Genomic DNA, 72,089 nt, shown 5'->3' with positions numbered 1-72,089 from the left:
AACTAATGCTATTGGGATGGTAGAAAGAGTTGACTCTGATGGAACAAGGGAGAGAATTATATATTTTGGAATAATTGATAGGGAGCTTGTGTAGTGGGATGCTCTTTTGGGTTTTTAAAATTTGCATGAGACTTAACATACATAAATATTACACAACTGTTTCTCAGCTACATTGGTGCACACACAATCTGGGTGTGATGTAAAGTCATGTATGAGTGTGTGTAGCATCAAGCTCTAAAATCTTGATCCCAAAGATGCTAACCATCCTATCTCCCTCTTGTTTGAGCCCAAGGAGTGAGTGGCAGAGCAATGGTATGAACTCCCATTCCTGCTTTTCAATGTTCTGCTCATTCCTTTAGAGCAGGAGTGGCCAATCAGAGCCTGAGAAGGAGCCAGTTTTTACCATGTACATTGCCAAAGAACCACAGTAATACATCAGCAGCTGCCCCCTACCATTCCCAGCACCTCCCACCCACCAGCTGCCCCACCATTCTGCACCTCCTGATCAGCTGTTTAGGGGCATGCAAGAGGCTCGGAGGGGGAGGATCGAGGGCACTGCAAGCTTGGGGCAGGGGGCAGAAAGGGGTGGAGTGGGGGCAGGGCCTGTGGCAGAGCCAGGGGTTGAGCAGTGAGCACCCCCCCCAGCATACTGGAAAATTGGCACCTGTAGCTCCAGCCCCGGAGTCGGTTCCTGTTCAAGGAGCTGCATATTAACTTCTGACGAGCCACATATGGCTCCAGAGCCACAGGTTGGTCACCCCTGCTTTAGACTATGTGGGTGTGCACTTCTGTGATTTCATCCTCAAAGATCAATAGACAGAAATATAAATGTTTTATTGCTCAGACAGGAAAGATCTCCGCTTCCTCCTGTAGCAAGAGAGAATAAATAAACTCTTGAAAAAAGAGCCATTTAATTTCAGATGCCTGCTTTTCCAATGAGTGGGATTTATTTCAAATAATGGAGCACAGAAACAGATATATTTTAAACTAACTTTCCCTGTCCGTCCAAGGGTAGTTTAATCAGGCTGAAAGTCAAGAACTGATGAAGAGAGTGACTGTTTTCCAAAGATATGTTGTAAAAGAGCCACACTTGTGGCTCTGTGGCCCCACCACAACAGCTGCTGGGGATTTCCAAAGTTAGGACAACCCCTCTCTCTGTCTGTCTCTCCACTGGCCCCCAGACAGTGGTACATTCCCCTTTTGCTCAAGGAGTGCATTAGCACCCAATACCCTTAACAATCCTTTCTTTTTGGGATGAAAGGAAGAGAGGACAAACAAATGCAAACATATATCCTCAATTTTGCAAGGATGGGGATGGCTGAGTATGGGTTTACCACAGTCTATACTTTCAGATAAGTATTGAAAGTGCATAATCTCCTTTTTTTCCAGGGGTACAAGCTGTAGTAGAATTCTATTCTCAAAGCCCAGGGTAAGATTTTCAAAATCATGGGTCAGGAGCATAGTGGGACTTGTGCTTCTAACTCATTAGGGTCTTTGGGGGAAAAAGTCATTCTATAACATCTCTATGAAAATATATAACGATTCTGATCCTGTTTTCACTTACATTGGTATGAGGCAGGAAGGACTTGGCCAAGAAGTCTCACCAGTCTAAGTGAGATCTGAATCAGGCCCTAAGACACAGTCAGAAGCCAAAGTGTGGAGAAACTGCTCAGTGCAAGTTTGAAACAGCAAACTGATAAACAAGCACCAATGTCCACCAAATTAACCTACCACAACCGCAGACAACTGCTCACGTTCAGACCTGGATATGTGTGGGTAGTGAACACACTGGGCATCTTTAGGCTAGAATATATGCTGTAACCTTAAGAAGACAAGTTTAGGCTCATTTTTGAGTGTGTCTAGTTCAAACAGGAATGAATGTAGGGAATTCCAATGGTCCATATTATGCAGGAGGTCAGACCAGATGTTTGCAATGGTCTCTTCTGATGACATAATCTATGAATGAGTCCAGACATAGATGCATTGCCCAAGCATTCAGTACAAACCAGAAAGGGTATAACCTAGCATGTATAACTTGAAGTAGCCCTAGATGACAACTGTAGCAGTCAGACTATAAAGCAATTTTGGGCAGGGACTATGCTTCAAAATTGCTCTGCTTTGAACTGATGCTAGTGTAGCCTTACTGGATCATGTGCCGCACCATTAATAGTGGGTTTAACACTGATTTGTCCCTGTGTTCGGTGCCAATCAATCTGCGAACTTAGACCACAACTCTCATTGATGTCTGGGGCAAAGCTGCATTAGGACTTGGCATGTGCTCACAGAACTCTCCTGGCTCCTGACAGCCCATCTGCATCAGATTCCATGTGAAAGGGAAACTTTGCATGTAAATGCAGAACTACAGCTTTGGTGATTCCCAACCGACTTGCACTGGAAACACAGACCTCAGAGTGGGGGATCTGTTACTGTCACATTGTACCTGTTACACACAACAGCTTTGGAGATCACTTATCTATACTCTTGTTTCGTCTTTTCTGCACCTCTCACCCAACAGGCCAGTGGGTAGCAAAACTCTTCTGGATCAGCCATGTTTTGAGTGAACAGGTTAACGGGATGCAGAAGGTAGACCACTGACATTCTTAATGATGACTGGAAACACTAATGTTTGTTGGTAATCAACATGCTGTACACAAATTCACACCTCTCTTTATATTCATAACAGAAAAGTCTCCTTCAGCGGCTAGTTTGTTTTCAGAGCTTTCAGAATGCTAGGCAGATTTTAAAATTAGTTATATTGTGTAAACAGCATGATTGCAAAAGCTTCTGGTGCTTAGACGGACATTTTATTGATCACAGGAACAACTACAGCTGGAGCTCTAGTTACCTTGTTTGCAAAATCTAGACATCTGTGGAAGGCATTTATGGTAAATACTGGTATCCCTGACAACTGTGGCTACCCATAAAATGTGAGTAACCACTTTCATATTAATATATTTCTTAAATTGCTTGATGATGTACTTATGGTAATGGCATTATGCTGGGCCCACTTTAAGAAAATGCTTAAGAAGGTGTTTTATTAGGATAGTGTTTAATGCCTGGTGTTGTTGCCAGAGAAATAATACTGCAGCATATATTAAAGTTCGTACCTTCTGGCAGACACAGTGTGTCAGGGGCAAAGATGGATTAGATGCTGCTTTCAATCTTTCCACTTTATTTAGTTTTTGTAGTATAATGAGGATGGCATCATGGTAATCATAATATTTACTGGCAAGATGGAGACTATGAAATGTATCAAAATTACACCCAGCTCTATAAAGGTTTAACCTTCTAAGTAAGGATATTTCATTGCTGGGGAAGAAGAATCGAGCTACCTGTTCACACTTGCAATGAGCACAAGCCAGATCTTTCTGAGGTTTGAAAGCATTTGGTCATACACTTCTTTTCTTCCTTATTTGCACTTATGAGCTTCATCTGGGGCCTGGAAATATGAGAGGTTGATCTAGACTTTCCATCCCAATTCCTAAAGCAAAAGGAAATTAACAAGAATACAAAGTTCAGGGTATTTTTTTCCAAATCTTTGAACTTCAGCCTTCGCTAACTTTGCTCCCGAGTGTCTACTTATTTGGAAGGCAAAACAGAAGGCCCAGCCTGGTATTTCTTTAGTTTCAAACTATTGTGGGTTACTCCTATTGATCTAACATGCCCAAGGGTATGGAAATTTATCTGGAGGTCTGAGCAAAAGTCTGGTCATCACTCAGCAATCCTGGGTTGTATGTGTACAAACAACACATCTTAGAGCAGTGTATCTCAAACTGGGATCACTACTTGTGTAGGGAAAACCCCTGGCAGGCCAGGCTGGTTTGTTTACCTGTGCCATCCGCAGGTCCGGTCGATCGCAGCTCCCATTGGCCTGCAGCAGCGAACCGCAGCCCGTGGGAGCTGTGATCAGCCGGACCTGCATACAGGGGAAGTAAACAAACCGGCCCAGCTCACCAGAGGCTTTCCCTATACAAGCGGTGACCCCAGTTTGAGAAACACTGTTTTACATCTCTTGTTTTCAATAGCCCAAATTTAATACACAGATTAACTTAATGTGTTTACAACATGATGGAGACCAAGTCTTTTATAACACAAGCTATACTTTTTGCAACTGTTGTATAAACATTCATTTTTATTTGAGGTGCATGACTAATATTTTATACTAAATGTATTGGTTAACTGCTAAAATAGATGCTCATAATTTTCTGTAAGAAGGTATATTGCTTTCCCCCGCTGAGCACTTTGTGTTAGCAAAAGATCTGTCAATAGAATTTTTACCAGACTTTTTAGAGTTAATTTGCTTGTGATACCAATTCCACGTTTGTTAACTGTTGAGAAGCACAAACTTTAACAACCTCTGCTTCCCTTTAACATATAATTTAAAAAAGTATAAAATTAAACCAATTTTTGAATGCAAATGTATGCAAACACTTTAAGGGTATTAAATGTTCATGATGCGTTGTTGTGCTCGGTAGCCAAAAGGTGGAAACCTGTTGAAATTATTTAGTTAGCTTTATGCATAACTTATTATTATTTAATAATGTTTTTGCTATGGCATTCTTATAACTATATTTAAAAGTGCAAACAAGTTTATAAAAACCTAAACAAGAAATTGACATTTTGTTAATATTACCTTAACCTTAATGTTACATTTTTTCCTTTGAATAAAGAAAAAATGATACAATAACAACAAAAATCTTATTTTATTTGTTGAGGCAGAAACGTACATACATTTATAACTGAGACATTTTTGAACTTTGAAAAAATGATAAATGTTATGATGGTTATACCCCAACCATAATATTAAAATAGTGTGGCACCACTTATATTTTTTTAAAAGGGTATAAAATTGACTTTTGTTGCAACAACAAAAAAAAAGTAGAAAGTCACATGACACACAGGACAATATACATGACACACAGGTCTAACTTACAATTTTATAAATGGCACAAGAATTCTATTTATAACTAGACCAAATAAGGCAAACAAAAATAAATAAAAAGGTTTAAACATTTAAATAAGTTAATACTTTGTTATTTAAAACTTTAAAAAAATTGATAAATTTTAACATTTGCCAAATTTGTTGTATTAATTTAGTAACGTAAGGCATTTTCCATTACTTTATATTAAACTTTATTTTAAAACTTTGCTATTTGGTAATAAGGAAAGCCTCAGTTTTAAATATTAGTTAGTGCTTAGGATTAGAAGCAGAGTTTGGATTTTTGTTGATTGGCAACTCTATTTTTAAGAAAGTTAAGAGTAATTCCAGCTGCTTCATTCCTGAAAGGTTAAAATAATTAATTTACTGAATTTATTTAAAGTGAAGTTTTTTTAGCTTGTTTTCTCTTTCTTTGTTTTTTCATTCTGTTTCCAATTGCTTTATCTTTTTTGGCTATTTCTGTAAAAACTTAGCCAAGAGAGAATAACTGTATCAAGGTATCTTAAAGTACAGGTGGCAGCAGCAAGTTTAGTAAACTAAGAAAGGATATAAAGGAAAATTTAATAGGTATGTATAAATTATTTGAGAAAGATGGTTTTATTTTTAGTGTGATTCTGTGGTTCAAAGCAGTTGGGAACCCACACCCTGGGTTTTTATCATGGTCCTGAGAGGTGAGTGGGGCTAATTACTTGCTTCTGAAAAACCTGAATTTGTTCCCCCGGTATCTATTGCTTATGTGTTCATGACAAATGGATTGCAGGAGCACCCTTTTTTGTGTCAGTTAACCGTTTTTGGGCAACTCCATTTGTTAATGCATCGATTTTAGGTGTTGACCTGCTTAATCTCATTTTTTCACTTTGAAATTCTTTTTTTATTCACTCCCCTGCGATTGAGTTGCAGCTTCTGTCTCTTAATGTGCTCTGTGAACTGTTCCATTTTTCCCATCATCTGATTTACCAATTCAATGAAAGTACTGTTTGCTACATTTTCCTTCTGTGCACTTGCTCATCCCATTCTGACAGGCACCAGGCTAGGTCCCAGTTTAGGTTTTACCAGAACCTGGCTTTTATCATAAATTGGTGGTTGCACTGCAGTGGTCCCCGTTTCATTTTCTAACTTTGCTTTTTTTTGTCATGTGAACGACTACCCCAAAGTGCAGGGCAGTGGAGAATCAGGTGGCTGATAGCAGCAGATAGAACTAGGATAGTAGGGGAGAAACTGAGACAAATCTTCCTTTTTGAACTTAAGAGACTAGGAACATGCAGGAATCCATTACAGAAAGTCTCTGCTGAATATTCTGCATATTGGGCTGATGCATATTTCAAATTCGGAGTCTGTTCATTCCCTCAGACTGGTTCTTTAGCACTAGAAAGTAAGCATGTTTCCCTTTCTTATAAATAGGAGCAAATCCAGCTCTCTGTTCTGCCTCCATGGGTTTGAGAAAGCAGAGACACTGGGGAACCAGTGGAGGATCCCTTTTCCTTAGATCCTTACATATTTCACCATGCTCAATTTGGTTGGTTGGCTTGTACACTGTACACATTTGCTCTATTGCACAATGTGTTGCTTCTGTTCCCACACTACATGTTTTTTCTAACACTCATTATCTCAGGAACAAATGATGAGAAGGCTTATTAATGAGAAACATGATGTTGGCCGTAATATCCCCTGGATCAATGGGAATAGAGTTAATTGTTCCTCAACTGATGGGACGTGAAAATGTTAAACTTGGGTTAAACACTGTCGTTAGGCAATGACATTGACATAACCATGCTTTACAATCCTCTGTGCGATCTTAAGTCCAGGAGAGTCTATAGCAGTGCCATAAATAACATTTACATGATGTCTTTGAATAGGTCACAATGCAGTCAGAGAATGACAAATGAAGATGACATCTATTACACTCAACATTTAGAACTATTATTATCTTGAACACAAGTAATTAATTTTATCATGTGCATAAGGAGTATGTACTTTGGTCTCAAAGTGCAGGTAATTTTGCCTAAAACAGAAAGGTTGTTGCCACTGGCTTAGTTTAAGGAGATTTTGGAAAGAACTCTTCTCATTGTGAACAGATGGGGCTTGATTGAATATGCTCCCATTGTTTTCAATGGGCTATGGATCAGGAGCAGGATGTACTTACTGATCAAAGCTTTTGTGGGTTCCTTCCCACTTCCTCATTGCTTCTGTTTGCAATATTAGACACTGCCCTGATGTTATCAATAAATCTAAATGGATGAAATAGACCACGGGTGGAATTGTGTGTAATTGCAATACACGTGTGCCCAGGCACATATATACAATGGTAAAACTGAATAGCATTAATGCAGATCCAGAATGTAACAAGTGGCAATGTATGTCTTCATTGTTTTTTACATTCAAATTAGCAAAAGAAGAGTTAGTTAAAATATTTGTTTCACTAAGTCTCCCATGCATATGATAGGTATGGCATTCCAGTCTTGGAGATGGCTTTCTCAAGCAGAAAATAGACATGGATAAATAGGTTGATAATCATATTGGGAAGCAAATATTTCCTGATTACTAGTACTCCTTAAATACTAATATCACTCAATGGCAATACCAGCCTATTTGCCCATTCCTAGCTTGCAAGTGAAAATTAGATTTCCCCCCCCACACCATTGGATATGAAACTGGTGGTGGTCAAATATTGATGCTATTCTGAATCAAAATAATGATTCAGTTAAAAAGAGGTGGAGTAAGGAAATTGATTAAGTGCTTAACAAATTTATATGTAATGCTTGACATAAAATCATTGGCTTTAGTTTATGAAACATTCGACAGTATAGTTGCCATATATTAGCCTGGCGCATACGTAATACCTTTGGGTTATTTACACAATCTGAAAGAATCTTTCTTGACTAAATCATCTGGGGCAACATTATTAAACCACTTAACCTATTTTAGATCAATTAAAAGAAGAAAGTGATTGACAAAGGACTGTATGTAGCAGTGAGTGATGTATTAATGTGCAATTATAGTGTTATGTTCTGAACTTGTTCATGTTAGTCACTGTAATTTATAATGTTTATAATCCACCATCCAGGGTTTGTTGCTTTCTATTCTTCCGTTAGACAAATTATGAAAGTTGAAACAGTAACAGATTTACATCTAATATTGTGCTCAAGTTGCTTTTGTGTTTCAGGAAGCAGAATAGGAATGACATAAACCTGTAATTCATTGGACCCTGATCCTGCAAAGTTTTACACATGTGTTTAACTTTATGCACTGTGAGTAATCCCATTGAAGTCAGTGGGACTACACATCACGTATAAAGTTAAGCATGTGAGTAAGTCTTTGTAGGATTAGGGCATTGGTTTGAACTCTTGAAGTACACTTAATATAGACAAAGGAAAAATACTTGGGCTGTCAAGTGATTTAAAAAAATCACAATTAATTGCCTGATTAAAAAGATTAATCACACTGTTAAACAATGATAGAATACCATTTTATTTAAATATTTGTGGATGTTTTCTACATTTAATATATTGATTTCAGATATAACACAGAATACAAAGTATACAATGTTCACTTTATTTATTTTTATCACAAATATTTGCACTGTAAAAAAGAAAAGAAATAGTATATTTCAATTCACCTCACAAAAATGCCATCCAAATGCCTGTTCTTACTTTCAGATGACATTGTAAATAAGAAACAGGCAGCAGTATCTCCTGTAAATGGGAAAATTTGTTTGTCTTAGCAATTGGTGAACAAGAAGTAGGACTGAGTAGACTCATTGGCTCTAAAGTTTTCCACTGTTTTGTTTTTGAGTGCTGTCATGTAACAAAAAAATTTACATTTGTAAAAGTTACATTTTCACAATGGAGATTGTACTATGGTACTTGTATGAGGTGAACTGAAACACACTATTTATTTCATTATTTTTAAAGTGCAAATATTTGTAATAAAAATAATATAAAGTGAGCACTGTAAATTTTTTTGAATTGTGTTGTAATAGAAATCAATATATTTCAAGATGTAGAAAAACATCCAAAATACGTAATGCATTTCAATTGGTATTCTATTGTGTAACAGTGTGATTAATTGCGATTAATTTTTTAATCACAGTTAATTTTTTGAGTTAATCATGTGAGTTAACTGCGATTAATCGCAAGCCCTAAAAAATACCCAACATTTTTTTCTCCCTGTAGAACTGCAAGGTCAAATTCTCATCTGGTGAAAACTGGTACAGCTCCTGTATTGACTTGAGTACATCTCTGCCAATTTCTATGAGGCGAGAATTTGGCCCACTATTTGGGGTCAGTCACAGATTGCTGTAAGGTCCAACAGGGGTTGTTTGCATCCCTGCTGGTGAGGACCCTCCCTCTTCCCCTCCAGCTCTCACTATGGCACTGATCACCTTCGCCACATTAAACACTGAGGGCTGTAGGATGGCTCTACGCAGGTGCCAGGTACTCTCCTTCCTGTGGGAGGGGGATACTCTGTTGCATTCCTGCAGGAGACCCATACAGATCCAACCGCCACAGCAAGTTGGTGGCTAGAGGGAAGGGATAGGGTATATTTTAGTCATCTCACAGCTCGTACGGCCGAAGTGGCTATCCTGTCCTCCCCCGACCTGCAGCCTGAGGTTGTGCCAGGCTGCCTGCTGCACCTCCCTGGTCCATATGGAGAGGCTGGTGTTGAACCTTGTCAACGTCTATGCCCCAACGTTGGGCCCGGAGCTGGTGTGCTTTTCCCAGCAGGTGTCTGCCTTCCTCGGCTCTATGGATCCTCACAAGTGCCTGGTCCTGGGCAGGGATTTTAACACTACCCTCAAAGAGTGGGACCGCTCAGGGACCAAGTAGTTCCCAGCCACCACACATGTCCTCCAGGAGATTGTTGACCATCATTCCCAGGTGGACATCTGGCATGACCACCACATGGATGACATGTCAACGTTCACCTATGTCCGGGTGGAGGCACATTGGTCGTGCTACTCTCAGTTGGACCTCATCTATTTTTCTTGCCATCAACTTTCACAGGCCCTCTCCTTCAGCATTCTGTCACTTTAATAACAGCTTGCTGAAAGATGTGGGCTTCATGGCATCCTTCTGGGAGTTTGGGCTGGTCTGGAAAGGGCAGAGGTGCGCCTTTCCCTTCCCAGAACCCAGTTTGAGGACCCTCTTGCAGCCGTCCAGCCTGACTTTGTCACAGTGGATACATGGCCACTTAGGGAACTATTTAATGCAAAGCTTAGATGCCAAGTGAATGGTGGTGGCGGGGGATGTGCATCACAATGGTGCCAAAGCCAGAACATAGGTGCCTAAAATAGGAATGTAAGTATCTCACTTTTTGTACATTCAGGTCCTGTTTATCTGATCTATGCTAAAATTTTCAAAGCAAGTGCATCCTATTTTAAAATGAGACTTTGGCATTTAGGGACAGGATTTTCATAGATATTTTGGTGCCTAAAGATGCACACAGGTGTCTAGTGGGATTTTTGGAAGTGCCTAACTCCTACTGATTTAATGAAATTTAGATGCCCAAATACATTTGCAAATCTGCCCCTAATCCCACTGAAAGTCAACAGGACTTAGACTCCTTAGTGCTCAAATCATTTTTGAAAATGAGACACAGGCACTTTTGAAAACCTTCGTTCCTAGTCCTTTATATTCCCAATCTTCTCCTGGTCCTTCTAGCCCACTAATTCCCCCCTCTGCATCCATTTCTTTCACAAACAGCTGTTGATACTTTCTCAGATGCCCTTTTTATATGGAATTCCCTCCTCTGGTTTGCCAAGCCTGAAATTATCATCTAAAAAAAATTCTTCCTGAAAAACCACCTGCAATGCCCACAGTAAGAAAACATTCATGTATATTCAGCATTTTCCCTCAAACAGAAACTATATTACAATAGAATTAAGACTAAGAGTACGTATGAGTCATTGAGGCTAAAAATGTTCCAGGGATCTTGTAAATAACTGTCCCCAAACCAATGTTTGGAAACCCAGGACATTCAGAGTTACAGTTATAGTTTTTAAAAAAATCCAAATACGAGAAGAGAGAGTTCACACAATCAGGACATCCAAAACAGCCTTGACTCTGCCCTAGAATGGTACCATGCAGAGAATGCATAATTCTCATTAAGATATTTTCAGGGTCCCAGAATAGATTGAACTGATTACAAAGTCAATATTCCCCCTCAACCCCCATCCTTTTCTTGCTCTCAGGGACTTTGTACTTCGATGTTTTCTGTGAAGGAGCTGGCAATGTTCTGAGCACTATAAATGAAAAATAATAAAAGCACATATAAAGATAGATGGCCTGTGCCTAGCTTCCTGTATAAATTCAGAGCATTATATACACACTCTTGTAATACTATAATCTCAAAACCACTTCTATATGACAACACTCACCAAGCAAGTAAATCTTCAGTTCTTTGACAACATACATCTCACCCACCACCAATAATTATTAAAGCCCAAAGGGCTTTGATTGCACATTCAAAACAATTATAAGTCAAGTTATGTCACTGTATCAGAAAACATGTTGTTTTCTCTCAGGAGGCTGCATGTGCCTTTTATGAGTTATTCATAAAAATAACCTGGAGTTCTCCCCTGCCAAGTACTGGGACTTAGTTAGCACTGAAGCAAAGAGCAGAGCAGGCTTGGGAAAGTATGGGGGGCCTGAGCCAGAGTTTCCTTTTCTTTAGAGAAGGATCCCCTAGACCCTGAACCCAGCCCCTGTTGCTGGCATTGGCAGAAGGGCTCCGAGAATGATGCTTTCAGTAAATGGAACTAAAGCCCCAACTAGCATCCTGCAGTGTTAGTGATGGACTTTGGACTCTGGAAACCTGTGTCCTATGCCTATGTCTCAGACTTCTGAATGACCTGTTATTTCAAATGGACAAAATAGCCTGTAGTATCATGGACCTTTCTGCACCTCCTTTTCCCTATATTTAAAAGGGGAAAGATATTTACCTACTATATGAAGGTTCTGTGAGGCTTAACTTATGATCTGTATAGCTGCGTTTTTGTCATGGTATTTTTAGTAAAAATCATGGACAGATCATGGGCAGTAAACAACAATTCATGGCCAGTGACCTGTCCATGACTTGTACTATATACCCCTTTAGTGAAACTTGGTTGCTCTGGGGTGGGGGGATCAGGGGAGTGGCCCAGGGCCAGTGACCCCCGTGGGCGATGGGGTGGAGGGAGGAGGGTTGGCAGGAGGGCTAGCAGGCTCACTACCCAGCTCTGCACAGCTCCTAGAAGCAGCCAGCATATCCTTGTAGCCCCTAGGCAGAGGTGCAACCAGGGGGGCTCCACGCACTGCCCCTGCCCTGAGCTCCCGCTCCGCATCGCCTATTGGCCTGGAACCACAGCCAATGGGAGCTGCAGGGTCAGCACATACAGGCAGAGGCAGCACATGGAGCTGCCTGGCTGTGCATTCGCCTAGTAGCCAGACATGCTGGTCGCTTCCTGGGAGCCCCCTAGAGGCAAGTGCCCCAACCCCTGCCTCAGCCCTGAGCCCCCTCCCACACCCAAACTCCTGCTGCTGCTGTGTGTGGGGAGGGGAGGGAGAGCACGGTACCCTGCGACTGCCCCAGCACTAGCTGAGAGCTGCTCAGGTGGCCCCCCAGGCCAGCCACACCTGCTGCTGCAGAAGTCACAGAGGTCCTGGAAAGTCACAGAATCTGTGAGTTCATGACCTCTGTGACAGACTCTCAGCCTTAATAATGTGCAAAGCTCTTTGTGATTCTCAGACGCAGGAGGCTAGAGAAGTGCAAGTTATTATATTAAAGCTTTTTTTTTACAAATTTTGTGCTCTATGCCTAACATTATAAGAAAGAGCACTGTGTTTCTAAACAAATGGAAGACTTTAAGCCTCCCTTCATAATCAAATGCCCAAAGAGTGATCAATACAGTTGTAAAGGAGGTATTTGAGGGTAGAATGTACACATGAAATATCAAGATATTAAATAAGCCAGAGCTCCCTGGGTCCATCATACTCTGTAATGTTAAGAGCTAAATAAAAACATACTTAGGAATTCAGTGCATTGGTGGTATGTTAGTACTACAGAACAAAAAGTCCCTGAATATATATTTACTTAGTGTTTTGTTTCTTACATAGTTCTTCTAGTATTAGACAGACAGCTGACCTTTTCTTTAAAAAGAGAACAATACACATTCTCAGCAAATGCAGGAGAATATGATGCTTTAGAAATCTGGAGGGTACCATTTTTTGGAAACCTGACTTGAATTAGGTTTGGACTTATGAATTGTTGAAGAGCTTCACTGCCCAGGAAAAAAAAAACGACAGGCTAAACTCTTGGGTAGATGTGATAGGCCAGTCCAAAAAAGCTTGTGATTCAGTTCCTCAGCTGGCATAAGTCAGCGTAACTCTGCTCACTGCATTAGTTGCTTTACGTTAGTTAACATCTGGCCCTGCATGTCTGGTGGAATGTTAAACCTTGTGTGCTGTACACTACTATAAAGCAGAGACATGAACATAAAGAGCATCCTTTTCTTTTAAGAAACAAACATGAATGGATGAGGGTTTCCATCAGCTAAATTAAGGATATGAAAGGCAGCTAGCTTCAATCAATTCCAAAACAAAGAGTTATAGTATAGCTCACTACAGAGAGGAAAACTCCTTGTTGCTTCTCTCATCTCCAGCTCTGCTCCCAAATTCTCACCATCGGCCTCTGCCCATGGTACATCCCTCTTATAATGAACTGGAGAATGAATCCGTTCTCAAGAACTGGACCTACCTTGAAAATCCCTATACTATTGTCCCCCCTCTAGAGAAAGTCCTTCCCATATGGTGTATATACTCCATTCACAATCGAGTACTTATCTGTAGTATCTGCACATCTATTTATCATCTGTATTTATTTGAACAAGTGAACTGTCTGTGAAGTCTCCTCATCCACGTGAAGCCAGCTGTTACATTGTCATCTAATAGAAGCCCCTAGCAATGCTCTGTATTTCTGTGAGGCTTCCTGGAAGGACTTAAGGAGTCTCATTCATAGGACAGTAGAAAAAGTCATTTGGTATCTCAATGATGGGTCAAATAGAACATCAAAGGCTCTGTACCTGCTGTTGATAGAAAAGATGTTTAAGATTGGATTGTGGGTTGTTGCGTGGGGGGTGGGGGTTTGGTTATGCTATAGTTTAAAAGGAATCATTTCTGGGATGTCCTATGGTCTGTGTTATGCAGGTCACACTAGATGATCACAATGGTCCCTTCTGAACTTGGAATCAGTGATTCCAGGGACTCACATATCAGAAGGTGGTTCCCATCCTCAAGTGTCCTGCTGCATTATGTGCATGGTGCTACCAGGCAAGCCAATTTGTGAGCTCTTGCAACTGTAGGCCAGAGCTGGTTGGGGATCTTTTTTTTGTTTAAATGTTCTGTTTGTTTGTTCTTTGTTTTGGTTGGAAAATGCTGAGTTTTACTAATCCTTGTTCACCGGAAAGTCAGTTTTGACAAATTTCTTCACCTGAATTTTTTTCTGAAAATTTCAGAATTGTTAACTTCACCTTGATGTTCTCTAAATGTAAAGAAAATTCTGGTTTTCTGGTTTGAAACAACTTTTTTGCTTAGAAATGTAACCTAATTATAGTTTAAAACCCACAAAAATAATCAAAATGTTTTGATTGACCCAAACTGAATTTTTTTGTCTTACAAAAATTTGAGATTTGGATTTTTTTGTGCCAATTCAGGTTGAGGGGGGAATTAATTTCTTAAACTTGTACAAGATGGAAAACATCTTTTCCTGCCCACCTGTATTGTAGATGAATAAATTCCTTCACCAAAACCTTGTTAGGTTACACTGGCTATGTGGAAATGCAAAGGTATCTGTGACAATGAGATTTTCCATTTTTAGGTACTGACCTATGAGCTTGTACTCTGAGGTGCTAGTGTACCTCAGCTCTCATATTAAAATCAGTGCAAATTAGAGGGCCAACCCTCCACGATTGTCCTGGAATCTCCAGGAATTAAAGCTTAATCTTTAATTAAAGATTATGTCATCTGACGAAATCTCCAGGAATATGTCCAACCAAAGTCGGCAATCCTAGTGAGAATCACTGGGCTACATACCTTGTACTAGTATGTAGCATGAGAAAATAGGAAGCCTGCATCTACCAGGAGACCATCTCTGTTCACAACAGAGCTCTGCCTCTCCATCTTTCATCAGGAACACAACAAAGGATACAGGAGGTGACTGTATGACAGATTTGTCTAAGTGCCATTTTAACAAGGGTCATAAGCAAGGGCTATGTATGTTGTTAATGTTCCTGCAAGGGAAAGTCCTTGCTGAGGATGAAGAACTGTGCTGCTTATGGGTAGTGTACATTAGTTTAATGACATGGTAGGCTTTCCGTCTGTGGGCTTGACCTACATAACAAGAGTAGTGCTTTCATCATTCCTGGTAGTGTTTGTACTCACAAGGACAATATTGTAAGTCTTGCTGGTGTCAGCAGGCTGGAATTTGATCTAGCTCTAAATGAGACTTTACATAAAAATTACTTGCAGTTCATAGTTTTGTTTTGTGTGTGATTTTTAAATTAACATTTTCTCCAGTGTTCCAACTGAAAGCAAATTAATGAGAGCCAACTATCACGTTTGGCTGGAGTTACTTGGCCTATATCCAAGGAATAACTGCAATGGCTAAAATGAATGGGCCTCATTCTCCATTGCTCAGCAATCTGTGTAGTCATTTACCCCAGAGTTGAGTGGAAAATGTTACCAGATCAGCACAGTTGGACCTCCTTCTCCTTTACCCTAAGGACTCTTCACACCAATTTGGCAGTGTAATGGGCCCTTAAAATGGGTATAAATGTAACTTACTGCCAGAATGGAGTCAAGTAGCCTTCTTCTAAATAGGAATGTGACTCATTGCATCTTGCACCTCCTACTTTGCACTGATATAAAAGACTACACAGGGTACAGTGCACTGGAGGACTAGGTCCCAGAAATGGAGATCTGAAGTCAGCTGCATTGGCAGGGTATATTAAATGGTCATGCCTTTCCAAAGGGGTGGAAAAAAGTATAGTTGAAAAAACTATTTTCCGCCTTTCATATTTCACAGTGTAACACACAGAATGAGCCTTCTGAATGGCAGTTCATAACGCCAATGCAGATTAAATCTCACAAACTGATGTAAGGGTAGTGTGACTGGGATGATCAATACCAATATAGCTGCTTTTGACAACACAAACAGCTCTTTCAGGATGCTACTTACAAAAATTTATCTCTCCTCTCCTCTTCAATAGCCATGGCTCCTCCAGGGTGCTTTGTGAATGGATGGGCCACATACAAGGCTGTTTCGCAGAACAGAATTCCCCCTTTCAATCAGTTTGAAGTGCACAGCCCTCCTCTATATTAATAAATTACACCTGGGCCATTCTGTAAATAAGGGATTTGTAGGCAACTCTGTCAATAAATGACAAAGCACATTTGAAAACAGCAAAAACATTAAGATTTATAATATTTCATTTGGCTGTTTTAAATATCCTATTTTATTGAACCTGGAAAAAATAGTGTTTAGGAGAATTTTTATGACTCTTTACATCAATGTGCAAAAGAGAGGTTGGTTCTAGTTCAGGCAAAAGCAACATTTTTATCTATAGTCATGTATAAATGTTGTATTTAGAATGCATGCATGGAAAGGTCCTGCAATAACAGGATGGTCCATACACAAGGTGGTTTAGCTACAGTGGTAGCTCTCTGTGTTGCAATGCTAAAGGTACAGTGTTCGGACTCCTCTTGATGATGCACATGGGGGCAGAGGTTATTACAGTTGCTCATAATGGAATTGGTTTTGATATGTGATCATGATCTGATAGAATTCAAGATCCTATGGAAAGGAGAACATGAGAACAGCAAAATAAGGACACTGGACTTCAGAAAGGCAGATGTCAAATGACTCTGAGAAATAGTAGGCAAGGTCCCATGAAAAGACCACTGAGAAAGAAAAAGGAAATGAAAGGGCTCGCAGTTCTTGAAAGATGTAATACTAAGGCCTCAACATCAAGCTATTCCAATGCAGAAGAAAGAGAAGAAGAGCCATTGGAGACCAGTGTGGCTGCACGAGGAGCTTTTTAGCTATCTAAACCTCCAAAAAGGATACATACAGGACATGAAAGGACGAGCTTGTCTCCGTCCCCTCCTGGGTATCAGCGGGCACCTGGACATTGGCTGGTGTCTCAGTGCTTTAAGCTTCCATGGGGTGGGTTGATAGCTGCTCTCCAGCAGGAGCCTTTATGCTACATCCTTCCCCTCCAGTGGTCAGCCCCAACTGAACTGGGCTCCCTGCCTTTATACAGCTACTGCACCTGGGGTATGCCCAGTAGGGCTGTGGGAGTATGGCTTCCTCAGCCACCAAGGAAGAGTTAGCCCCTTCTGCCCAGTGTGGGGTGAGTACACCCCACCACAGGATGCAGATCAGAATAAGTAAAGAACATGTCAGATATTCTGACCAATAATGAATTCAAACCAGCAGGGCCTGATGCTATTCACCCAGCAGTACTGAAGGAATTATCTGAAGTAATCTCAGAGCCACTGGCAATAATATTTGCAAACTCATGGATGGTAGGAGAGATCCTGGAACACCTGAGAGAGGCTAACAAAGTGCCCATTTTTAAAAAGGGGGGAAAAAGAGGAATCGAGTAACTATAGACCAGTCAGCCTGAGTTCGATGCCTGGGATAAAACATTCAATTTGCATATATTTGGCAAAAGAAGGAGTGGTCACTAGCAGCCAGCATGGATTTATTAAGAACAAATCATGCCAAATCAGCTTGATTTCCTTCTTTGACAGGGTAACCGGTTTGGTGGATGGGGGAAATGCGGTGGACTTCAGCAAGGCTTTTGACACAGTCCCATAAGACAATCTGATACATAAGCTTGATAAATTTGGGCTTAGTAGAACTACCTTTAAGTTGACACCACTTTGGTTAAACAACTGCAAACAAAGAGTAACAATGATGTCAGATTGGAAGGAGATCTCAAGTGGGATTCCACAGGGATCTGTTCTGTGTCCAGTGTTGTTTAACAGCTTTATTAATGACCTGGGTGTAGGTATAGAGAGCCTACTCATCAGATTTGCAGATGACACAAAGCTGGAGGAGGTTACTAACACTTTGGAAGACAGAACTAAAATTCAGAGGGATCTTGATAAATTGGACAGCTCGGCTATGGAAAGCAAAATGAAATTCAACAAAGACAAATAGGGAAGAAAAACCAAAATGCACAAATACCGAATGGGGGATAATTGGCTTGGCAGCAGCACTACTGAGCAGGATCTGGGAGTTGTGGTGAATCATAGCCTCAACATGAGTCTGCAATGGGATGCTGTTGCAAAAAAAAAACAAATGCAGCTGTAGTTTTCATTAACAGAGGCATAGCATGGAAGTCATGGAAGGTGACAGTAGCACTCCACTTAGTATTCCAGCTGAGGCCTGACTAGCACCATGTCCAATTTTGGTCATCAATGTATAGAAAGAACGTATAGAAACTGGAAAGGACCCAGAGGCAAGGAACAAAGATGATCAAAGGGATGGAATGCAGCCAGATGAGCAAAGGCTGAAGGCACTGGGTATGTTTAGTTTGGAAAAGAGGAGATTAAGGGGGGACATGATAGCAATCTTCAAACACTTGAGAGGCTGCCCTAAAAAAAGATGGAAAAAGTTGTTTTATCTTGCCACAGAGGGCAGGACAAGAGGCATTAGGTTCAAACTACAGCATAGCAGATTTAGATTAAAGTTTAGGAAAAACTTCTAAACTGCAAGAACAGAGGACAATGGAACAGAGGCCTGGGGAGGTTGTAGAAGCTCCTTTAATGGAGGTTTTCAAAAGGAGGCTGGAAAGCATCTGTCTTGGATGGTTTAGACACCACAAATCCTACATCTTGTCAGGGACATAGACTAGATAACTCTTGTGGTCCCTTCTACCACTGTGATTCTATAAATTTATAAATAGGATCATATGATGAGGCTGCCTGTGATAGTATGGACCTGGACTCTATGACCCAGAAGGCCTCTTCCAGTCCTATGTTGTGTCCTTACAGCTGAATGCTCTGCTTTGTCGTCATCTCTCAAGGGATTAAGAGAGGTTGGGAATGTTTGAAACTTACCCTCTTATATGGTAGCCAGGGCTGCTCCTGCTATGCTCTGATAACATTCAAATCAACAACTTCCCTGCAATCTAAAAGGGCCACATTTTAAATAAAGCTTGTTTTATAAAACAAACAGAGGGGTTTGGGTTTTCTGAAGAGAACACGTAGAAGTTCACACACAAAGGTAAAGTATATACCCATCTTTGAATCCAAGATTCTAACTGGTTTCTTTGACTTTCTGATGGGGTTTTCCTACATTTGCAAATAGCTATATCCTCTGAGCTCAGCACCCACCTTTGGGGCAAGATTTTCAAAATCCCTCGCTCTCATGTAAGCAGTCAAATAAGGACCAGATTCTCAAGAACTCAGCATCCATTATGCACTCAATATGTTGAGCTGCTTTGAAAATCGAGACCAGAATGTGGGCTGACTCTTCAGAAAATCTGAATCTGTAATTGGATGCATGGAAGTCTACTGCTCATTGAGTATGGAGTGTAAAATGGATCAAATCAAATACTTTTTTGGTTTGCCAGCAATTCTGAAAAATAGGATAAAAATAAATTCCTTTTGTGTCAAACCAAAAATGAAACACTTGGCAAATCAAAAAGTTGAAGAAAAATTGTTTTAAGGGTGAACAAAATGTTTTGTTTAGACAAAACTGAAACACTTGTTAGATTTTGACCATTTTTAAATATTATTGAGCGTGTGTTTAATAACTTTTTAATCAAATTTTGAAATGAAAAGTTGTTTCAAAACAAAAAATAAAATAAAAGCTTCTAGATTCCTCCCCCAATCAAAGCAATTCAGTGAAGCAAACATGAATTCACATTTTTTTTCACCATAAAAGAATGTAAGCTGAAAAATTTAACCTACCTGTATGTGGAATAGAGCCTATTTAGAACCCACAGAGACATTTAGGGTAAAAAAAATTTAAAAGCAGTTAAGTGACTTAGCAGCCTAACTCCCATGGACTTGCAATGACATTTGGACTCCTAAGTAACTTAGGCACTTTTTAAAGAAGTACCTACTGCATATTATTTTTATAGAGTGCTGTTTACTTCACTGTGATAACTCACATGATATGATGGTGATGGGATGTTCACCCCCCCATAGCCCAGAAGAAGGCCTGATGAAGCTGGGGTGTGGCATTTAACCTGATAGGCCTCACCTGAAGGAGAGTTAAGCTTGATAAGAAATTTCTAATTGAGGATGAAGCCCAGCTGAGCAGAAGCAGGCAGGCCTGGTATAAAGCAAGGAGAAGGGTTACAATGTGGAAGCATGTAATCAGTTTCTGGGTTTGCAAAAGGAAAGAGGAAAGCCCCCGGAAAGAGTAGAAGCTCTGGGATCCTGGCCCTGAGAGAAGAATATAGCCAGAGATATGGTGGGGGAGAAAGTTTAATAGAGGCAGAGGAAGGAAATGGCAGTAAGGTTTGAGATGGTGCAGACCTTGGCTGCTAATTCAAGGTCCCTAAGTTAGAACCTGAAGTGATGGGAGGACTCAGGGTTCTCATACCAGCCACTGGGGAAGTGCTTTGAATTAGAGGATGACTAGGAATGATACCCAGACAGCCAGTCTGATGAAACTTTGATAACCTGGAAAGGGAAAACTATAGTGGGCTGAGACAGGAAGAGGAAACACTGCAACTACTGGAGCATGAGAGGGGCTCCAGTATGAATGACAGACAGAAAAGGGTGTCAGAGCAGGAAGTGCTATTCCCTAGACAGAGCCGCAGGGAGGTACCTGAGGGTGAGTAGAGAATCCTGTTACAATGTGAAGGAACAGAAATGGACACTGTGTAGAGTCAAGCACAGGAGTTTATTAGGCACAGCCCTGGTGGAGTGTCACTTTGCTTATCAGGCTCAGAGACTCTGCAGTCAATTGATTACAATATATTATATAGGGTGCTCATTGGGTGGAGAGAAGTGATGGGGATGGGTTTCCCAAGCCCTTTGATAGGTTCTAGCAGCAAGACAAGATAAGCACAATAAGCCAGTGGTCTAAAAGATTACACAATGGCTCTGCCCATGGTTCAAATTAACATATTGGTAACCCACAGATAATTATCCTTTAATAGAAATAGTTTAAGTGTATAGGTTAAATCCTAATGGGGTCCAGGGGAATAAGGTAGCAGCTCTCCTAATTGACCAACAGGTACATTCCTGGAGATTTAAAGCAAAAAAGCAATAATTTAATAATAACAATTGTTCATAGGTTTACCTTTGCATTTTTGTGAACTAGGATTGGCATACATCTGTGAGGGGAGGGTGTCATTACCTATGTCAATCATGTTGGGCCTTCCCCTGAGCTCTCTTCTGGCATCTGTACCAGGGATTTAACTTTGAGGCCCTTCTCAGCACTTCTTGTGACTATAACTTGCAATAAGGACACCCGGTTACAGCTCACCGCCTGGAGTTCTGCTGACTCTGCTCATTGACTTGAAACACACAAGGTTATCTGATTACCCCAGCTTTCTCTTTGTTAGCTAGCCCTCATCCGGGCCTATATAAAAAGTTCTTAACAGAAACTGTGGTTAAGATTTTACATCCACATTAAATGGATTATGACCCTTCACGATGCGTGAGATGTCTCACATATAAGTAAAAGCAAAACAAGTAAAAAGATCTCTCTCTCTGTCTCTCATGCATGTATTAGACAAGCAAGGCACCTATGTGAATGGGGATTTATGATCAGCTTCTTCCAGTGACAGTTTTGCCCGGAATCCTCTTCCTAGAAACCAGCTACCATCCCCTTAAAAGAGTGCATTCAGATGCACATTGTAGTGTCTAATTCAATTTATGCACAGCACCTCCCTTATTGTTAAAATTAACAACCAGATATACCCAACAATTTCTCCAGCCTTCAGCTCTAATTTGGTTGCTGGAACATGTTTCTGTGGGATTGCTCTCATCTACTTGAATGCAGAAATAAAGATAATGTAGGTCACACGCTTGTTTAGTCCGCTTTACCATTATGTAAAGCAACATACAAGGAAAATCTAGTTTTAGGAAATCTTAAAGATGTATTAACTCCTGACCTGGTAGTATTAAAATAGCACAAGGAACTGTACCTCTCCTGCTGAGAGGAAGAACTTCTGAACAGTAGCAAATGGAGTAGGTCGTGCAGAAATCTCTTCCAGTGATTAAGAACTCCAAGGTTTTCTATTTGTGTCTGCACAGTCAATTTCTCATTTCATTTTTCTCTTAAAATTAAAATTTGAGTGAATTTAGATCTTATGAAAATGAGGCAGCATCAGTGCAGGATGCTGCTTTATATGCCCTTTCCCACCCCCCTGGACAGTTCTGCTAATACAGCTTAATCTTTAAGCTGCAACTATGGCAAATCCTGTATTCTCATTTGGGGCTAGTTTATGGTGGCTTTGCTCCCACTGAACAATCATGTGTTCTCTGAGTGCTATTAATGCTAGCTATTACTTAAATAACAGTGGTGCCTAGAAGCCTCAGCCAAGATCAGGACCTCATTGTGCTAGGTGCTGTATGTACAAGTGGTAAGGAATGGTCCTTGCCCTAAAAAGCTTACAATCCAAATAACCAAGACAGACCGAGGATGCGAGGGGAGGAGAGGCACAGAAAAGTCAAGTGATTTGCTCAAGGTGACGCAACAGGTCAATGGTAGAGCCCAGAAAAGAATCCAGATCTCCTGAGTCCCCATCCCATGCCCTGTCCACTAGACCGCTAACTTCAATTGCTACTTGCAAAGTGAGATACTACTCAGCATCAGCAAGCATGGTAGAACCTGATCCGTCATAAACTGTTCCTACTCAAAACCAAAGATTCCTCACATCATTGATACACTTCCTTATTTTTTTGTGTCATGTCTGATCCAGTCTTGTATTAGCTCAAATTTGGAAATATTTCAGATTTTACCAACTACATACAAACTAATCAGCCTACTCCTGCTGCCATTAAGGTCTATGTGATATTGACCATTTAGTTCAATCTGAATAGGAGCAGCCTGCCTGGGTTTGGAGGTGTTATACTGTGGCTATTATAAAAAGGAAGTCCAAAGGCAAGATTGGTTACTATCCTCTACTAAAGGAGAAAGCAATGATGAAAAACTCTTGCAAATGGAATCGATAAATTACATATGGATCTTCAAAAGCTCTGTCATGGTCACTTTTAGGCCCTGATTCTGCAAAGACTTGTGCACAACCTTAACTCAGTGAATTCAATGATGTGACTCCTATGCTTGAAGATAAACGTGAATAAATCTTGATAGGACTGTGGCCTAGATAGTTGAGAGAGATGTTTAATGATGTCCTGATTAAGGGTCACATTCTGCTCTCGATTACCTTGGTGTAGACCCAAAATAACCCTCCTGGAATTAATGAAGAATCTGGTCTCTTCTGAGTATTGTTATGGCCAGGATCATCAAATGGTGCTGTTATAGCCGAACACATTCTTTCTTATCATGTGAAAGCAAGCATTTAGCCTTAGAAGAAAATACCTTGTTTGGCTTTCTGATTTAGATTCTTTAAGGGAGCTCTGGCAAGCAGCAAGCGAGTTCACTCTCTGCCTTAATCTCTCAATTGGTTCTTGAGGTAGATTGGCTCTTTGGTGTTTGGACTGCAATTCTTGAATGAGACTATTTCAGAATGCTGTTTGTGACCATCTCTGTTCCAGGACTGGTATATACAGTTGGATAAACCAAGTTGTACTAAGTATATACCCAATTTCCGCATCCCTAATTTCTCCTGCAATGGGAAGCTGACTTTGCAAGGCCTGCCATCTGTTACTGCTTGGCAAAGAAGCAGTAGCATATTAGGTCTCAGGGGCATTGGACTTAATACAGAATGAATTTAATAGTCTCAGTTCAGTTACATATGAACAAATGCCCACATTACAGGCACCCTCTGTACAACTGACATGTACTGTTGGTTGTTGGCAAATGAAGCGCAAAGGATCAAAGGACCTGGAGACTCAATTACTCTCTCACCTTTAGAAGGGATCCCTTCTGGTAAAGTTAATCTGTTGGTTCAAAAATCTGTTTTCCATTACCCCAGTGTAAAACTGGAGTGACTGAGATCAATGGAGCTCTTCTGTATTTACTCGGGTGCAAAGGAGAGCAGTAAAAGGCAACCTAAATAAAATGTTAGGAAATAGGATTGCTAACAGATTTTATTTTGTCTCTAAACATGTCCTAGAGATTTGTTTGCGACTACGTGACCACGAATATCTCAACAAGAATTGTCCTGTGGTGGTCTGCCTAAGACAGCACCTTACCTGGGGCTGCTCAGAAGAGTTGCAGCAGACTCTCACTGAGTGCAACAGTTTGGTCCCGCCTTCTCTCCCCTTCTTGGTGTACTGCTGGACCAGCTGTGCGCAGGGTGCAGAGGAGTTTGAATCGTGGAAATGGACTCCTGTGGGGTACTCTTTGCAGTGCTGGTGTAAGCTGCAGAAATGGCATTCCCCTTACAGCAGCTGCCATGGAAAGATAGAGTGGTGGTGTGGAGGAGGTGGTACACGAGTCATCCTTGGCTAGATCAAGTCCAGCCCAGGGAAGGCTGAAAGCATGACAATCAGTTCTGCTTGTTAGCATTGTGGGCTGGGCACATGAATATTTTTGCCTCCTTTTTCTTACAGTCTCTCCCCAAAATGTAATTGATATCTGCCAACCACAACTGCCCCTCTATGCCCAGGACTGGCTTTAAGATTTTTGGGAATGGGTGGCAACATTCTTAACTGGCTCCCCCGCGCCCCCAAAAAATGCCGTGTGTGGAATGAGGTTCTTTTCACTCATCCCAGCTGGCTGATGCAGAAGCAGATCCCTAGCTACATATTCCTTTTTAACTGAGCAGTTTATATTGGGATACATCACTTTATACTTTCAAAGTCCCATTTGCAAGGAAATGGGATATTGACTTCGGTTGCAAATAGAGCTGAAATTTTCTTTAGCCCTGTTTATGAAGGGCATGTACACCCATCCAGCTCATCAGTGAAGTATGCTTACTGAGTCGCAGAATGCTGTTTTGAAATCATAGTTCTAGAGTAACAAGCAAATTGGTATTTTCCTCCTAAGTGAATTCTGTCTGCCCTTTCCTCTGACCAACTCTAATCTCTATTTCCATTCTGCAGACAAAATTAATGTTGCGCTTTTACTTTGCTCAAAGAAAGGTCTCCACAAACTATCCTTTTGTTGATGTTAAAAAGATCATTCTGTCCCCAGAAGTAATTGGAATGTTGACAGAATTCATTTTGTTCATAGATGAATTGATGAAATGCATTTCATTTAAGAATAGAAATTCTGTACAGAAGACTGAAAATAAACACATTTGCTACATACTGCAAATTTTGCCTTAGTATTCAGCACAGCATGATAGACATTGACAATCTGGAAAACAAAAGTGGGGAATCTTTTCTTGGGTTTCCTTCACCCGTCATTTTATTTAGAAGTTTGTTTATGACAGCCACATGTCAATCTATTGATTAGTAGATGTATTATGTTATGAATCTGATGTATTAAATAAGTTGGTTTGGGGCTTTGAGAGTGATGGTCATATCTAGGGACCAAAAACAACTGCACAAGATCTAATAATTGCAATACTAAATTTTATGTCCTATCCATAAATAAAAACTGGCATTGACATTGGCCATAAGGTGACCTCTTCCCTTTCAGCTAAAGGCGGGATGCTGTATTCTTGTGGCTATGAGCAAGTGTGGGAAGAAGCAATCAAATCACAAATATCTGGATTAGGACCAAAATAAATTAGGTAGGAAAGGATACAAATAAATCTTATTTCGTTCTGTGGTACAAGCTAATCCCATCAAATGCAGCACATTTATGAAACCACTTTCCACTGTGCAGACTGAATGCAGTGGACAAACACAATATTTTTCCTTGTAATGAACTGAGTTCTGCCATAGTTTTGTCAACAGCAGGGGAATTTGCTGAGATTATTTGCCTAAGGAAAGTCTTTAAATTGTATTATGTCTCTGTGCATAATGAAAACAGGACACTTTTGGCTGCAGATGTAATGCTGGGAAAAGGCATATTATAGTTTATAAATTCATTCCACTATATGAATTGAGATGTAACGCCACAGGATTTTACGGTTTCCCAGGCTTGCAAATAACATTCACTCCCTCCCCCCCCCCAGGTGCCAGCCAGAGTCTGGGGTGGATAATGGTTCTGACAACCAATCAGAGGAAAATATTTAATTGGCAATTTTACAACAATATATATAGAGAGAGGGTCATAAAATAAAAGGTAGGTATAAATACAACCCTGCCTTGAAGAATAAACACAGATGTGGAAAGCATTGTTAATCCAGAACTAAACCAATTATAAAGTTTAAGGGCTAGATCCAATGTCTGCTGAAGTCAGATTTCAGTGGGCTTTGGATAAGGCCCTATGTGATGAGGTGTCTCTACCACACAAGCCCCAAAGGGATTAAGGTGGCTAGCTGGACCAATTAACTTCCCAGGCTACACCTGGCTCCTCCTCCAGGGAACGGGGATTAATTAGATGAGGCTCAGCTGGACAGGAACAAGAAGGGCCTATGTAAAGCCCAGTAGCTCAGAGTGGCCTCTGGGAAGGAGTCCACAACCCTTTTCTGGGAGAAGGGAGGTGTGTTTTGGATTATAGAGGCCTGTCAAACCTGGAGAGGAGGGAGAACTGGAAAGGCTCAGGGGAAAAGTATGTGATGGGGCAGACCTTGGTTGCTACTAGGTGGGCCCCTGGACTGGATCCTGGAGTAGGTGAGCCATGTTCCCCTACCAGTTGCTGGGGAAGTACCACAGACCAAGCAGGAGAGAGAGGACTGCCTGGGATAGTTTGCCTCGAAAGATTTTGATACCGTGCAAGGGGGAAACGTACATAGTGACCTAGCAGGAGGCCCAAGTCTTGAAGAAGGAACGGTTGGAGTTTCAGAGATGGCTGCAGAGACCACCAGAGGTAGGCACAGCACCTGGAAGGAGCTAATCCCCAGAGTGGGCCAGGAGGAGGTACCCCTAGTGGTAAATTGACCCCATGACAAAGTAGTAAATTAACTTTCATTATCATCACAAAGGGCAGGATGAGTACATTTTGTGCCTGGGCTGAAATGACATGAATTTATAATAGTGCCTAAAGGCTTGCTTAAGGCATCTGAAACTCTCTTACATAACAGTGCTCTGTGGCTGGGCATCGGAAAGATTTCTGAAAAATCTTACATGGCAGCTCCCAAGTGATCTCCTTTTCCTCTGGTCAGAGTCCAGGTCACAGATCCCAGGCAGATGGTTTTTTTGTTCTTTTTTTCAAGGATATCTATAGCTATTGCCCTGCTCTACCGGTAGTTAGTGTCACTTTCACTTAGCCTTTGGAGTATCACCTCTTCACGGAGTCCCAGTCCTGATGGCTACTTCTTTTGAGATGTCCATTCATTAAAACACATTCACTTTTACATATCAGTGGTGTCGTATTTCTAAGTGCACTGAAACATTCAGAAATATTATGGCAGAGATCATCTCCCTCCTGCAGGAGTGAGGAAGTGGGAGGGTGAAGAGTAGGGGGCTGTGCATGATGGTCACAATTATTATGAAATAATCCCTGAAAGATGGGACTTTGCTGACATGTTAATGGGGCAGTTTTTCTCAGATGAGTTTCCCAGACTAGTAGCAGACAACAGCACTGCTGATTCCATCTTATGGCCAAAGTAATATTTTTCTAGACAATACATACTTAATATCTTTTATTTAGCTAATATTAGGAATACTATTTCATCAGCCAGGCTTGTGGGTTTAATAAAAATGACAAATTCTCAGGTAAATATCTCCACCAGGATTACAGGGCTAAGGTTCATGATAATAATGCCAGAAATTGCTATGATGCTCAAACCAACCTATTGTACAGATTATACTCGGATACAAGATGCCAAAGGCTTACTATTCTAGCTAATTGCTGAAAAGTGTACCTAGGAACAAATGTGCTAAAATATGCAGCTTCTTAATTCACTTACGCAAGTTATTTTCAACAGCATTTGAGCTGTCATTGAAAAGTTATCTGCCCTTGTAAAAACAAACAAAAACAATATACTATTTTATCACCCCAGCACAGACCTCTGAACAAGAATGTACTTGTACTTACTCACATAACTTTAGTCATTTTAAGTCATTTGGATGATCCACATGCTTAAGGTTACACGTGTGCAATTACCATGTATGTATTTATATTGCATTGGCCAAGACCACATTGTGCTAAGCACTATATAAACCCAGAACAAAAAAGTGGTCCAACTTCCTGAATCCTAGCCATAATCTCTATTGAATCAGAACACAAATGTGATCATCAAAAATCCCATAATTGTACCTCTGAGAGCAAGAGTGTTAACTCTGGAGAGTTCGTCATTCTATGTTGGTTCTACCACATTCTGCCTAAGCAAATTTCCCTGCAAATTCAGTTCAGATACAGTATGTCTTTGTTTCCTGCCTTAAAAACTTTTGTGTAATGTTGTGCAAAACTGCTGTGTTCTACTACAGAGAATGCCACATTTCACTGGTGAAAAAAGCTACAACGATCTCTTTTTTCCCATGGAAAAGCTGGAGGTATGGGTTTTTGCATTCAGCTCTGTGAATGCTGTGAGGTTAGTAGTCTTTCTGATTTGCAAAAGCAAATTTCCCCCTCTAGCTCCTCCGCCCTTTGTGAAGGTTCTGTCTTCTGTGCTCCTGATTAAGGCTGTGAGTTTGTCACGGAGGTCATGGAAGTCACGGATTCCGTGACATTCTGTGACTTCTGCAGTGGCCCGTGTGCCTGTCCCAGAGGCAGCTCAGGCAGCCACTGTGCCAGTTGTACTGGCTGCTGCTGGGGCAGTCTTGGGCCACCATGCTCCCTCCCCCAGCAGCAGCAGGAGTTTGAGTGTGGGATGGAGTGGGGGTTGGGGCACAGAATGGGATGGAGTGGGAGTTGGCAGCACTTACCTCAGGGCGGGGGGGTGACATCCCCCTCACTCAGCAACTAAGCAGAGATGTGGCCAGGCAGTTTTGTTCTCTGCCTCCACCTGCCCGCACCACCTCCACAGCTCCCATTGGCTGCAATTCCTGGCCAATGGGAGCTGCGAAGCCGGAGCTCTGGGTGGAGGCAGCGCACAGTGCTGCCTGGCCATGCCTCCACTTAAGAGCTGAGCGAAGGGGATGTCCCCTCTTCCGAGGAGGCATGGAGCCAGGTAGGGAGCCTGATGCCCCCGCTAAACCTCCCCAGCACCAGTGGGGGTCCTGGGTTGTGCTTTGCTGTTTGCCAGCACCAGCGGGGATCCCAGCCGGGCCATGCACTGCTGCCTCTGCCCAGTACCAGCAGCAGTCCTGGGCCATGTGCTGACCATGCCCATGGCATCCCCAAGCCAACCCCCACCCCAAGATTTAGTTGGGTATATAGTAGCAGTCATGGACAGATCACACACCATGAATTTTTGTTTACTGCCCATGACTTGTCCATGACTTTACGAAAACTACCTGGGACCGAAACGCATCCTTACTCACGAGTATCCTGCTATTTGTTGAAAGTTTTGTAGTCTGAGTAAAATGCAGCTATTCTGCGAGGTCACAGCTGCGGAGTGAAAGGTGATCTCTCACATAGCAAGGGCCAGTCTTGTTGGAGGGCTTTGAATGTCGAAAAAGAGACCTTGATCTGGACTCTCTTGTCGGGAGCCAGTGCGGAGAGCAGAGCGCTGGGCTGATGTAGCCATGGTGATCTGTGTCGCTAAGCAGAAAGGCTGCTGCACTCAGTAAGAGTGCAGGGTTTTCAGGCTGTTACGCTTCAATGCTAGATATCAGTTGCAGTAATCAAGCCTATGGGTAAAGTGCAGTGTGCGTCCTTCAGGATTGAGAGCACTATATACGTGTGATGCACCGTAAAATAGTGTTCTTTCACAAGGCACATTCTGGACTAAACATTCATTGTTTTACCTAGACTGAAAAACATTAGCTAAATTATCCTTTTTCCATCCTGTCTGGACCTAACTGCATGCGCTCTCAGGGCATTGGGTGCTAGTGATGCCTTGTTTTAGAGAGGTGAGACACCTTCCTTGATTCTGGGGAAGATCTGCATAGTGTAGGATTCCAGGATGGTGGGAGAGGCAAAGAGAGGTGAATGGCCGCCTGATTCTGGGGCTTATTGGGGGATGATTAAGCCACCAAAGCAACTGTCTCAGGACTATTCTAAGTTGCACCCAGCTGCCTATTGCTCGAAGGGCCATTCTAGCTTATGAGACTCCTGAGGGGTCTGCCCTGCTCTGCCTTCCCTCCATGTTAGGGGAATCCTCTGTTGGCTTGTAAAGGCACCTTTATGGCCCCTTTGCACCACTGGAGCAAGTAATGCTGCATATGCTCCTGCAGGACTAATGTGACACGCTGGCTGTGATGATTACAGCTGGCAGGATTTTTTTTTCTTGAAAAATGTTGGGGGATTTTCCATTGCTCTTTGTAGTAATCAAAATAAACATATGGAATGGGAAATGACTGCAGAAATGGAGTACTACAGAAATGGATCTGCGGGTTGTAGTGGACCACAAGTTAAATACGAGACAACAGTGTAACACTATTGCAAAAAACCAAAACAAAACCCAAAACATCATTCTGGGATGTATTAGCAGGAGTTTTTGTAAGCAAGACACAAGAAGTAATTCTTCCCCTCTACTCCATGCTGATTAGGCCTCAACTGGAGTATTGTGTCCAGTTCTCGGCACCACAATTCAGGAAAGACTTGGACAAATTGGAGAGAGTCCAGAGAAGAGCAACAAAAATGATTAAAGGTCTAGAAAACATGACCTATGAGGGAAGATTGAGAAAACTGGGTTTGTTTAGTCTGGAAAAGAGAAGACTGAGAGGGGGCATAACAGTTTTCAAGTATGTGAGAGGTTGCTCCAAGGAGGAGGAAGAAGAATTGTTCTTAACTTCTGAGGATAGGACAAGATGCAATGAACTTAAATTGTAGAAGGGAAGTTTAGGAAACACTTCCTAACTATCAGGGTGGTTAAGCACTGAAATAAATTGCCTAGGGAGATTGTGGAATCTCCATCATTGGGGATTTTTAAGAGCAGGTTAGACAAACACCTGTCAGGGATGGTCTAGATAATACTTAGTCCTGCCATGAGTGCAGGGGACTGGACTAGATGACCTCCTGAGGTCCCTCCCAGTTCTGTGAGTCTATGAAAACCAGACTTGCAACTGAAAAATGTTATCTTTTTGGCTGAAAATTGCCCGAATATGAAAACTTTCCAGTTTTCAGGAGTCTCTGGTTTTCTGATGAAAGATCAGAAGTTTTCAAGGAAAGTTTCTATGAAAATTCTTCTTCCACTGAAAAACCAACTTTCAACAAACAATTCTCCACCTGCCCTAGTTACGATCTCACACATCCAGGTTCACACAGTAGAAGGAATATTCCATGCGCATACACAGTAGGCATCCTGTAGTTCTTTCCTTCAAGACCTGGGAGATGGGTTGGAAACAGGAGGGAGCACAGGCTATAATGGCAGTGAGGAAGGAGGGTCAGGGCAAAGCTAGGAGGCAAGATCAAACCAGTATCTTAGATGCCTATATACAAATGCAAGAAGTATGGGTAATAAGCAGGAAGAACTGGAAGTGCTAATAAATAAATACAACTATGACATTGTTGGCATTACTGAAACTTGGTGGGATAATACACACGACTGGAATGTTGGTGTGGATGGGTATAGTTTGCTCAGGAAGGATAGACAGGGGAAAAAGGGAGGAGGTGTTGCCTTATATATTAAAAATGTACACACTTGGACTGAGGTGGAGATGGACATAGGAGACGGAAGTGTGGAGAGTCTCTGGGTTAGGCTAAAAGGGGTAAAAAACACAGGTGATGTCGTGCTGGGAGTCTACTACAGGCCACCTAATCAGGTGGAAGAGGTGGATGAGGCTTTTTTCAAACAACTAACAAAATCATCCAAAGCCCAAGATTTGGTGGTGATGGGGGACTTCAACTATCCAGATATATGTTGGGAAAATAACACCGCGGGGCACAGACTATCCAATAAGTTCCTGGACTGCATTGCAGACAACTTTTTATTTCAGAAAGTTGAAAAAGCTACTGGGGGGAAGCTGTTCTAGACTTGATTTTAACAAATAGGGAGGAACTTATTGAGAATTTGAAAGTAGAAGGAAGCTTGGGTGAAAGTGATCATGAAATCATAGAGTTTGCAATTCTAAGGAAGGGTAGAAGGGAGTACAGCAGAATAGAGACAATGGATTTCAGGAAGGCGGATTTTGGTAAGCTCAGAGAGCTGATAGGTAAGGTCCCATGGGAATCAAGACTGAGGGGAAAAACAACTGAGGAGAGTTGGCAGTTTTTCAAAGGGACGCTATTAAGGGCCCCAAAGCAAGCTATTCCGATGGTTAGGAAAGATAGAAAATGTGGCAAAAGACCACCTTGGCTTAACCATGAGATCTTGCGTGACCTACAAAATAAAAAGGCGTCATATAAAAAATGGAAACTAGGTCAGATTACAAAGGATGAATATAGGCAAATAACACAGGAATGCAGAGGCAAGATTAGAAAGGCAAAGGCACAAAATGAGCTCAAACTAGCTATGGGAATAAAGGGAAACAAGAATACTTTTTATCAATACATTAGAAGCAAGAGGAAGACCAAGGACAGGGTAGGCCCACTGCTCAGTAAGGAGGGGGAAGCAGTAACGGGAGACTTGGAAATGGCAGAGATGCTTAATGACTTCTTTGTTTCAGTCTTCACTGAGAAGTCTGAAGGAATGTCTAATATAGTGAATGCTTACGGGAAGAGGGTAGGTTTAGAAGAGAAAATAAAAAAAGAGCAAGTAAAAAATCACTTAGAAAAGTTAGATGCCTGCAAGTCACCAGGGCCTGATGAAATGCATCCTAGAATACTCAAGGAGTTAGAGGTATCTGAGCCTCTAGCTATTATCTTTGGAAAATCATGGGAGACGGGGGAGATTCCAGAAGACTGGAAGGGGGCAAATATAGTGCCCATCTATAAAAAGGGAAATAAAAACAACCCAGGAAACTACAGACCAGTTAGTTTAACTTCTGTGCCAGGGAAGATAATGGAGCAGATAATTAAAGAAATCATCTGCAAACACTTGGAAGGTGGTAAGGTGATAGGGAATAGCTAGCATGGATTTGTAAAGAACAAATCGTGTCAAACTAATCTGATAACGTTCTTTGATAGGATAACGAGCCTTGTGGATAAGGGAGAAGCGGTGGATGTGATATACCTAGACTTTAGTAAGGCATTTGATACAGTCTCGCATGATATTCTTATAGATAAACTAGGAAAGTACAATTTAGATGGGGCTACTATAAGGTGGGTGCATAATTGGCTGGATAACCGTACTCAGAGAGTAGTTGTTAATGGCTCCCAATCCTGCTGGAAAGGTATAACAAGTGGGGTTCCGCAGGGGTCTGTTTTGGGACCGGTTCTGTTCAATATCTTCATCAACGATTTAGATGTTGGCATAGAAAGTACGCTTATTAAGCTTGCGTACGATACCAAACTGGGAGGGATTGCAACAGCTTTGGAGGACAGGGTCAAAATTCAAAATGATCTGGACAAATTGGAGAAATGGTCTGAGGTAAACAGGATGAAGTTCAATAAAGATAAATGCAAAGTGCTCCACTTAGGAAGGAACAATCAGTTTCACACATACAGAATGGGAAGAGACTGTCTAGGAAGGAGTATGGCAGAAAGAGATCTAGGGATCATAGTAGACCACAAGCTTAATATGAGTCAACAGTGTGATACTGTTGCAAAAAAAGCAAACGTGATTCTGGGATGCATTAACAGGTGTGTTGTAAACAAGACACGAGAAGTCATTCTTCCCCTTTACTCTGCGCTGGTCAGGCCTCAGCTGAAGTATTGTGTCCAGTTCTGGGCACCGCATTTCAAGAAAGATGTGGAGAAATTGGAGAGGGTCCAGAGAAGAGCAACAAGAATGATTAAAGGTCTTGAGAACATGACCTATGAAGGAAGGCTGAAGGAATTGGGTTTGTTTAGTTTGGAAAAGAGAAGACTGAGAGGGGACATGATAGCAGTTTTCAGGTATCTAAAAGGGTGTCATCAGGAGGAGGGAGAAAACTTGTTCACCTGAGCCTCCAATGATAGAACAAGAAGCAATGGGCTTAAACTGCAGCAAGGGAGATTTAGGTTGGACATTAGGAAAAAGTTCCTAACTGTCAGGGTAGTTAAACACTGGAATAGATTGCCTAGGGAAGTTGTGGAATCTCCATCTCTGGAGATATTTAAGAGTAGGTTAGATAAATGTCTATCAGGGATGGTCTAGACAGTATTTGGTCCTGCCATGAGGGCAGGGGACTGGACTCGATGACCTCTCGAGGTCCCTTCCAGTCCTGGAGTCTATGAGTCTGAGTCCCTCCCATCTAACTTTGTAGTGGTATGATGTATTTAGGGTTTGATTATAATTAGGGTGCCCTTCTGGGCTAATACTTCATGTTCAAGAAATCCCTAAAGAAATTCTATGGATGTTTTGTTATTCAATGACAGCTTGCTACATTTCACTGGTGTTTTGTTTCTCTAGTGGGGAGCAATATTAAGTGTAGCTGCCCGAGTCTTCAAAGCTCTTGAGGAGAACAGTGGAGAACTTCTGCACCTGTCTTTTCACACATTACTTAAGCTGTCTCTTCTCTCACAGAAACAAAGAAGTGCTACTTTGCTTTTTAAAACAATTTTGCTAAACCACTTTTCCCTTAAGGAGTGGAGGGATGAAGACAAGAGTAATTTGTTTGCACTCTAGCTTCCTATCATATTTGTCACGTTAAATTTGTTTTAGTTTTCCATTTTCTAATCTAGGCACAAATATATTCTATTTTCCACTTAGCAGCATTATTCTGCCTAAAAGCAAAGGAAGATGGAAACATTTTATCATATTCTTATGTAGTCATGGATTCTAGGCACATATAAGTGGATGAATGATAACTTCACACAAAGATTCCATTTTCTTTAAATCTGGTTTAATGAGGCAACCAACGTTTGGATCCCTGTTTTGGTTTGGTCCAGAAAAGTGTGAAAGATGAACTTTCCCCTTTTCTATTGCACAGCTTTATCTGCTCAGCGAAGACTTCGTAGATATGCTCTTAATATCTGCATTGAGACTTGAGCTTTTGGAACCAAGTAACCCGTGTTCCCAGACGAATAGAGATCCATTCAGAAGGACAGCTGAATTTCCATCCATGGCATAAAATGTGATGAGGTCTTAAGTGAGAGTGTAGGCGGGAGAGCCTACGAGGACTATTACCTCCACCCTCTGCGTTCCTTGTGCAAAGGAGTCCCAATCATAGGTAAGTACTTGCGGAGCACAGGAAGCATTCGAGGCCTGATCCAAGGCTCATTGAAGTCAATGCTGAATCTTGGGTAGAGCACAGTTTCTATCACTGACTTATTGTGTGACCTTATATGAGTCACTTCTGTATTGCTATTTAATTTGCTGCAGAGGTAGGTTTAATTGATATTTGAAAGTTCTTGGAGACACTCAGAGGAAAGGAGACATGCAAGTGCAAAATATTATGGTCTCTGTACACTTTAGGGTAAGTGCTTCCCCTCAGCTGATAAGTAGGGTGGATCCAGGAAGAGAAGAGTTTTCTATTCACTATAGGCATAGAGGTTATTTTTAGCTCTAAATACACCCGATGTGACCGCTACTGGAATTCCGTGTCCAGTTCTAGTGACTACAGTTCCAGAAGTTTGTTGATAAATTGGAGAGGGTTCGGAGATACGTTTTCTGTACCACTGACCAGTCCGCTTACTGTCTTCGCAACATGCTCTTTTTTGTGCTTTGGGATCCATGTGCACTAGTTTCATAGTTTTACAACCAGAAGGGATCACTAGATCATCTAGTCTGACCTGTATATCACAGGGGTATCTGGGTGAAGTGTAATGGCCTATATTGAGCCCACTGACTTGAGTTAGACTCAAGCATTTCATTCCCCTGCCACAGGCTGAGGTGTTACCAGTGCCTGACATCTCTACAAATGGCAGGGAATTGGTTAAGTGAGACATGCTCAGGTGATCCATATGCCACACTGAAAAGGAAGGTGACTGTCTTTCCCTCTCTGGCCTCCTCCGAGGTCCCTTTTCAGTCTCACCCTGCAGAAAATTTAACCCTAACCCCGGTGGTCAGTGTTACCCTGAGCACATGAGCAAAACACAACATCTAAAGATACATCTACACTTGGAGCTGGGGGCGGAGAGGGTGGTGATTCCCAGCTCAGGGCAGGCATTTCTCCTTATCTCTGAGTGAGCTACCACATTAGTGGTGGGAGAAGCTTGCTGCCCAAATACTGCCGGAGATCTTGGTTAGGATCATACTAGGATTGGCAAACTGTACCGCTGCTTGCCCAACTGTGGCTACAATCTATTTTCAGTGGGATAGCCCAATGAGAGCTAGCACAGCTATGTCTCCTCAAGATGGGAATTGTATACCCAGACTGACATGTAGTGTAACCCATGACAGGATTCTCTGTACCACTCAGAGCACTGGTCCACTTCATCCAGTGCCCTGTCTCCAGCTATGGCCAATTTTTGCTTCAGAGGAAGGTGAGAAAAATCCCAGCATACTTTTGGGCAGTTGTACATAGTGGGAACATATTCCTTCCTGACCCCTGCAGGAGAGGAGCTGAAGCCCTGAAGCATGATATTTGGTTATAATCATTGTCTTAATGCAGAGCTGCCAGTGTTATGAACATGTTGAGGGCAATGCAGGCAATCCTGTTCTCCCCATTGCCTATGAAACAAGATGCTGACAGTGTCCCTAGCTTATCCTGCACAGCAGGGTGTGAAGTTCTCATTGCCCTTCAGATGTTGCCAGTACACCTGCTGAATGTGTGTGAGACTTCCTGCCATATTGTGCTCTCTCTGCTGTACATTAAGGTTTGTTAGACTCAAGCCACTATTCTTTGAAAGAGCAAACTAACTTATGCTAAAGAACAGCTCATAATTGCAGGAATCTAACTACGGGTATGTCTTCACTACCGGCTGTATCGGCGGATAGCAATTGATTTCTCGGGCATCGATATATCACGTCTCATCTAGACGCGATATATCAATCCCCGAACGCGCTCCTATCGACTCTAGAACTCCACCAATGCAAACGGCAGTAGCGGAGTCGACAGGGGGAGTCGCGGACGTCAATCCCGTGCCGTGAGGATGGTAGGTAACTCGATCTAAGATACTTCGACTTCAGCTACGCTATTCACGTAGCTGAAGTTGCGTATCTTAGATCGATCCCTTCCCCTAGTGTAGACCAGCCCTTCATGCACGGAGAATTCCTGACAATCGGCCTTTGAATCAGAAGGGGGAATTCAAATGGGAAATGTACCACTTTAACCATTGTAGATGAAAAGAAAATGATAAATTCCTCTCGACTGTCAGACAAATCTGCCTTCTTGTTCAGGCCATAAGCTAACTCATCCCTTTTTGATGCAAGGAAATTTCTAGTGACCTCCAATGCTCTGAAAATGTAAAAGTATCCTCCACAGCCTAAATTAATCCAGCTGGGTACAAAGCAACCTCAGACAATCTCAATTTCTGACAAACCTTATTAAGAATCTTATCTATCTATCTTAGGCATTTCCAGTTGCATCGGTTGCCGTAGTATCTGGGTGCTAGATACAGAAATTGAATGATGATGATTTCAATTTCTTTCTATTAAGGAGCCACACTAAACCAAAATTTTTAGCACACCCGATTTATAGTTGGTGGAAATACCAATAAGGAACCATTGAAACATAAGAAAGACCTTCAAGCTCTGTGCATATTATCCTCAACAGGATAACACACACAGGATTTCCAAGCACTGAGTATGGTAGGCAAAATGAGGAGAGATGGAGGAGGACTTGTGCAGAGTAAATCACTCTGCAATTAATTACCACCACTTTTTTCTGTATTCTCCAACGTATCCATGTTACTGTTCAGAGCTTGTTTTCTTTGCAGTTAAAAAAGCGAAGACTGTACCTTGCCAAAGGGCAGTTAGTTTAGTGCACAGGACACTGATGTAATCAGAAGACCTGGGTTCTAGTCCCAGTTTGATGCACAAAGAGGTAACATGATTTGCCAAAGATCACACAGGATGTAAAAGGCCACTTCCCTTTCTCGTCTATTAAATTGTAATTTGAGGGAGGGCAGGGACTGTCTCTTACTATGGGTTTGTACAGTTCCTGGATGAGGCCCTGATCTTAGCTAGAAACTCTAGATACTGTTGAAATTATAAGAGGGTCTGGGGAACTGGGACTGGCTGGTCAATGAGCTGGGGGGTGGGAAAGGACTGGGAAGGGCCAGGCAAGGAGACTGGGACTGAGAATGGTGGTGGGAGACTGAGACTGGGACAAGGAGCCCAGAGGGGGAGAGCTGGGAGTGGAATGAGAAGCCTGAATAGTTGAGACTAGGATAAAGAAGGGGGGAGAGTGAAGAGGAGACAGGACTTGGTCAAGGAAAGGCTGGAGGAGATGAGGCAAAAAGGGTAAAACTTGGGGGAAATGGGCAAAGGAATCTGTGGCTGCTCTAGAACACACTCCTCCAGAGCCTGGAATGGAACTCCCCATTCCTTTACTGCCAGCCATTGGCAAAGTGTACCAGCCTCCTCTAATGCTGGCCCACATAGTCAATGACTACCTACTACTGCTATCAGTTACTGACTCCATTAGCTCAAGTGCCAGAGGACTGTGTATGGATACAAAAATTCCAGCCCTGCTGATGATCCATGTGGGGTATCAATATAATGGATTTTTTTCCCCATATTTGCTTTTTTAAAAGCCTAGGAAACTACGGTGTACACCCCCCCCCCAAAGCACACAAAGAGCAACAACTGTTAAAAGAACATCTTAATGATGCAAACTCAAACACTCAAATTAGAAAATGCCAGCACTGCAGATGTCTGTGCAACCTTAATTCAGCTCCCTTGTGTTAGTCAGTGCATAGTATGGACCTGTTCTGGGGTTGAATCAGCTTTCAATAATCTTAAAATTTTGTAGGCGTGGCAGTTGTGTGTAATTAAATGTATACAGTAAAACAGGCAAATATGGAATGCAGCCTAGCTAATGTTGCCATAACTGACCGGTAGACTTTTTTTTTTTTTTAAATTCAGCCTTAATCTTACCTGGCTGTCTGATATTCCATATCTAATAGAACACATTTTTTTTAAATATTCTTCTGCCCAGAATTTGTTACACTCGTAGACAAATATACCTGCTCTCTCTTTCCCCTCATGCAACTGGACTGAAGCTGAGAAAGAAATGGGAAAGCACATTTATAAATAGCAAAAGGGAGTAGTTGATTCACTAAATTATAAAAAGACATCACATACGCAATTGCAGAAAGACCTGATCCCTGTTAATAACTTTCTTTAACAAGTCATATGACTGACTCAGAAGCACCCAAGTAACAAATCTTCTACAACCAAACAGCTGAGACTAATGAATACAGCAGAAAAGAGCCATTATAGCCATGAAACTGTTTCAAATATTGATCAAAATACTAAGTAATATTGACTTAGTTAATGAATATTTGCCTTTCCAAGTGCTTTCTACAGAAACAGAAGTGCTGATTCTTTGATTTCTACATTTTAAGAAAAATGACTTAGGTTTTTTTGTTTTAGAACTGAAAAGATTGAAATGGATACATAACCTCTGATGACAATACAGCAGTGATATATTTATATTCTTTCCATTAGCTGAATGCCAGAGCATGTTTGTTAACACACTTCCACTTGATAGTCAAATTTGATTCTGGTCCATTTGTAGCAGCTAGGATAAGAATGTATAGCAACAGTAATCTTGCATGCTTCAGGACAAAAACCAGACAATTATTTGTGGAGCCTATGAAGAAAATTCATCCATAGACATATTGACCATTCTGAAACTATAGGTCAAATTACATAGGATGAATATAAACAAATAACATGTAAGGACAAAATTAGAAAGACCAAGGCACAAAATGAGATCAAACTAGCTAGAGACGTAAAAGAAAACATTCTACAAATACATTAGAAGCAAGAGGAAGATGGAGGAAAGGATAGGCCTGTTGCTCAATGGGAGGGGGAACTAGAACAGAAAATGTGGAAATGGCAGAGGTGCGTAATGACTTTTGTTTCAGTTTTCACCAAGAAGGTTGGTGGTGATTAGATAGTGAATGCCAGTGAAAATGAGGTAGGATCAGAGGCTAAAATAGGGAAGGAACAAGTTAAAAATTATACAAGTTAGATGTCTTAAAGTCACCAGGACCTGATAAAATGCATCCAGAAAGATAATGGAACAAATAATTAAGTAATCAATTTGCAAACATCTAGAAGATAATAAGGTGACAAGAAACAGTCCACATGGATTTGTCAAGCCCAAATTGTGTCAAACCAACCTGATAGCTTTCCTTGACAGGGTAACACAAGCCTTGTGGATAGGGGATAAGCGGTAGATGTGGTATATCTTGACTTTAGTAAAGCTTTTGATATAGTCTCACAAGACCTTCTCATCACAGAGAGTAGTTATCAGTGGTTCACAGTCATGATGGAAGGGCATAATGAGTGGGGTTCAGCAGGGATCAGTTCTGGGCCTGGGTCTGTTCAATATCTTCTTCAATGATTTAGATAATTGCATAGAGAGGACACTTATAAAGTTTGTGGATGATACCAAGCTGGGAGTGGTTGCAAGCGCTTTGGAGGATAGAATTAAAATTCAAAATGATCTGGACAAACTGGAGAAATGGTCTGAAGTAAATAGGATGGAATTCAATGAGGACAAATGCAAAGTGCTCCATTTAGGAAGGAACAAACAGTTGTACACATACAAAATGGGAATGACTGCCGAGGAAGGAGTACTGCAGAAAGGGATCTGGGGGTAATAGTGGACCACAAGCTAAAAAGCAAAAAAGCGAACATCATTCTGGGATGTATTAGCAGGAGTGGTGTTAGCAAGACATGAGAAGTTATTCTGCTCTAGTCCATGTTTATTAGGCCTCAGTTGGAGTATTGTATCCAGTTCTGGACTTCCACATTTCAGGAAAGATGTGGCCAAATTGTAGAGACTCCAGAGAAGAGCAACAAAATGATTAAAGGTTTAGGAAACATGACCTGTGAGGGAAGATTGAGAAGATTGGGTTTGTTTAGTCTGGAAAAGAGAAGACTGAGAGGGGACATAACAGTTTTCAAGTATGTAAAAGGTTGTTACAAGGAAGAGGGAGAAGAATTGTTGCCCTTAACCTGTGAGGGTAGGACAAGAAGCAATGGGCTTAAATTGCAGCAAAGGGGGTTTAGGCTGGCCATTAGGAAACACTTCCTAACTGTCAGGGTGGTTAAGCACTAGAATAAGTTGCCATGGGAGGTTGTGGAATCTCCATCATTGGGGATTTTTAAGAGCAGGTTAGACAAACACCTGTCAGGGATGGTCTAGGTAATACTTAGTCTTGGCATGAGTGCAGGGGATTGGACTAGATGACCTCTCGAGGTCCCTTCCAGTCCTATGACAATTTTCTCTGAATTAACCAGTCCTGGCTGCTGTTGAGGACAGGAGAATAGCTAGAAGTGTCATTGGTCCTGTCAAGAATGGCATTTCCTCCATTCTTAATGGGATCCATCCATTTGTTTCCACTCCCCTCTCTCCTTGAGGCCACAAAGCCTCTTTCCACCTCTGTAGCCCTCCCATCCTATTCATACCCCTTGGTTGCATCTCTCTTCCAGAGAGCGAATGTCACCATGCTGCCAGGTAGTTGTAGCATTGTCTACTCCCTGCTAAGGTTAGTTGATACAGCTCATTTGGCTACTAAACTTTGTTATTCCTTTTTATGGACAATCCAAGGATATTTGCTAGTGATAATTAGAGAAAGCAGAACAAAATATCTTATGGGAACTATTTAAACTACTCAGGTTAGTTGTTGATACATTTGATCATCTCTGCAAGGATGCCCAGAAAACAAATCAAGCGATTGGAACATAGGATTAGGAACATACCTGACCAGCAATATCGTCAGCGACATGCATATTGTAGTTGAGAACATGCTCTTCATTGAGGAAACAGTATTGCACAGTAGTGTGGCACTGGAATACAAATACTACTAGTCACCATTTTGGGAACTTCAACGACAATTTTTGCCAAAATTTCAGATTTTGATTGGAAAAAATGGGGAAAGGTTTTCTCATGATTTCCCTTCACCCTTTCTGTCTGTGACCAGCTCCAGCTATAACATTTCTTAAACCTGAAACAATACTTACCTGTAGTGCACCATAGTACTGACGTATGGTGTTTTGGTGCGAGAGATGATGGTGAGGGTGATGTATGGGGAGTAAAGAGGGCTACATCACACTGCAAAGTCCAGACAGATTTAGATAAAATAAAGCGTAAAGCTCTGAAGACCAGACAAACGTACATTTATTTTCTAAGCAAAGAAAGATATTTTTTTTAGACAGCTGCAGAGATTGGTTTTTTTAATATCAGAGTTAAAACTTTGAATGTAGGACTTGTCTTCACTGTAACAGTTTCTGTGAATGAGTACAGTCAGAGTATGCCTGCGCTAGCACTTTCGTCAGTATAACTTCATTCGCTCAGGGCTGTGAGGAAAAACACACCCCTGAGTGACATGTGTTTTACTGACAGAAGTGCTGGTGTGGACAGGGTTATGTTGGTGAGAGACACTCTTCTACTGACATAGCTGCCACTGCTCATTAGACATGGCTTAATTATGTTGTTGTTGTTGTTGTTTTATTATTTCTCTTCTCACTGAGTTCTGTTACCACTCCAGTGAGTATGGGCTGCTAATGCTGATGGGGGCATGGCTGGGGAAAATCCAGCACATTCCTGGAGTTTAGCCGTCTGCTTAGAAATTTAACATTTGAAGCATGATGCAGAACAAATAATTGATTTATATTTGTCACCATTAAAAAGAGAGCATTCATCGACATGCAGAACTTGGACAGCAAAATATTTGCCCTACTGACTGGTGGTCGGCTACCATATTCTGTATAAAAATGTATTTGGAGCGTAGCCCATCTCTGCTTAGCTTCATTTTATTTCTCTAGGGAGAAATGTACAAACAAAAACTTAATCTGGATAACAACTTACCTGTTGTTATTAAACACTGATGTGTTTAAATGTTCTGTCACGTTCTGCATGCCTGATAAATAGCCTGGCTTGTGTCCTGATCACCGGACACCTTCCCTCACCTCCCTGCATAACATGTTACATCAACCTAAGTGCAGTCCTCACCAGTGCTATGTTGGCAGGGGAGCGTCTCCTGCCGACGCAGCTTCCGCCTCTCCCGGAGGTGCAGTAATTATGCTGCCAGAAGAGCGCTTTCCCATTGGCACAGCGTGGGGAGAAATTCAGGCTGAAATCTCTGAAACAATCTGTCCTAAAATAATTATAGTGGACACAGACCAACCCATTCATGATTTTCTCACCAGTAGAGTATTCGGAGATTTGACTAGAACATCCTATTTAGAATTTGATTACAGGATATGAAATGTTGCCAAGTACCCTTAATAATCTAAAGGCACAATGTTTCTTGATAGATAGATGCCTCCCATTACCTTATTAGTAGGTGTGAACAGTAGGTTTTTGATGAGTGGGGGTGGTAGGTTGGAAAAACTGTGTTTTGGTGAGGTGTCTGGAGGCGATTTGTGGTTTAGAAGTAGTTACCTGCCACTGTTAGGGCTGTACTCTGTCATCATGTTATTTTCATGGTGTAGAGTGTGAGCTGGAAGTAGCGGTATTTTGAGAATATTTAGGCAATTAGGACTTTGAATGGACCTCTTAAGTGTTTACTTCTCCGTCTGAGAATGGAATAACTTTTGCTCAAGGAGACCAGGTAGTAATACATTCTGTAGCTCAGAAGGATTGTCCTGTCGTTAAGCCACTAGCCTGGGACTTGGGAGACCTAGGTCTGCTTTGCTACAGACTTTGTGTGCCTTTGGACAAGCTAATAATGTTAGAAACCACAAGGAAAGGGATAGATAATAAGACAGTAAATATCATAATGCCACTGTCTAAATCCATGGTAAGCTCATAGCTTGAATATGGCTTGCAGTTCTGGTCACACCATCTTAAAAAAAGATACTTTAGAACTGGAAAAGGTACAGAGAAGGGCAACAAAAATGATTAGAGGCATGGGACAGCCTCCCTATGAGGAGAGATTAAAAAGATTGGAACTTCTCATATTAGAAAAGAGACTACTATGGGGGTATATGACAGAGGTCTATAAAATCATGACTGGTGTGGAGAAAGTGAATAAGGAAGTATTATTTACCCCTTCGCATAACACAAGAACCAGAGGTCATAAGAATGGCCATACTGGGTCAGACCAAAGGTCCATCTAGCCCAGTATCCTGTCTGCCAACAGTGGCCAATGCCAGGTGCCCCAGAGGGAATGAACAGAACAGTCAATCATTGAGTGATAGATCCTCTTTCATCCAGCCCCAGCTTCTGGCAGTCAGAAGCTAGGGAAACCCAGAGCTTGGGCTTGCATCCCTGACTGTCTTGGATAATAGTCATTGAAGGATCTATTCTCAGTGAATGTATCTAGTTCTTTTTTGAACCCTTTTATAGTTTTGGCCTTGAATTCCTCTGGCAATGAATTCCACAGATTGCATAGTTTGAAGTACTTCCTTTTGTGGTGTTTTAAATCTGCTGCCTGTTAATTTCTTTTGGTGACCCGGTCACAATTTTATAAACCTCTATCATATCCCCTCGTAGTCGTCTCTTTTCTAAGCTGAAAAGTCCCAGTCTTTTTAATCTCTCTCCATTCACTCAATGAAATTAATAGTATATTAACCCAAGAGAAAAGGTACAGTAATATTGCAACAATACAGCAAGCACAAGGCCATTGGTGTGGGGGGGGAGCAAGTAGGTTTTTTGTTTTTTAAACGCTCTACCAAATTTACATTGGGGAGAGAGGGGGAATGTAGCACCAGCAGGTAATGTTGAGTGAAAACTTACAATAAAGAAATAAATAGTCTGCGGTTTTTGTTTTAATAAGTTCCGTTTGCTGTTAGCTCTTCCCCCAGAGAAGGTCCAGAGTTCATTTCTCTAGGTCACAGCGTGCGGCTAGGGAACAAAGAAAATGAATCTGACAATCCTGTGGAGAACTGGGCCAGACAATACTGGATGGCATAGCTTAGAAGTATTCTTTCTTTTCCTTTTCTGAGTTGCTTTCCATGCCATAGATGGAATAACTGCTAAAAAATAGTGAGACTCTTTTAGACAGCATCTCACAGCAACTTCTGACAAAATATATAGATACTTCTAATGTGAAAACCCACAAGCTATTCCCTGTGTCTTCTGTTGCTATGAGTAGTTCAAGGAGCTTCTGATATCTTAATGGTTTTGTATTAATCATTTAGAACACTGATAGCCATCGGCTCAAAGTCCATTTTTGTTAAGCTACAGATACCAGAAGTCTTGAGGGTGAATTGCAAAAGTTTAGTAAGCAAACTTGTTTGAGATCATCAGATCAGTAAATGTGCAAAGCTAAATATTAAAAAATGTATTTTGTTACAGCTCTGACAAACATGGGGGGCAGGGGAGGGAGGCTAAGGCCTTTATCTTTCTCAACCTTACTTGGACCTGTCTGAGTTAGCAGCCAAAGAGAGACATTAAATGAACTTGGAGGAATTTGGACTCTGTTTCTAGATACATTTGGATAAAAATGTTGAACCTCCATTGGGCCTGGCCCTCTTCTTTTTTGCATCTCCCCCCAGTCCCTTCCTCTCCTATTCATGTGTGTTTTCTTGTATTTTATTAATGTGACCCCCCTGTAACATGTTATATCTATGTAGTAGTGTCTGGTCTTGCTGCTTTCGTAAGTTGTAAAATTGCATAATTCTATTGGAGATCCCATGAAGTGTGCATTATTCAGAAACATATATAAACTGTACGTCATTTAGCTTTTTGTACTATTCATTTTCTGTTTCTTTATGAAAATCAATACAAATTGTAATCCTCAAATTATTTTTGAAGGCACCTGAAAAGTTCATATACAGAACTATTGGATGGGCAGTCCTAAGAGGAAGGATGATCCTGAGGTTAAAGTACTGGACTTGTGGCTCATGCCTCTGCCACAAACTGCCTGGATGACCCTGGGCAAGTCACTTAGAGTTGGTCTACACAGTGTTTAGAAGCCCATGGGAGTCAGCCTCCTAGCCTGGGTTGACAGACTCGAGCTAGTGAGGTTGATACTAGTGCTCTAAAAATAGCTCTGTAGAAGCTGGTTGAAGTTGTGCTGAAGCCCACCCCACTCCCTACACTGCATCTGGGGGTGGGGTGTGATTCCCCATTCATGTAGACACATGTGCACTAGCTCCGCTTAAACTAGTAGGTTAAAAATAGCTGTGTGACTGGTGGCACGGGTGGAGGCTCGGTACAATCCCACCCAACCCCTTGGGTATGTAGCTTTAGGTTCTACCCTGGAGTTGGAAGTGTAATTCTTAGCTCAAGAAGTCACACCTGTGCAAACTGACCTAGGTAGCACTTAAAAAACAGCAGTGTGGCTGCAGCAGCACAGATGATGGCTCGGGCTAGGTTCCCAGGGTATGATCCTGTCCAAGACTCTAGATACACCTCTGCCTCGATTTATAACACTGTCCTTGAGAGCCAAAAAATCTTGCCATGTTATAGGTGAAGCTGTGTTATATTGAACTTGCTTTGATCCACCGGAGAGCGCAGCCCCCCCCCCGCCCCCGGCTGCTGCTTTACTGTGTTATATCCGAATTCGTGTTTGGTCGGGTGGTGTTATATCAAGGTAGCGGTGTATGTACTTGGGGCAGCAGCTACGCTGCTATTTTTGGTGCGCTAGCTCAATCAGATCTGGAAATGATACATGCAACTCCAGTGCAGATATACTCCTAATCTCTTTGCCTTAGTTCCCCATTGATAAAATAGGGAGAAAAGTACTTCCCATGTCTGTCTTCTCTATTTAGATTTTAAGCTCTTGCGGGCAAAAAGAATCTGGTTCTGTGTTCTGTTGCAATGGGCCCTGCTCTCCACTGGCACATCTACATGTGCCTGTAGGAGAAATAACAGATATGTCATTATTAAAATCTGTGCCAAATGCAATGAATAATGGAAGAAATTGGGATTGAAACAGGTGATCGAAGAACCATCCTAAAAGCGGGTTAGAGGAGCAGAAAACAAACAAGTCTGAGTGATTGATTTTTGTACTGTAAAGCATTTATATATGATGATAATTCCTAGGTCTTATCTAGCTCTTTACATCCATATACCACAAAGCACTTTACAAAGGAGATAAGTGTCATTACCCACATTTCGCAGAGGGAAATTGTGGCCAGAAGAGATGACATGAGCAAGGTCATCCAGCAAGTCAGTGGCAGAATTGGGAATGGACTCCAGAACTTCTGCGTCCCAGTCCAGTGCCCTAAGTCATAGATGAGGCTGCCATTTTCCTAAACTTTTGCCAGGTTAATGCTCTGGAAAATAGCAATGTTCTTTAAAATCATCCCTCAATAGCAGAACATCAGAGAACTCATGCTGGGAAAGCTGTGCCTGATCATGTGCCAATCTATTGAAGAAATGACAGGAATTTATTTGTTGACCAATGACACTTATCTCTGGATTCTAATAGATGGAGACTTATTAAAACTTTGATGTGAACTCCTAGAAGTCAGCTTACTAGCTTAATTGTTGAAGTTGGAAATTAGAAGAATACCTAACTCCTATAGCCATTTCCACTGGCAGATGTCAAAAGACAAAAGTGGTTATCCCTGTTTTACAGAAAGGGAAACTGAGGCACAGAGGGGAAATGACTCTCCCTGAGACACCGAGGAGCAGAGGCAGGAAGAGAACCCAAGTCTCTGGGTACGTCTACACTATCTGCTGGATCGGCGGATAGTGATCGATCTATCAGAGATTAACTTATTGCATGTAACGTAGACACGATAAATCAATCCCCAATCGCTCTCCCATCAACTGCTGAACTCCAGCTTGGCAAAAGTCAGAAGCAAAGTCAATGGGGGAGCCGTGGCAATCGATCTTGCATTACATTGACTTCAGCTACGCTATTCTCATAGCTGAAGTTACGTATTTTAGATCGATTGCCCCCCACCCCGGTATAGACCAGGCCTCTGGGTCCAGTGCTCTATCCATAAGGCCAGATTGCTTCACGCACAGAGCTAGGAGTTAGAGTAAGGGAGAGTGGACCTCCCTCTGTTCCGATTAAAACAGTGTGAAGTTCCTTGGGTGGTAGGTCGAGAGTGCCCCAGATGAGCATTGTTTGATCTCATGTGGTTTCCAGCCCAGGGAGCGAGGAAAACGTTTGGATAAGCAGCACTAAAGGAACGTCCTGGAAATCTTGTCCTGCACTAATTTAAATTAAGAGTATGTGTGTGTGAGGGGACATCTTAAAAATGGATAACTGCTTAAATGTAGGGTGAGATACCACCATTGCTCTCTCTTCCGCATATTGCATAGGTGCCCCACTCCAGCAGCTGAAAGGGGGGAAGGAATTATGCCTCAGGGAGGAATGACTTTCTCCTTGCTCTAAGGAGATGATAATTTGTTATCAGTCCATGCCAGCTGTTCTGGCCAGCAGACGGGGAAGGGAAAGTAGAGCCAAGGATCCAGTTCTGTCCCACCCACTTTAAGGTTACGTCTACACGAGGAGCTGGGGGTTGTACTTGGCACAGCTTAGCCGTGCCTATGCTGTCGCTACCCATATTACCACGGTCGCATTACAGTTTATACTCGTGCTACCTCAATGAGCGCTAGTATATGCGTCTGGCAATCACACCCCTAGCTCAGGGTATAGGCACAGCCTCAGAAAGGGGCTGGCTTACGGGCTGGCTTACTCCCTTTCATGGTCCTATGCACGGACAGAGAGTCTGAGCCCCAGTCAAGCCTTTTGTGATTTGAAATCTTTCATTTTACAGTTTGAACTTGGTGGACCCTGGCTGTTGGGGGAGCGAGGCTGACTTGATTGATGCACGGAGCCATAATTATGGGAAAGTTAGTTATCAAAAGTTGTTAGGGCTTCTTGAAAGTTTTAGCATGTTAGGATCCTGGTTCTTGTAAAATGCTGGGCCTTCAGAATCTGCTTTGGATGCTGCAGAGTTGAGATCACTTGGTCTACTTGAGGCTGGTGTGGGCATCTGTACCTCTGAGATTCTATCTAATGCTTCTTGTGTTCTACATAATATTTAGCATACTGGGAATTCACGCTGGCACAGTTGAAGTCCAAATAGCTGTGGTTATTTACTCTACGTATGCTGCTGCTCCTTGGGCAGTGTTCTGATCGCTTCTGCAAGGGAAGAAAATCTCCATTAGAGGGCTCTCAAACTATTTTAAGGGATATGACCCAATTAGCCGGTCTACTTCTGATTGCTGTTTGGCATTGCAGGAGTGGGACAGAGAGAGACTCAACTAACTGCAATTTCTTGCTGGCAAGTTATTTCAGCTTAAATGATTGAATTCTCCTTAATGAGTGTACATTATTCCTGGAGCTCAATCTACTCATCCTTATTCCGTGACTCTCCCATAGGTTGTCAAGTGTATAAACCTTATGTAAAGTACATAGAGTGTAAATATGCAAACAACTTCACCTTGCTTTCATCCTGTAGATAACTAAGGTTACCTTTCCCTAGCAGGCTGAAGAACTGTATTGTCATGAGAAGTCTGCCACCTGGAATGTGGCTTTTTCCAACCAGACGTAATGTAAAATGCAGCAAAGGAAGCAAAAAACTTTGTTCCTTCTTTTCAACATTCTGTGCATATATATTTTTTCTTCCCAGTTAATATTCAAAACTATGCAGGAGGATGGGCGCGTTGGCTACATAGTTCTCTGCTTATAGAATCTCCCAAATACCAGCCACTCAACAAGATATGAACATCAAGCTACCATATGGGATGGACCAATATAAAAGCATAGTTATTCTTTTGGTACTTTTACTGGAGTGCAGCAAGTCTTGAAATCTGTCCACCCTATTCATGATATGTGTAAAAATACTTTGCAATAAGTAGTACACTGACACTAAGTTGGTCTTTGTTTAAAAGGCAACTTACCTCAGCATACCCTCTGCATCCCATGCAATTGACTTTGCTGCTAACTTCTGTGGCATTCTCAGATGATGAATCTTTTTTCCCATGCCAGGAGGAAGAAAATCAATTCCAGTGTCCAAAAGAAGGAATTAATTTGTCAAGAGTTCACTAAACACGATCAGAGGCAAATGGCATTGATGTCTTGATTAGCAGATCAAACAAAATCAAGCTTGGAAGGAATTGCATTGGGCTATTGCATGAAGGACAAAAAAAGTCAAACGTAAGTGGAGATTAAAATTTTCTTGCGCTGTACTACAGCTATGAAATACATTTTATATACATATAGTAATGGTTCCTTTTCAACCCAAGTGACTAGTCAAGGTTTGCCCCTGTGGGGATATTCCAGCTGGGAATAGAATGATGATGGAATCTAGTATTTTCTTTGATGCAATCTTCTTGATTTTACAAGGAATGTACAAAGTCCTGCTTCTCCGAACACCAGAAGAACCTAAAGGAGCAGTGTCTTAATGACAGTGCTTTCTGTAAGTACTGATTAAAATGACTTCAACATAAGTACCAAGTCCCCCGTTGCAGAAGTACTCATAACTACAAACATGGTATGGAATTTGAATGCTGGAAGGCTGATTGTGAGTATCCCAGGTGGGAGCTGCTACAGCCAGTGACAGATTAACAAATTTGCTGCCCCTAGGCCCACAAAAAATTGCCGCCCTCCCACCGCCCCATGCCAGCTCACCTCCGCTCCCTCACCTGAGAGGAAGGAGGGAATTATGGTGCACCTGGGGGAGGAGGTGGGCCAGGGATTTGGGGAAGGGGCAGAGTTGGGGAGGGGGCGTGAGCAAATTTGCCACCCTAGGCCTAGGCCTTGTTGGCCTAGGTGTTAATACGCCTCTGACTACAGCAAGCCATTGTAAGACACCCAAAGTTGCAAGGCTGAATGAGACAACCCCCCACTAGTCTGGACTGTACCCTGGCATGTCACAATGGCAAAATGTTCTGTCAGAAAATGGTCAGCCAGTTCTCTAACACAAAAGATCTATCCACTTTATGGATCACATGAAGTGATAGAACAAAGCCATGCCATTTATAATCCATGTCAGCATCTGAACAAATTCTAATGCAGCAGGTACATAAACAGCTGTTGGGAGCTTCCCACAAACTCCTTTGTGGAAAGAAAATTCTAATTTTACTTCATATAAAGAAAGAGGAAAGTGTGCCAGGTGACATGTCAAAATAGATAACATTATATTCCAGACAGTTTACATTTTCATTTGAATTGTTTTAGAATTGTGTACTGTGATGCACTTAAAAGAAAATTACTTTTTGTGCTGCAATGTGCTACCAATTAACCTTTTTTTCAAACATTCCCAGGAAGTGATAGATGGAACTACACAATTTTTTTTAGACTGACTAAAATTTGCACTAGTCTTGCAGGAAGAAGTGTCTGTGAAGGATGCCCATCGTACACTCTGTTCTTCCTTGTACTAACTGATGGGGCTGAGACAGCTGAGGAAAAGAAATAGGACACTTGCTTGGAAAAAGAAAATGTGTGAGAGAATTTGAATTAAAATAAAGTGATGTGGGTCAAGATGAGGAATGAACTCCTGTAGGAGGTAAGATTGAGCTAAAAGCTGTCTAACTTCAAAGCAACCAGTAAAACCCACCTTTTCATTGTTGTTCCTACCAGGACTGATGTGAGCTCAATATCATGAACGTAGGCTCTTGTGGGATTTCAGGCATTTTCTGCATCCACTTGGGCTGATATTTTGCTACTTCCAGATTTAGCACAACTAGCAAGTGCAGCGGTTCATGGAGGCAGAAAAATTGCATTCATGCTTTTAAGATCAAATATTTGTTTTTGTTCTTGTATGGGCTAAAATTTTGGACTTGATTTTTATTTAAGACATGAATGTTCCCCTTTCTTGCATTTTTTGCATCCGTGTTTGAGTGCGGTGTGTTGCTGCTTATCACTGGTGAGTTCTGTTTGTCGTGGATTATTACATTTGCAAACCTAAGGTGTGACCAACAGAAGTGATCTTCATGTGCTGGCCTTTGTCCATGACATGGCCAGGATTACAAAAGGTTATAAAACCTGGGTAATGTGCACCCCCTCGTGGCCAGATGCCCCCCCAGCATCGCTCTCCTTTTGAGTTTCCTTTTTAGGGCCCCTTAGGAGCTCTACGCATTCTCTCTTATGAACAGAAGTGCCCTTCACTTGGGGCTGGTTTAATGATCACAGACAGTCCTACATAGCTCTCAAAGTCTCAAAAACAGAGTTCAGCAATGCACCCCAAGAGTTCACACTTCTCTCTGGCTCATGTGCCACCCACACAGAGGTCTTCTCCTGCCAGGACCTGTTCTTCACAGGGTCACTACTACTTCCCCTCTGGCTCTAGCTTCCTTCTCCACCTCTGCTCTGAGGGAGAAGGCAGTCTATATTGTGCCTTCCTCCAGAGAACTCCTCTTGATTGACTAATCCTAAACTGCTCCTACGGAGCTCCTGGTTGCAGGTCCTTAAAGGAGAAGCGTCCTGTGTGTTCTCCCCTCCCGCCCCACCTGCAACTGTTAGTTCCCTAGGACTGCTTCCTCTACAAGGCCATGGCTTTGGTTCATTTTGGTTTCCTGGAATGGAGTATTCTGGCCACCTCTATTCTTAAAGGGCCAGGTAGGGTGAACAGACAGCAAATGTGAAAAATCAGGATGGAGGTGGGGAGTAATAGGAGCCTATATAAGAAAAAGACCTCAAAATCAGGACGGTCCCTATAAAATCAGGACATCTGGTCACCCTAGGGCCAATATCCCTTACTCCAGTGGCTGCTATTACAGGCAGGAGTAATGTGAATTAAGAAAAAAGTTCACAAATGCTGAAAACAATCAGGAAGTTCTAACAGACCAGAAGCTTGGCATTCCTGCATTTGTATTAGAGATTCATTAAATAATTGAGGAGGTGCAAAACTGCTGGCATTAAAAGCCTCCCAAATCAAGATACTTTATAGATATGGCAAGATACAGTGCACAGGCATTTCTATTTTTCTAATCAGGTTTGCATTGACAGGTGCTCTAAGGTGACATCTAGTTCTTGATGTTGTAGGTCCCTGGGTTACTCTTGAAGAGGATGTCACACTGAGCCAAGAAATTGTAACAAGTTTGTTATACTGAGATGCAACATTAGATTAATGCCCAGTAGTAGCAGGATAGCTGTCTGATAGCTCTTAAAGGAGTCTCTGCCTTATTGTATGTGGGTGAAAGTTACTCCATAATATGTGTGGAGGGGAAAGAGAGGTAGGTAGCTGAAAATAAGAGTACTTAATCTAAACCCTTTTCTCAACATAAGTCTTAAATATTAGACTGTAAATATTCAATAACAATTAATAATAAAAGCTAAAACTCAGATGAAAATGTGGATGCGCAGAGAGAATTTATACTTTCATTTCCTTCTTAGTTTTCATAGTAGCTGGTTGGAAAAAGAAAAGCCAGTTTCATTTTGAAATTTCAAAATTGCTTCAGTTACACTGATTTTTGAAATAGATAACTCTCGGTCTTTCCAAAGTTCACACAATGTGTTTCAGTAACCCTCCCAAAAATGTGCTTTCTAAGATACAGAAATAGTCTAGCCTGTGGTATTCAGGAGATCAGGTTAGATGATGATTTTCTGGCCTTAAACTCTATGAATATGAGTTTAGCCATTTTTGAATGGGTGAGGGAGGAAGAATCATAAACAGACTAAATATTTTAATTTCTAGTTTTCTCTGTGTGTGTGTGTGTGTGTGTGTGTGTGTGTGTGCGTGCGCGCGCGCACGTGCGCATGCATATTCTAAAGTTTAATTTTATGAATAATATTTCTGAAAGTCCAGTTGTATTAAGGAAAAAAGTTTGCAAATTTTTGATAGGCTCCAGTTTTCATTGTTTAATTATCTTTATTTAAACAGGCTCTATGTATTATGAAGCGATAAGGAGATTTACAAATGTTAGCCAGCAAAAATAGTAATGATAGCAATAGTGTTGCTTTGGTAGTAATGACAAGTGAAGCAGGCAGATAAATATTTCACTGATTCTTCATGATATCTCAAAAGGCATTAAAAATTTTTAGATGTTATTACAAAATGGAGTATGCCACGATTACTATATCCAGTCTTGATTTTATCCGAAATATTTGGCTTTCCATTAAATTGGAGGGAGAGGGGTGTCAAATTTTTGCTCTCCTAAAATCTGATGTTTAGACCAGATATAGACCTAATCTAGTTTTAAAAAAAAAATTAAAACTCAATTGACAATTTGTTGAAATTTTGAAGAAGAAGAAAAAGGAAGATTTAATGAAAAATTTCCCCCATATTTTCACCAGCTCTAGGTTCCAGATCGGAAACTTAAGTCAAACCCAGATGGGGCTCCTGGTGTGCCCTGAATGAATGTGTTTTTAAAAGTTCTGCAAATCAACAGCTCACATCCAACACTTGCTAAAATCATCATTGTGACCTGTGGCATTGATAACCTTAAGGACGGAACCAAATATCACTTAGCACTTGGAACTCTTCCTTTATACAAAAAGAAAAGGAACAAAATTGGAGAAATATGTTACTGGTATTGAGATCAATTTAATACAAAAGGAGATAACTATGCTTTTCACTGGAACTGGCAACTGAAGAGGCTATTAATGGGGAGAAATAGGATTAGATTAAAAAAGGAAGAGGGGATCTAGATCAGAAAGGACTGGAAAGTCAGATGAGAGAAACATCCAGGCTGAGCTGGAAATGTAGGAGCTGTCAGAATGTCTAAAGGCACACACGTGTTAATGTGTAACTGTGGCAAATAACAGAGCGGGAAAGGTAAATTACACTGAAAATGAATCCGTGTTGGAAACGGCAAGAGTTGAAGCAGAAAAGCTAGCATTAGGACGCAAGCTGGTGACCACCTACAGGAGATAGCGGTCAGCCGAAGAATGAACATTGAAGGGTGATGAGAGCACAAGAATACAGATTAGTCACAACAGCCAGCCCAGAAGCAACAATCATGCATTGCTGATGATGGGAATTACTCTAAGTCCTTAGCACGGGATGATGCCTGAAAGTCAGAAAGCAATTAAAAAAAGAGGATGGGGGCAGGGGAATGATACTGAAACAAAACATTTTGCATTGGGGCTGGATATGTTTACAGGTGGTCTCCTAAAAATTGAGATGAACGAAGGCCAGCATGCAGGCAACTAAACTTGGACTAAGTAGTGCTAGAATGCTAATGTGAAGCTCATTGAGCCATTCTAATTAAGAACAGAGTGGCTTGCACTTTGTGGAATGAGAAAGGGGAAAAATCGCTTCTGTTTTTCTTTTTCCAGGACCAGTCTCTCATGATTAAATTCCTGACTAATACATATTCTTCCTTTCACATGTTGCGCTTTTCCACACTCAAGCTGCCAAAGTACAGTTTTAGCTACAGTGGTCTTTTGCATGTAGAGAAAAAACAAACGCTCACATAAAAATGAGCTCAATTAAAGAGCACAAAGTGTACGTTCTCCTTTGCAGCAGGCTGCAGGTGAACTGAAACATAAGTTGCATCTCTAACTTTTTTGTGTGTAGACAAGTTCTAAGAAAGTTGGGTGCTCAACACTAACTTCTTTAAACCCCTTTGAAAATCTTAGCCATCAAGACTATGTCTATGAACTGGTCTACGCTACAGGGTTAGGTTGACACAAGGTGGCTTAGGTCAACCGAACTATGGAAATGTCTACACTTAAATTTCGCTCCCGCTGACTTAATAACTCCACCTCCATGAGTGGCATAGAGTCAAGGTTGATGTAGTTAGGTTGACACAGTGTCAGTATAGACACTGCGTTGCCTATGTCAACTGTTATTTGTTTTCAGAAGCTTTCCCACAATGCCCTGCACTGACAATACAATCGATGTAAGACTCCTTGTGAGGACATGCACCACCGACACAAAGAACATGTGTAGACACACACACATGATGTCGTTACTGCTGTGGCTGTATGCCAATGTAAGCTAAGTTGACTTAATTTGGAAGTATAGACGTGGCCTGAGTCTGTATTACAGAGCCTATGCCACAACGGCCCACTAAGTAGAGATGCAGCATGCAAGATAAATAGTTTTGCTGGTGTGTAGGAATACCACCTCCCTGAACGACATTAACTACATTGACAGAAGCTCCCTTTTATCAGCATAGCTGTGTCTACACTAGGAGGGTTGTCAGCTTAGCTGTGTTGCCTGGGGATGTGGTTTTTCACACCCCTGCTGGATAGCTCTGCTGGTAAACATTTTCAGTGTAGACTGGGCCTAAGGTTGCTTGAACTTCTTTTCTTCTTGAAAGAGACTAAGTATTTCCATTTTGCTTTTACCATGTTTGAACTACCTGTTGAAGAGATGGGAAAATGTCTCTCTTTCTCTCTCTTCTTCTTTCCCTTCTCTTTACATAACATATAATTTTATTCTTGTGTGTCAAGTGGAGCTCACAGCAATGGAGGCGTGTACCGATCAAAGATGTAGGCATTAGTATACACAGAACTATGGCTGGTGGTAGTTGACTTCTCCTGGAGAAACAGGAAAAGAAGACAAGCCATTCATTTTGTGGGTAGCCATGTTAGCAAGAGAGAAGCTGTTAGAATGTCTCAAGTGATGCCATCATTGCACATAATTACTGCACCAACTCCAAGTCTGCTTCCTCTATTAGGGTACGTCTACACGACAGGATTATACCGATTTTACATAAACCGGTTTTGTAAAACAGATTGTATAAAGTCAAATGCACGTGGCCACACTAAGCACATTAATTCGGTGGTGTGCGTCCATGTACCGAGGCTAGCGTCGATTTCCAGAGCGATGCACTATGGGTAGCTATCCCGTAGCTATCCCATAGTTCCCGCAGTCTCCCCCACCCCTTGGAATTCTGGGTTGAGATCCCAGTGCCTGATGGGGCAAAAAACATTGTCGCGGTTGGTTCTGGGTACAGTCTCACCCCTCCCTCCGTGAAAGCAGCAGACAACCGTTTCGCGCCTTTTTTCCTGGCTGAACTGTGCAAAAATCATAGCACAGTAAGCATGGACCCTGCTCAGATCAAGACCACAATTGTGGACGTTGTAAACACCTCGTGCATTCTCCTGCAGTCTATGCTGACCTGGGACCTGCAAAGCCGGGCAAGGAGGAGGCGGCTACAGCAGAGCGGCGACGAGAGTGATGAGGACATGGACACAGAATTCTCTCAAACCGCGGCCCCCTGCAGTTTGGAGATCCTGCTGGTAATGGGGCAGGTTCTAGCCATTGAACGCCGATTTTGGGCCCAGGAAACAAGCACAGACTGGTGGGATCGCATAGTTTTGCAGGTGTGGGACAATTCGCAGTGGCTGCGAAACTTTTGCATGCATAAGGGCACTTTCATGGAACTTTGTGACTTGCTTTCCCCTGCCCTGAAACGCCATAATACCAAGATGAGAGCAGCCCTCACAGTTGAGAAGCGAGTGGCAATAGCCCTCTGGAAGCTTGCAATGCCAGACAGCTACCGGTCAGTCGGGAATCAATTTGGAGTGGGAAAATCTACTGTGGGGGCTGCTGTGATGCAAGCAGCCAGAGCAATCATTAAGCTGCTGCTACGAAAGGTTGTGACTCTGGGAAACCTGCAGGTCATAGTGGATGGCATTGCTGCAATGGAATTCCCTAACTGTGGGAGGGGGGGGCGATAGATGGAACCCATATCCCTATCTTGGCACCGGGGCACCCAGTACGTAAACCACAAGGGGTACTTTTCAGTGGTGCTGCAAGCACTGGTGGATCACAAAGGACATTTCACCAACATCCACATGGTATGGCCAGGAAGGGTTCATGACTCTCGCATCTTCAGGAACACTACTCTGTTTAAACGGCTGCAGCAAGGGAATTACTTCCGAGACCAGAAAATAACAGTTGGATGTTGAAATGCCTGTAGTTATCCTGGGGGACCCAGCCTATCCCTTGATGTCATGGCTCATGAAGCCATACACAGGCAGCCTGGACAGTAGTCAGGAGCTGTTCAACTACAGGCTGAGCAAGTGCAGAATGGTGGTAGAATGTGCATTTGGCCGTTTAAAGGTGTGCTGGCGCACATTACTGACTCGCTCAGACCTCAGCCAAACCAATGTCCCCATTGTTATTGCTGCTTGCTGTGTGCTCCACAATCTCTGTGAGAATAAGGGGGAGACCTTATAGTGGGGTGGGAGGCTGAGGCAAATCAGCTGGCCGCTGATTATGCGCAGCCAAACACCAGAGCGATTAGAAGAGCACACCACGAAACGGTGCGCATCAGAGAAACTTTGAAAACGAGTTTCATCATGAGCCATGGTACAGTGTGATTGTTGTGTTTTCCCCTTGATGAACCCCCCCTTGATTGACTCATTCCCTGTAAGCAACCCACCCTCCCCCTTCGATTACAGCTTGCTTAAGGAAATAAAGTCACTATCTTTTTAATAAAGAATACATGATTTTTAAAGGTCATTATAAAAAGAGGGAGAGAACTGACAAGGTATCCCAGGTGTGGTTTTTCGATTCTCAGGAGACTGCATTGTTACCTGTACTGATGAGCTCTGTGTGATCACCTATGCTGGTGAGCTCTCCACACTGGCCAAACAGGAAATGAAATTCAAAAGTTCGCGGGGCTTTTCCTGTCTACCTGGCCAGTGCATCCAAGTTCAGACTGCTGTTCAGAGTGGTCACAGTGGTGCTCTATGGGATACCGCCGGGGGCCAATACCGTCGATTTGCGGCCACACTAAACCTAATCCGATATGGTAATACCGATTTCAGCGCTACCCCTCTCGTCGGGGAGGAGTACAGAAACTGGTTTAAAGAGCCCTTTATATCGATATAAAAGGCCTCGTTGTGTGGACGGGTGCAGCATTAAATCAGTTTAACTCTGCTAAAATCAGTATAAACACGTAGTGTAGACCAGGCCTTAGCCTCTGGACCGTTTTGTTTGTGCTACAGCATTTATCATTGACCTTTTCAATGTTGTTGTTTTCTGATCCCAGAGTACAGTAATCACTGTTAAAACATTTGCCTTTGCAAGTAGATAACATTACTGCTCTATTCCCTGTAGTTAGCAATGGTTAATTATTGCACAGGAATTTGCAAAGCTTTAATGACAATCATCACTGTATGGCTGTTTTCACAGTTAATATTAAATCACTGATCTTTCTAGCATTAAAAGAAATCAGCTTTTAATAATTTGCTTTTAGATTGGCATTAGATGAAAATGTCAGTGATATCTAGCTGAAAACTAGTCCTAGTTAATAATCTTGGTTTATTCAATGAGTTTGACAGCAATTTTCAAATAAATGATCTAAATAATTGTTTGTATTATTTGCCCGGCTTTGTTTAGCTGCAGTAAGCTGACTCCAGAAGTGTGGTCTGTACAGTTGAGCTCAGAGGCAGAAAATGAAAGCATAAGGATTTTTTTCCCAAATACATTTGCATTTTGCTTATAATGAGGGATGAAGTCACCTTTATAATAACATCATGGCCAAGCCCTTAGGCTGCTATGATGGCTTTGTGACAATCCCCTGAGAAAGGAGCAGTGCATATTTATGCTGTCCAGGAGCATATACTAGCCTTATACTTAGCACAGATTACTTCCCCTTCCACACCTATCAACGGAACTAAAAGAAGAGCTCTGTTAGCTGTCAGCTATAGAAAAATTTGGTCTTGCCTACATAGATAAATTGATTAGAATAGCTATTGCAGAATCAATGTTTCCATGTGAGGAGCTATTCCACAATAACTATGCTGGTCAATTTCTCTGTGTAGACCGACTTCAAGGTTTTACAAACCAGCAGAGCAATGTGCTCAAATGTGAGATACTAACCAGTCTCTCTTTCACTGAAATCCAAGGCACAAATTTCCCATTGAAATTAGTGGAAGCAGGATTAGGTCAAAACTATATTAAACAAATCCATACTTTAAAAACAAAAATAGAAACAACTCAGATGGTGGAGTTAAGGATGTTGTAACAAAATATGCATTGTTTTGTATGGGATATGTTATGTGTGCAGTGTACATTTTGTGATGTCCTTATCTTGCTTTTAGCACTTGGCTTTCATTTAGAGCTGCACAAATAATGGATTTTTTTTGTTAATTGACACGTCTGAAAAATAAAAATAAATGATTCTATTTGAACCAAAATTTACAATTTGCCAAAAATTTCAAAAATGTGACAAGTCAGAAAGAAAAGCTTCAGTCAATCAATCAATGCTTTTTAGTCAACCAAAAACAAAATGAAATGTTTTGCTTTTGAGCATTTTTTTTAACTTCGTAAAACAATTTTAAAATAAAGGTGAAGGACATTTCAAAACAACCAAAGAGTTAAAATTTCATTTTGAAACAGACTAGTTTAAAAATTGTATTTGTTTATTTGGAAATAATTTGGTGCATTCAACACCAGTTTGCGAGACTGAACCTGCCTTTTTTTAATAAGGAAAAATGCTTCATCTGAAAAATTTCACGCAGCTCTAATTTCATTAGTAATGTGATCTGTAAGCACACTTGGTAAAATTTTCAAAATGACATAGGAGCCTAAGTAATTTAGCATGTTGCTTTGAATAGTCTCCGGAAAGAACTTTACATTTTTCAGAGAAAGATGGCTAATTTTGTTATTGATATAGCTAGATTTCACTTGTGTAAACCTCATAGCAGAAACTCCAAGGAATAAAAGTCTGTCCCTAGCTGTTGATGTCTATGGGAAAAGACAGGGTGGGATGGCTTAATTTATGTTTTGCTACTGCAATGGGGTGCATACACCCCACCCTGGGGGAGCTGGAAAGAGGTTAACAGATGGGTCAGCTACCTCTCCAGCTGCTAAAGGCTAGAACTCAACCAGGGGAGAGTGGCTGCTGGAGAGGTTAGGAACTTCCCTGAGAGAATGCATAAGGGTATGTCTATACTGCAGTGGGAGAAGACCCTCAGCAGCGAGTGTCAGAGCCTGGGTCAACTGATTTGGGCTCATGGGGCTCATATGGTGGCATTAAATATAGCAATGTAGGTGCTTGGGCTGGAGCCTGGCCTCTGAAACCTAGTGAGTGGGGTGGGTCAGGTCTCAGAGCTGGGACTCCCACCTGAGTCCAGATGTTAACACTATTTTGTAGCCTCCTGGCACAAGCACAAGTCAGTTGACCAGGGCTCTGTGATTCACTGCTCTGGGTCTTATCTTGCAATGTTGACAAACCCTCGATAATAAACCGGGAGAAAGCTCCGGGGTGAGATGGCATTACAGAGAGAGAGGACAGGAGAATGTGGCTCTGTGACTGAAGTACAGACAGGCAAAGGTAGGAAGCAGCCAGAGGTGAAAGTAAACCGGTGCGGTCTGGTATGGTGTACCGGCAAGAGCTGGTACACCGTGTCAGACTGCACTGGGTTCTCTGGCAGTGATTTTAAAGGGTCTAGGGCTCCAGCCGCTGCGGGGAGCCCCGGGCCCTTTAAATCACCACTGGAGCTCTGGTAGCTGGGCTCGGGTGGGGATTTAAAGGTCCCAGAGCGCCAGCCCCTGCGGGGATCCCCAGGCCCTTTAAAGCGCTGCCTAAGCCCCACTGCCAGAGCTCTGGTGGCACTTTACAGAGCCCAGGGTTCCCCGCAGTGGCAGGAGCACCTGGACCTTTAAATCGCCTCCGGAACCCTGCCGCTACTAAGCCAGCCCGAGTCCTGCTGTACTGGGGTACGGGCAGCAGAGCTCCCGTGATGATTTAAAGGGCTCAGAGCTCTGCAAAGGCTGGAGTCCTGGACCCTTTAATTTGTCTCTGAGCCCTGGGACTCCCAGCCGCCTCTGCTGCTGGTACCTCTGGGGTGATTCCCCAGCCACAGATGGAGCCCCAGGGCCTTTAAATCTTGAAAGACCCCACCTCTTCCGGTTGAGTCCATGCCTCACTCAGGACTCCAGCGTACCAGTAAGTCCTTTAAGTTACTTTCACCCCTGGAAGCAGCTGCGGAACTCATGGAGGAATTGTAAGGAGCAGACCCTAGCTGCCTATCACAACGGCTCAGGGCTTGAACCCAGAGAGGACTTTTCCCCTACGATTATCCCCTGCAGGAGGGGAGATGTAAATTGTGGGAGTAAAGGGGCAAGAATGGCTGTACCTGGACAGAGACTGAAGGCCTGATATAGCATCACTGGAATTCAGGCTTTTGTTTGGCCTTTCTTGGTACTCTGGAGGGCTGAGCTGTAGGTTACAGAGGGTTTGCTATACTGTGCCTAGCCCCCAAGGACACATCGACTTTAATTGTAGCTCACCATTTCACCATGAAGGCTTTGGCAACAGCTCGTTTAAGTTTTGAGTGTTATAGGCAATTATATTGCATTAAAGTATAATTGCAAGCGCTCCACATTCTGATAACGAGGGAAGCTGGAAGAAGGCATGGCTACAGTCTACATCTTACAGCTTCATTCTTCTTCCCCTTGAAAGAGTTTACATAATATCTCAATAAGGGATTATGACACAGTCGAATTAACTATCTAACAGAGACGCACCCTGTGGTTTTTCGCACGCTGTGGTGGCTTGCTCCATGTGACCCTCCCTTAAGGTCATAGAGAACACCAGTGGCTAGTTGATTAGAGTGAAGGTAGAAGGAAAAAAAGCAACTAGACAGAGGGGGAAAACCCACAGAAGTGGAATCCTTATTTGTTCCTTCTCTTGTTTCTTGTAAAAGAACTCTCCCTTTGACAACGTGAGTATTCAAAACTCACAAGTCAGGTCTCCAACAATCTCAAAATTGGCTTTAAAATTGTCTGGTGTAGCTATACAAATAAACAAACATTGGGTTCTCTTGTTTGCCTGCTGCTGTCTGCACCCGTAGGATGCATGTGGATCACTATTTCCAAGTTTTCTTTGCAAATATGAGAGCTAGACATTTTTTATTTTTAAATGAAAGCTGAGATTCTCAGGTATTCACATGACTCCAGAAGTTGGGATTTCAAGAAAAACAACAAATAATGTGAGTCCCACGATAGAATAATATAAGTGGTGGAAACTCTTAAGTCAGTGATACTAAATGGTACTGAAAGAATGAGCCAGAATTATCCTGGCATTACCCCACTGATGTGAGTGGAGTTACCCCAGGGATAAATTTTGACCCACTTACGGTATCCTTTCCATAGCTGAAATTTCCATGTAACTTTATTTTGAATCTTTCATGAGCAATAATTTCATTTAAATATATAGTGTGCGGGCATGGACCTTGCTCTCTACAGCCTGGTGCTTTGACAGCTGTGAAGAGTGAGTGTAAAGTGCTATAAAATCACGAATAATTACAACCAGTATGTGCTTGCTTTGCACTGGTTAAAAGACAACCTAAATTGCAACTCATTGGAGTATCAGTGGCATAGGTGTCTATACACACAACCACACAATCTCGTTTGTATCTATAATTCTTTTTCTAGTCTGCTTTCAGTTTAATTTATTTCAAGTTTTTGCTTTCATAGCATAGTTGTCTGTCTCTATCATCCACCAGGAAAACTGATGATATTTTTCCTTCATTTTCTGACTGTCACCTCGAAATGCTTTGCTTGGTGACATGCATCTTCCTGCTAATAGTTCTGATGACACACTAATTATCTATTCGACTTTCACCTTGAAGAAATGCTGAGATCTGGTTTTGAAATAGTATTTTTCTAATTTTCTTCAATGAAAAATCCAGTCTGTCACATTTCATCTAGCTCCTTCTCATTTGTCTATTCCCAAAGGTCCTGAATCTTTCAATTTCTCACTAGCTGATTTTGCATTGAACGCACCTGTGTGCATTCATTCTGATTCTAACTATTCAGCCCTGAGATAGAAAGTGAGTTGAATTGTAACCTTACCATCTGGTCTAGGTAAGGGGCTGTGCCCAAAGCTTTTCTATATGGGAAAGTAATTCCCAGAATAAGATAGGGTGTGGATTTAAAGTGCTCTAACTATTCTGGATTAGCTCACTGTGTGGACACTCCTATTCTGACACATGGGGAGCTGTTCCAGAATAGGTACAGCAGTCAAATTCCTCATGTACACAAGGCCTGAGTTTCAGCCTGATCTCCGCTTCCTCCTTTTCCTAGTGTAGGTTACTTCCCTCTTTGCACTGCCCTGCACATTGTGCTGTGGGAGTGGAGCAGCAGCAGAATGGGCAGCATTGCAGAATGGGCAGCAGCAGAATGGGCAGCAGAATAGCAACCCATGGCAGCTGCATTCCTGCCATCCAGTGTGTGTAAAAGGGCTCCTTCCATCTAAATTTTCACTTCCCCAGGCATGGTGCCCGGCACTCAAGAGTGAGACCCTAATAGATAGATAAATACATTTAAAAACAAACCCCTCCAGGCATTTTTGCCTATAACTGCTGTAATAATTTGATTTATTAATTACTTTGTAATACTCTGTTCTCCACATCTTTAATAGTTCTGTTATTTTTCCTTTGGCAAGGAAGTTTACGCTACCATCCAACACGCTATCACCTTATGATTGATTATCCTGCAACTCACCTTCCTTTCTTTTGCAAATTATTGAAAAGGATATAAATTGTTAATTACCTTCTGTAGTATCACTGGAAAATATTTCCCACCAACTTGAATCGTTCTCCGGGGTTACAATTATAACCTCAAACTAAATTATTATTATTGACACCAAGTCATGATGATGATACCAGTTTACAGATATCATAGTTGATATCCTGTTAATCTGGATATTTTCTTGAAGTCCCTATGTGCTTATTCAAGTTTTGGCACTATGGTCATTCAATGTTTATATTCTCATCTGCCTAGCTCTACCCCTGTTGTGTCCTTTAGCAGGACACAAGTTCTGAAGGTTATCCTGAGGGATCTGCTCTGGCTCCTCAGATTCTTTGCTTCCCATCATTTGGGGCATGGCTTGGAGGATTTTTACCCTTGTTTGCATTTTAATTTTTGTGAGGTTGAGTGTCAAACGGATGTTTACTATAAAGGTATTGGGCCAGACCTTCTATCCTGCAGGCTCCAGAGGAGATCTTGGCAATTACAGGCCCATAAGCCTAATGTCAGTGCCAAGCAAATTTGTTGAAACTATAATAATAAACAGAATGATCAGAGACACAGATAAATATGCTATGCTGGGGAAGAGTCAACATAGCTTTTGTAAAGGGAAACCATGTCTCCCCCAGTCTATTAGAATTCTTTGTGGATGTTAATAAGCATGCGATCAAGGGGGATCCAGTGGACATAGTGTACAGGACTTTCAGAAAGCCTTTGATAAGGTCTGTAGTAGAGTGGATCTCTGCTCCTACCCTGAAGGGGTTAAAAACAGCCCGGGAAAGGGGCTGAGGCTGGAGAAAGCAGCCCTTTTAGGCTGGGCTGATTGGGGAAGTGGCTGCAGCTGGGGGCCATGCCCCAAACTGAGTGACAGGGCCTAATAAGAAGGCCAGGGAAGCCAAGGGCAGACAGTCTTCCTCTGCCTGTAGAGGGAGAAGGGCCTAGCTGCATAGAACTGACAAGGTACCTAGAGTAAAGCAGGGCTGGGGAAAGGCTGGGGAGCTCCTGCCTGGAAAGCCCCAGGCTGCGGCCTAGAATTAGGCCAGGAGGTACTGGGGTTGCAGGGTGCAACCCAGGGGTAGGCCAAGGCAGCAGGTCCATACCCCTTTGCTGATGATGAGTGGCTGATACTGCAGTCTGCCCCAGGGTGTGGGGCTAGACAATGACTAGCAGTAGTGTACACTGAGGCAAAGTGGGGATGGGGGGGGTTCCCAGGAGGGGAAACCCTAAAGAGGAAGGGGTTACTGCCAGGGGGAAGAACCCCACATAAAAGGGGCACTGGGGTCCAGGGAGGGACACGGGGCCAGTAGCTGAAAGGCGGATCACTGGCCTGCGGAGGGCGCTCTGAGCTGGACTGTGAGCTAATTCCCGAAGCAACCAGTGGGAGGTGCTGTGGGGGTGAGTCACACTCCTTTACAAGGTCCCTCATATAAGACTCTTAATCAAAGTAAGCTGTCATGGGATAAGAGGAAAGGTCCTCTCATGGATCAGTAAGTGATCAAAAGATAGGAAAAACTATCAGTTTTCCCAGTGGAGAGTGATAATAGCGGTTTCCCCCAAAGGGCCTGCACTGAGACCAGTGCTATTCAACATATTCATAAATGATCTGGGAAAAGGGGTAAACAGTGAGGTGGCAAAATTTGCAGATGATACAAAACTACTCAAGATAGATAGCAGCCTCAAGGCTTCTCTAACTTGGCTCAGGGGCTGAACCATTCCCTAGTGGTCCACAGCGGTGGGGGGCTTTAAAAGTGGCAGAAGCCTCCCTTCCCCCCATCCCACCCCACCCTAATCTCCACTGGTGCATATAGTGTAGCTCTGGCACACTTAAGGACCTGGCCCACTAGCTCCATCATTTCCACTTCCCAACCAGCTTGCAGGATGTAGAGAACTGGATGGCCACTAAAAGGTTATATCTTATTACTAGCTAAGAGTACATTTATTTTGGCTTCTCCTCACTCCTCCAACAGAAATAAGGTTCTGCCTCGGGCCTGATCCCACTCTTTGAATTCAATGGAAGCTCTGCCCCTGATTTTTAGCAGGCCCTACTCGAAAAAGCCTATGATTTAAATAGACAGCATGTGATGTTGCACTCCATAATGTTTTATGAAAATATGCTTGTAACTGGAATATGCTTTATGCAAAAGGTTTCTTATAAGATGTCATTGCAAAGGTTATAACCTACTGAATATATTCCTCCTATTTGTATGCATGTATCATTCTTGTATTTGAAGCTAAAAATATGAAGTATAACTCTGAGGTCCTATTGTAATTAGGCAAAGTGTGGGCCATTAATGGTGGTTTGGAATCTTGATGGCTCCCATTGACTAGGGCAGTTGGTTGTAAATGGATTTATTTACTTGCAGGCCTTGTTGTAGAAATGTGGACCAGCCCTGGAAGAATGGAGGAAGTCTCGCAAGAAATATAAACATGTCACCTGATACTGGAATCCATCTTAAACCTGGTGCTTTCCATTTAGAAGGAGGGGTGGGAACCCAGAGAGACAAAAGATTCCCACCTTGTGCCAAAGATATAAAAAGGGGTAAAACAGAACAAAAGGAGTTCCAATCATGAGAAAACCCCCTAGTTTCCATCTAAGATATCTGCTGGGACTAACAAGGACTGTACTGGGAAAGGCATTGGGCCCAGACTAGGAAGGAGTCTAGTCTGTGAAAGAAGTTTATTGGAACATTTCTGAGGGTGAGATAGTATCTGTAATTAGTTTCTTAATGTATTAGGCTTTGACTTGCATGTTTTTGCTTTATTTTGCTTGGTGACTTACTTTGTTCTGTCTGTTTTTTACTTGAAACCACTTAAATCCTACTTTTTAGACTTTACTAATAAACAAAATCACTTTTGTTTATTAGTAAACCCAGAGTAAGTGATTAATACCTGGGGGAGCAAAGAGCTGTGCATATCTCCCTATCAGTGTTCTAGAGGGTGGACAATTTATGAGTTTTACCCTTTATAAACTTTATACAGAGTAAAATGGATTTATTTGGGGTTTGGATCCCATTGGGAACTGGGTTTCTGGATGCTGGAAATAGGTGACCTGCTGAGCAGTGTTTGGTTAAAGTCTGCAGCTTCGGGGGCGTGGACCAGACCTTAGTCTATGTTGCGGCAGGCTAGCATGTCTGGCTCAACAAGGCAGGATTCTGGAGTTCCAGGCTGGCAGGGAAAATGAGCGCAGAGGTAATCTCAGCACATCAGGTGATAGTCCCAAGGGGGTCTCTGTGACCGAACTCTTCACACGGTAGTGGGAGGGAAACAGAAGCACTGAGGCAAAATGACTAGCCCAAGGTCACCCAGCAGGCTTGCAGCTAAACTTTACATCTGAAAGTTCTTCAGTGTGTATCCTCATCAGGAGGGCTTCCACTGACTTAAGAGGGGTGGGGGGTTAAAGGGCTCTCATCTCTGTGCAGCTCCCCACTGGGAGCCCAGCTGCCCCTTGAGGCTTCTCACCTGCCTGCTTCCAGCCAGAAGCTAAGCCATGTGGTCTGAGGGGTTTCCCTGGAGACTGATTGCAAACATGGAGGCTGGGAAATTGATATGGTTGCTGCTGTGTCTTTATGAAAAAGGAATTAAAAAAAAAAAACAAGCAGAGAGCATGATAAGCAGTGTGAATGGCCTTCTGAGGAAACCATGAGAGAGAGAGAGAGCTACTTTTGGGCAGAGTGCTGGCTGGAATGGGGGCTTGAAAATTGTGAGCAAGGAAACTGCCTCTGCTGGTTGGCCCTTACTGCATACAGGGAAATAGACCATTGTGTAAGTTCTTTGTAAATAAACAGGGTCACAACAAAGCAATACCCGACTCCATCATTGATTTCTCCTCCAAAGGGAAATAACCCAGCAAGGCCGTGAATATCGGTTAACTGCTCAGGCCAAGGGACACCAACATGTTTTTGCTGCCTTTTGAAGCGCTACATGGCTAATTTACAGCGCTTCAGGACTAATGCTCAGAAGAGTAGCGTGTTCTTCAGAAGTGTCTGTAGTCAGAGATTTCACTGTTCTGATTACTAGATGAGATGCCTTCTGCTTCCATTATTTATGAACTATCTAATTTGTCTTGTGCTTACATAACTGCTCATCAGGGACTTTCAGATAATGCTGCAATGATTAGTAATCATAATCGCTTAGGGTAGCCCTGTATCCACAAGAGTGCTAGAAAGTGGCTGTGCTTGACCTTTTCATTTTACGGGAAGGGAACGAAGCACTAGACTGCAGTAGCTATACAGCACTTCGTTAGAGACTGGGATTCAGGGGAGGAGGGCTTGAAGCTAACCCTGCATCCATATGGCACCAAACTCTGTATTAAGGACTTGTGGGTCCCAATGGCAAAGTTTGCCTGCATCGTAATTTTGTCACAGCATAGCTGCACCTCTCCATGTGCACCCCAAGGAAGGAACTGTGGTCAGGGAGGTAAAATGCCATCTCAGTGCCTCTCTTCTTCCTTGGGAAGAGTAATGCTGGCCTTCTCAGCAGTAAATGACTACTCACCTATGCTGGCTCAGCTGTACTGGCCAGAGAATAGAGGAATGGTAGGGCCAAGACTTCGGCCACTCCCTGCCCACCTGCTCCAAAGAAGGAGTTGAATGAGTGTGTCTTTCTACTCGCTTCTAAGTGCGTGGTCCCAAGGTCCAGATAGGCTGTGTGTGTTTGGGGGGGAGTGGGGCTGTTGTTCTGAAACACCTGCACAGATGGCTAGTCCAAGTCAGTCTGGCTCCTCATGTTTACTAAGAGTCATAGGCCAAGCTCACCTCAATGGAAATAGGAGACGTGCGGGACTGACAGCAGCATACAGTTCCTAGAGTTTGCAGAGGTGGCACATGCTTTTTGCATACATGAAGGATAAGCCAGGCTTATTTGATATCCTATATTTTCATGTGCAAGGATGGAAAAGAGTGTGAACATGGCACAGACAAGGTCACATGGGTCCAAAAAACAAATGACATACCCATCACATCACTAGCATGCCTGCAAGAAAAAATGTGATGACGCCCCTGTCTTGTATTTTGAGTAGACTGTTTGTACTAAGGGTCTGACTTGAACTCTGTGGAAAGTCTCCCATTGACTTAAATGAGCTTTGGATCAGGCCCAAACATTGCACCTGTTTCGCTGATGCCAGAAGTATGAAAACCAAAAGAAAACACCGCATTTAGTGTGGTTGAGCAGCTAGATCTCCTGAGTCCTAGTCCAGTGTTCTGGGTTCTAGTCCTAGTTCTGCCACTGGCTTGCTGGGTGACCTTGGGCATGTCACTTAACCCCTCTGATGCCATTGCCACATTTATAAAATGGGGATAATGATACTGACCCCTTTGTAAAGCATTGATGAAAAGTGCCAGGCATTATATCTTATGTACACACAGAGGGGTTTTCTGAGTATATTCATGGAGATGCCCCTTAAATCTTGAAATTTTGGTGGTCTGAGTAAAATGTGTAAATTTTCCAAAGCCTTGTATCTTCAGCAAGAGTCCTAATTCTTTCTTTTATTGGAATAATTGAGAAACTAAAAATGCATTGGGACTTTTGGCAATAAAATAGGTGAAAATACACACAGCTATCTAATCTAGCTATGTAATCTATCCTAGCTATCTAATCAGCTGTACAGCTCAGAAACCTGCTTCATATCAGTTATTCTTATTCTGCAAGAGCTTTTCAGTTGACTGGGACTCTGTTTAAATCACATTCAGGATGGAAGAGCTTGACTTAGTAGTAGTTTGCACTAGCAGTGCCCCTTTTGGATACATCATCACATTCCACACCAAAGAGGAGCATATCTGAAATGAATGATTGAGTGAGAATTCTGTGATTTCTTGGTGACATATAATTCTCCCTGTACCACTAATATATTTCACTTAAGCAACTCCTCTCTACAATGCTATTTATTCCTTTGCTGTTAGCTAATGAGTCAGTGGTGTAGGTCAAACTATTTTTTTAATAAGCTAATCTTAAAAGCTGACACATTTCAGTCCCAGAGACTGAGGCTTCTGCTCTGAGTTTTCTTGTGTCAAATACTGATGTCAAATCCTAGAGCTTCAATAGTTTTTTTTTTTAAATGGTCCTGAGGGTTAATTTAAACAATTCAAATAATCTCACTTGTGATTTACATAAATTTACTTTTAATTAAAGCATTGTTTTTATAAAATAAAGATTTGTAGTTGTCAGTAAAATTATGAAATGCTCTCAAATCATGCAGGTGGCCTAATTAGGCTTCATATTTCATCATTTGGTGATGTGATATACACCCTGTAAAATAATTTACTAACTAATCCTTTTCTGTAACAGTTTATGTTGACATTTAGAATAACCAGGGAAGATTCCTAATACCTTCTTAAACTCTTGCTAAAGTGTTGTTAAGGGTAATGTATCTAGAATTCTGGTGAGCTTTCCTTAGTTCACTCAAAACCAATTAATTAACAGTTATGATATTAGAAAGACCCAGAAAAAGCACATATACTGTTGTAGCTCAACTTTGTTTATGTTTTTGGGCCAGATTGTTAAATGTGTCTGCCTAAAGATGCAGATAGATAACTAGGCTCAGATACTTAAAGGTACTTTGGTGCCTACATCCCACTGAAATCCATGAAAGTAAGGTGCTTTTGCGAAATCCCACTCTCTGCCTTTCTGCAGCTTCAAGCACCTAAACGCATTTAAAAACCTAACTCCTCTTTCTCTTTATAGGCCTAGTGTTTGAGATCCTTTTTGAACATCTGCGCTCTAGTTGTACTCTAACTCTAATACCTGGTCTACACTAAAAAGTTACCAGTTATGTTGCTCAGGGGTATGAAAAATCCACACCCCTGATTGACATAGTTAAGCCAACCTAAGTCCCATTATAAGTAGGTTGTGTGTAGAATTCTTCCATCAATCTAGCTACTGCCACTTGGAGAGGTGGATTACCAATGCTGACTGGAGAACTGCTCCCGTTGATGTGTAGGTAGCTGCTTTAGCACTTCAAATGTAGACAAATCCTGAGCTCCAATCCTGCATTCATCCTCTGCCAAAGGGCAGGATCTGGCCATTGTTAGCATTCTGAATGATTCCACTACATTGCAATGCACAGACCTCAGTTCTGCCAATAGCAAACTGCTACTTACAGATCATGCTCCAAAGCCCACTGAAATCAATGGAAGTCTTTCCATTAACTAATAAGTTGAAAGTGAAGATGTTCTTTGAGAACCCCCCATGACTTCATTATAAGTAAGAAAGAGTGTAAGAGTGTGTGTGTCTGTGTCTGTGTGTGTGTGTCAGAGAGAGAGAGATACCATGTTACTCATTGGTGTGGCAGTGTGAAAGAGATTATCTGCCTTCTCTAATTTCATAATATTTCATTTACTTATTATACTCCTTTTTTCTCCCTACATTTGCTTAGAAGCTCATATTTAGTGGCATCACTTCACTTCCTTATTTCTCCTCCCACTGCTGCTTCTGAAACCAGATGCTTTTGTTTGTCATGCAGTGTGTGAAGTGCTGTGTTTTCACTTCTGATGTCCTGGTTGGTTTATGTGTAAGCAGAGTCAGGATAAGCTCTACACTGACATCTGGTGGAAAGAATTTCAGAGAGTGTATTTGCATAGGCACGCCTACCCTATCCCA

The sequence above is a fragment of the Gopherus evgoodei genome, chromosome 6 (genome assembly GCF_007399415.2).
Source record: "Gopherus evgoodei ecotype Sinaloan lineage chromosome 6, rGopEvg1_v1.p, whole genome shotgun sequence".
NCBI lineage: Eukaryota > Metazoa > Chordata > Testudines > Testudinidae > Gopherus > Gopherus evgoodei.
Note: the sequence above shows the minus strand (reverse complement) of the source record.